This window comes from Phoca vitulina, unplaced genomic scaffold (genome assembly GCF_004348235.1).
Source record: "Phoca vitulina isolate PV1807 unplaced genomic scaffold, GSC_HSeal_1.0 scaffold155, whole genome shotgun sequence".
Lineage (NCBI taxonomy): Eukaryota > Metazoa > Chordata > Mammalia > Carnivora > Phocidae > Phoca > Phoca vitulina.
Genome location: NW_022589858.1, coordinates 1 through 72,089, shown reverse-complemented (window position 1 = coordinate 72,089; position 72,089 = coordinate 1). Strand labels below are relative to the sequence as shown.

At 38.7% G+C, this 72,089-nt stretch overlaps 1 non-coding gene across 1 annotated transcript; it reads right to left on the bottom strand.

Annotated features, from left to right (window-relative positions):
* Nucleotides 1-51,086: 51,086 nt before the first annotated feature.
* LOC116628963 lies at nucleotides 51,087-51,212 on the bottom strand. Its single transcript, XR_004298679.1, has one exon. It is a non-coding gene; the product is annotated as a U6atac minor spliceosomal RNA (small nuclear RNA).
* Nucleotides 51,213-72,089: the final 20,877 nt, after the last annotated feature.

Sequence of the window (72,089 nt, the reverse complement as noted above, 5' to 3'; positions counted from 1 at the left end):
AAAGTAGATTGTGTCTTTACTCAGAGAAATAAATTTCTGTTGGTGAAAATCTGAGCACAAGGTCATACCAGTGTGGGAACTATGTTTCAGTCCTTTTAAATCACATTATATATGTGACCAAATACTTGTCTATGAGTAGATACGAAGAAAATAAGACATTGTAGCTTACCAGCTGGCAGAATAGACGTTCACGGACCACAGTTCTAGTTCTGACCCTATAAACAACTTTCTCTGTGACCCTGTTCAAGTAGTTTTAGCTTTCTGAACCTTAGCACTTTGATTTCCAAAACTGAGTTTAAAACACTTGCTATCTCAAACTGCCAGTTGAGGCTCAAATGAAACAATATATGGCTTGGACCTATGTGAAAATAAAGCACCATACAAGCAAAATACATGGTCTAGAAAAGGGGTCATCAAACTATGGCCCAAAGGCCAAATCCTGTCTGCCACTTATTTTTGTAAATAAAATCTTATTAGAATAGCCATGTTCAATCATTTAACTATTGTCTGTGGCTGCTTTTGTGCTAAGGGGAGAAATTTCAATAGAAACTGTATGGTCTACAAAGCCTAAATATTTACTGTCTGGACCATTATGATAAACTTTTCTGACCTTCTGTCCAGAATTAGGACAACCCTTTTAACACTACAGAGAAAAGCTCTCATACCTAATCAGTATGTCCTGGGAGATTAGTGGGTATTCACTTTGTTCTTTTCTTTGTTTCTACTCTTCTTGACTATGGTTTTAATGTTATCAACACTGAAAAATAGAGCAGTATGGAAAAATGAAAATGGGAGCAATTTAAAAAATGTTCTTTTTAAATATGCATTGCACACAGCTGTTGAACTAAAATTTGATTATTATTCTATTGGAACAAAGGCATTTTGGACAGCTAGATTAGTGCTTTAAAATACACGCAAAAAATGTCTCAAGTTGGAATCCAAAGAATAACTTCTGCTTTGTCAGCTTGTGTGTGTCGCATCAGCTGTTTGCATGTGGTTGGGCAAATTGAATCAGTCGCTCAAATAGTCTTGTCCTCAGGATTTTACAAAGGGAAGGGTAGAATAATGGTATTTGCCCTTAAGGATGGGTCACTTAACACAACGACTCTGTGTCATGTGTTCATCAGTGCAAAGTTACTTATTGAGAGTGGTATATGGGCCTGGCACTGTGCCAGGCAGTGTAGTTAAGACATGTGACAAGACAGAATGATTGCTCATGATCCTTGACCTCATGGCACTTAAATTCTATTGGGGAATGCGGTTTCATTTAGTTTCTGCTTTACTCTGACGTGCCATTGATTAGTTTTTGCTTAAATACACCAGCAACAGGGAACACATTTCTTCGTTGAATAGATGTAATCATCAGAAAATTTGTTATTATTATTGCTACTGTATTATTATTATTATTAGTCCAAAGTAAAGTTCCTTGTAGAAGCCTTCTTCTGGAGGTATACTCATAGCATCACAGATCTTCTCTGCTTACTTTTTCACCTAAAAGCTTTTCAGATAGTGAAAAAGTTCTCATAGTCCATTGCTCATCTCCAAGTTAAGAAACCCATAATTCTTCTGACTATAAATTTCAGAATTTTAGTTGCAAGTATACTAAATGCTAACCCATATTATTTCCATTCTAAATTTTCCTAAGTGTATGTAAAAGTTGAGATTTGCAACAAAAGGCCTGTGATTAATCTCTGCCTCATAATTGATTTTGCCCCTAAATTTGATAGGGGTAATCCATAACAATTCCTTATTAGGGTGCTTTCTAATTCTAAGAAATTTATCTGATTATTCATGTTAACTGTGAAAATTGGTACCAGTTACTAACTTGAAAAATTGAATTGGGGGATATAAGAAGTTTTAGTTTTCAGAAATTTTAAATTAATGAAATGTCAGATAACATATCTTTTTACTACTTTTAGGTTTAGTTTGAAAGTGTTTTGAGTTGCTTTGTAAATGACCTCTTATGACAAGCAAATGAATTAATTCTAGGTAATATTATCCCACAAGAAGAAAAGGCACGGGCTCTCAATACTCTAAGTATATACAGAAATCCTCATCTTCTCAGCCTTTGCCTTATTTAAAATTATTTATTGATTTTTAAAATAGCACATGTCTTTAGAAACTGTACCACCGCCTCTAGGAGCAGATCGAATGATTCCTTTATGCCCATACTACCCGCCAGGATTACTTCCTCCTCTGTTTAATTTTTGCCTGCTAGGCCAGAGTGGAATCATTGCCTTGAGCAAGATTTCAAAAGCAGTTATGATGAAATGCTCTGACCTTATAACATGGTTAATCTCATAGACTTAATAATGTGGAGGAGATGCCAGAATGGCCACCCCATCATCCTGATCATTACCCTCATCCCCAAAAGATCGTTGAACTTGTCCACACCTGCCTTCCCAAACAAGAGGCAGGTGGGATAATGTTTCAGCTCCCTAACAAACCAACACAGAACTTAATAGGTTAAAATAGCATTTATTTTCTCATGAATCAGCAATGTGGGCAGGGCTCAATGGAGACTGCCCATCTCTGTCCCACTTGGATTCAGCTGCACAGCTCAAAATCTGGGAGGTGAAAGCAACAAAAACTTGCTCACTCTTCTGTCTGGTGCCGTGGCTGGGAAGGGGCAAACAGCTGGGGACTGGAATGTGTGGGGCTCCTCTATCACTATGTGGTCTCACCATGTGATCTCCAGCATGACAGCTTCAGGGTGGCCGGGCTTCCTACCTATTGCCTCAGTGCTCCCAGGTACATGTCCTAGGAGGGTGAGCAAGGAAGAATCTCTAATACCCTTCATAGCTTAACATCAGAAACCTTGCAGCATCATTTCCATTGTACTTACAAGCCCATCCAGATTCAAAGGGAGAGAATAGATTATTGCTTGAAGAAATGTTGTGGTCACATTGTAAGAAGAACATGTGGGATGGAAGATATTTGTGTGGATTCCTTTGGTAAATGCAATGTGCTACAGACAAGGACAGAAGCTCTACCCCAGCTCTTGCTGTTGAGAACATTTTCCATTTGGGAAACTTATTTAAACAACAATGTGAAGTTGAGGGGAGTTCTCAGTGTCTCTTCCCATGATCATTTGCTGTCTCTGGGTCTGTAGATTTGTGAGGTGATGGGAAAGTGTTCTCTCAGTAGAAGAACCTGGGACAATAATAGGGTTCAATGTGTTCATTTATTGTCTCACTATCTGATATCCAGAGTCCTGAAACCATTATTTTATACATTTTATTTATTAGAGTGTACTTGGTAGTTTTATGCAGGAGGGCAGATTTGGTCCCTGTTACTCCATTTTAGTCAGACATAGAAGTCAGAGTTTATTTTTTAAAAGTCATATTTATGGGATGGTTTTGAGTGGTCCTGTCCTACTGCATGTGAATGGATGAAATAACATGCTCTCCCCCTACCACCCTGAGTCTGTTTCCTGCTGCTTGGAAGCTGTTTGTTCTAAGGGAATGTTTCCAGAAACTTGGGTTTCCTCCTGGGGTCCATAATTTGCCCTGCCTGAATGTTATGAGGCTGTAACCACAGCTCTTGAAAAGGAATTCTTAAATGTTGTCATTGTCCTTTCGGGCTGTAGGTCTTCACACACTGGCATTGCCTTTATTACCTCTATCTGATTTACTGTCATAGAAACACAAGTCTCAGACAAATCATCAATAGAGTATCTAAAAAGGCTAACATCTGATAATTTCCCACCTCCCTCACCCACACACATTTTTATGGAGAAAAATTGTTTCTGCAGTTTCCTGGCAAAGGAAGGCCCTGTCAAGATCATTGTAGTTGAGAAGGTGGTGAATATAGAGGTGCAGTTTTACCTCCCCTTGTGCTTCCTTTTTCATTCTATTTTCTATTTTATTCTAAAGTGATTGGGACCAACCTATGGTACAGTCTCCACTCGAGTAATTACTGCTTGATGGAAATATTGAATGGGCTTCCATCCAGGGGGCAGAATTTGATTCTCAAAGCCCAAGTATTATCCATGGGAGTCCGTGGTATTTCTTAACAGTGGTGGCCACCTGCTGTGCTCTCTCTCTCTCTCCTCTCTCTCTCTCTCAGGTCTCCTGGGCTACCCAGCCCAGGCCTTGGCTCCATGGGAACACAATGTGGTATATTGACTTCCTGACTCTGCAATAGGACTGCTTATTGTTCAGTCGGCTTTCAGTTGTGAAACATGGGATTCAAGCTGTGAAGATCTAATCCAATCTTCTTTTTAGGAATAGGGAAGTGGAGGTTTAGGAAGAGGAAGGGATATGCCCAAGTCACACAAAAATGTTCTGACTAAACCAAAGACAGAATGTAGCACACCCTGCTCCTAGCCAACTTCAATACTATAGTCACCAAGTCAAGCTCTCTAGAAAATATCAGATGATGGGTATTATCTGCACCCCTCCCTAGCCTCTTCATAGTTCAGTATTAGGGGTTTGATTAAAACCCCTTTTTCAGTCTTCCTGCTGAGTTTCTTTGCCAAAACTCTCAGATGTTATAATAAATAATTATGTACAAAGCAGGAGGACAATAACAGTCTTCTATGTTAGCACATGACTATATACTTTTTAAATTTTTAAATTTAAATTCAATTAATTAACATATAATGTATTATTAGTTTCAGAGGTAGAGGTCAGTGATTCATCAGTCTTATATAATACCCAGTGCTCATTACATCATATGCCCTCCTTAATGTCCATCACCCAGCTACCTCATCCCCCCATGTCCTCCCCTCCAGCAACCCTCAGTTTGTTTCCTATGATTAAGAGTCTCTTATGGTTTGTCTCCTCCTATGATCTCATCTTGTTTTATTTTTTTCTCTCTTCCCCTATGATCCTCTGTTTTGTTTCTTAAATTCCATATATCAGTGAAATCATATAATTGTCTTTCTCTGATTAACTTACTTCACTTAGCATAATACCCTCTAGTTCCATCCACATTCTTGCAAATGGTAAGATCTCATTTTGTTTGATGGCTGAGTAGTATACCATATATATATATATATCTCACATCTTCTTTATCCATTCCTCTGTTGAAGGACATCTGGGCTCTTTCCATAGTTTGGCTATTGTGGACTTTGCTGCTATAAACATTGGGGTACACATGCCCCTTCAGATCACTACATTTGTATCTTTGGAGTAAATCCCTAGTAGTGCAATTGCTGGGTTGTAGGGTAGCTCTATTTTCAACTTTTTGAGAAACCTCCATACTGTTTTCCAGAGTGGCTATACCAGCTTGTATTCCCAGCAACAGTGCAGGAGAGTTCCCCTTTCTCTTCATCCTTGCCAATATCTGTCATTTCCTGACTTGTTAATTTTAGCCATTCTAACTGGTGTGAGGTGGTATCTTATTTTGGTTTTGGTTTGCAGTTGCCTGATGACAAGTGATGTGGAGCACTTTTTCATGTGTCTGTTAGCCATTTGTGTGTCTTCACTGGAGAAAAGTCTGTTCACATCTTCTGCCCATTTCTTGATTGGATTATTTGTTCTTTGGGTGTTCGCTAAGTTCTTTATAGATTTTGGATACTAGCCCTTTATCTGATAAGACATTTGCAAATATCTTCTTCCATTCTGTCAGTTATTTTTTGGTTTTGTTGACTGTTTCCTTTGCTGTGCAAAAGCCTTTTATCTTGATGAAGTCCCAATAGTTCATTTTTGCCTTTGTTTCCCTTGCTTTTTGAGATGTGTCTAGGAAGAAGTTGCTGCAGCCAAGGTCATAGAAGTTGCTGCCTGTGTTTTCCTCTAGGATTTTGATGGATTCCTGTCTCACATTTAGGTCTTTCATCCATTTTGAGTCTATTTTTGTGTGTGGTATAAGGACATACTCCAGTTTCATTCTTCTGCACGTGGCTGTCCTGCTTTGTTCTATCTGTTCTATCCATCTATCTGATTATAGTCTCTTTTTTTTTTTTAATTTTTTTTTTTTAATTTTGGGTATCTTCTGATTTGTTTAGTGTATATTTTTCTGGGGTCACTGTTGCTATTTTAGTATTTTGTTCTCTTGTTCATCTATTTTTCTCCGGACAGAATGACAAGATGGGAAATCTCACCTCAAAAAGGAGAACAAGAGGCAGTACTGACTGCCAGGGACCTAATCAACATGGGCATAAGTAAGATGTCAGAACTAGAGTTCAGGATAACAATTATAAAGATACTAGCTGGGCTTGAAAAAAGCATAGAGGACACTAGAGAATCTCTTTCTGGAGAAATAAAAGAACTAAAATCTAATCAAGTCAAAATAAACAAGGCTATTAATGAGATGCAATAAAAAATGGAGGCTCTAACTACTAGGATAAATGAAGCAGAAGAGAGAATTAGTGATTTGGAAGACAAAATGATGGAGAATAAAGAAGATGAGATAAACAACTACTGGACCATGAGGGCAGAATTTGAGAGATAAGTGATAAAACAATATTAGAGTAATTGGGATCCCAGAAGAAGAGGAAAGAGAGAGAGGGGCAGAAGGTATATTGGAGCGAATTATAGCAGAGAATTTCCTTAATCTGGGGAAGGAAACAGGCATTCAAGTCCAGGAGGCACAGAGAACAACCCCCCCCCCCAAAATCAGTAAAAATAGGTCAACACCCTAACATAAAATAGTGAAACTTGCAAATCTCAGAGACAAAGAGAAAATCCTGAAAGCAACTCGGGACAAGAGATCGGTAACTTATAAAGGTAGAGACATTAGACTGGCAGCAGATCTATCCTCAGAGACCAGGCAAGCCAGAAAAGACTATATGATTTTATTTTATTTATTTTTTATTTTTATATATTATTTTATTTTTTATTTAAGTTTTAGTTAGTGAACATACAATCCACTATTGGTTTCTAGAGTAGAATTCAGTGATTCATCATGTACATACAACACTCAGTGCTCCTCACAAGTGCCCTCTTTAATAGCCATCACCCATCTAGCCCATCCCCCACCCACCTCCCTCAATCAACCCTGTTTGTTCTTTACTGTTAAGTGTCTCTTATGGTTTGTTTCCCTCTCTCCTTTTTTTTCCTCTTTCCCCTTCCCATATGTTCATCTGTTTTCTTTCTTAAATTCCACGAGTGAAATTATATGATATTTGTCTTTCAGTGGCTAATTTCACTTAGCATAATATACTCTAGCTCCATCCGTGTCATTGCAAATGGCAAGATTTCATTTTTTTTTGGTGGCTGAGTAATATTCCATTGTACATTTTTGCCACATCTTCTTTATCCATTCATCAGCTGATGGACATTTGGGCTCTCTCCATAGTTTGGCCATTGTTGATAGTGCTTCTATATACATCAGGGTGCATGTAACCCTTCAAGTCTGTATTTTTGTATCCTTTGGGTAAATACCTAGCGATGCAATTGCTGGATCATAGGGTAGTTCTATTTTCAACTTTTTGAGGAACCTCCATACTGTTCTCAAGAGTGGCTGCACCAGTTTGCATTCCCACCAACAGTGTAAGAGGGTTCTTCTTTCTTCACATCCTCAACAACACCTGTTGTTTCTTGTGTTATTAATTTTAGCCATTCTGACATGTGTGAGGTGGTATCTCATCATGGTTTTGATTTGTATTTCTCTAATGATGAGTGATGTTGAACATCTTTTCATGTGTCTGTTAGTCATCTGGATGTCTTCTTTGGAAAAGTGTCTATTCATGTTGTCTGCCTATTCCTTAACTGGATTATTTATTTTTTGGGTGTGGAGTTTGATTAGTTCTTTATATATTTTGGATACTATCCCTTTATCCAATATATCATTTGCAAATTCCATTCTGTGGGCTGCCTTTTAGTTTTGTTGATTGTTTCCTTCACCATGTAGAATATTTTTATCTTGATGAAGTCCCAATAGTTCATTTTTGCTTTTGTTTCCCTTGCCTGTGGTGATGGGTCTATTAAGAAGTTGATATGGTTGAAGACAAAGAAGTTTCTGCCTGTGTTCTCCTCTAGGATTTTGATGGACCCCTGTCTCACATTTAGGTCTTTCATCCATTTTGAATTTATTTTTGTGTATGGTATAAGAAAGTGGTCCAGTTGTGGGTCCATTTATGGGTTCTCTATTCTGTTCCATTGATCTATGTGTCTGGTTGTGTTTTTGTTGTTGTTGTTGTTGTTGTTGTTGTTGTTATTGTTTTTTTGCCAGCACCATACTATCTTGATGACTATAACTTTGCAATATAGTTTGAAGTCTGGACTTGTGATGTCTTCAGTTTTGTTTCTCTTCTTCAGGATTGCTTTGGCTATTCATGGTCTTCTGTAGTTCCATACAAATTTTAGAATTGTTTGTTCTAGCTCTGTGAAAAATGCTGGTGGTATTTTGATAGGGATTGCATTAAATGCATAGATTGCTTTGGGTAGTATAGACATTTTAACAATGTTTGTTCTTCTAATCATGAGCATGGAATGTTATGTTTTTCCATTTCTTTGTGTCCTCTTCAATTTCTTTTATAAGTGTTTTATAGTTTTCAGAGTGCAGAGCTTTTACCTCTTTAGTTAGGTTTATTCCTAGGTATCTTATTGTTTTGGGTGCAATTGCAAATGGGATCAATTCCTTGATTTCTTTTACTGCTGCTTCATGAATTATATATAGAATTGCAACAAATTTCTGCTCATTGATTTTATACCCTGCAACCTTGCTGAATTCATTAGTTCTGGCAAATTTTTGGTGGAGTCTTTCAGGTTTTCTACATAGAGTATAATGCCATCTGCAAATAGTGAAAGTTTGACTTCTTCCTTGCCAAAGTTTGAATGCCTTTTATTTCTTTTTGTTGTCTGCTTGCTGTGGCTAGGGCGTCCAGTTCTATGTTAAATAACAGTGGTGAGAGTGGACATTCCTGTCATATTCCTGACCATAGAGGGAACACTCTCTCCACATTTAGGATGATATTTGCTGTGGGTTTTTTATATATGGCCTTTATTATATTGAGTTATGTTCCTTCTAAACCTACTTTGTTGAGGGTTTATATCATGAATGGATTTCTATACACCAATAGTGAAGCAGCAGAAAGAGAAATTAAGTAATCCATCCCATTTGCAAATGCACCAAAAACAATAAAATAACTAGGAATAAACCTAACTAAAGAGGTAAAAGCTCTGCACTCTGAAAACTATAAAACACTTATAAAAGAAATTGAAGAGGACACAAAGAAATGGAAAAACATTCCATGCTCATGGATTGGAAGAACAAACATTGTTAAAATATCTATACTACCCAAAGCAATCTATACATTTAATGCAATCCCTATCAAAATACCACCAGCATTTTTCACAGAGCTAGAACAAACAATTCTAAAATTTGTATGGGACCATAAAAGACCCCGAATAGCCAAAGCAATCCAGAAAAAGAAAAGAAAAGCTGGAGGCATCACAATTCCTGACTTTAGTTATATTGCAAAGCTTAGGCATCAAGACAGTACTGAACTGGCACAAAAACAGACACATAGATCAATAGAACAGGATAGAAAACCCAGGAATGAACCCACAACTATATGGTCAACTAATCTTGACAATGCAGGAAAGGATATCCAATGGAAAAAAAAAGATGGTCTCTTCAACAAATGGTGTTGGGAAAACTGGACAGTAACATGCAAAAGAATGAAGCTGGACCACTTTTTTTTACACCATATACAAAAATAAGCTCAAAATGGGCTAAAGACATAAGTGTGAGACCTGAAACCATAAAAATCCTACAGAACATAACCATTACATTGGCCATAGCAACTTCTTTCTAGTTATGTCTCCTGTGGCATGGGAAACAAAGAGAAATGAACTATTGGGACTTCATCAAAATAAAAAGTTTTTGTACAGCAAGGGAAACAATCAACAAAACTAAAAGGCAACCTATGGAATGGGAGGATATTTGTAAATGACATATCTGATAAAGGTTTAGTATTCAAAATTTATAAAGAACTTAAAAAACTCAACACCCCAAAAATGAATAATTCAATTAAAAATGGGCAGAAGACATGAATAGACATTTTTCCATACCTACATACATACAGATAACCAACAGATACATGAAAAGATGTTCAACATTACTTATCATCAGGGAAATGCAAATCAATACTACAAGATATCACCTCACATCTGTCAAAATGGCTGGAATCAACAACATAGGAAACAACAGTGTTGTTGATGATGTGAAGAAAGGGAAACCCTCTTACACGGTTGGTGGGAATGCAAACTGGTGCAGCCACTGTGGAGAACAGTATGGAGGTTCCTGAAAAAGTTAAAAATAGAACTACCCTATGATCCAGCAATTGCATTATTAGATATTTACCCACAAATACAAAAATCCTAATTTGAAGGGATACATGCACCCTGATGTTTATAGCAGCATGATCTACAATAGCCAAATTATGGAAACAACCCAAGTGTCCAATGACTATTGAGTGGATAGAGAAGAGATGGTATATATACAATTGAATATTACTCAGCCAAAATAAGAATGAAATCTTGCCATTTGCAATGACATTGATGGTGCTAGAGAGTACTATGCTAAGCAAAATAAGTCAGAGAAAGACAAATACCATACGAGTTCACTCATATTTGGAATTTAAGAAACAAAACAAATGAGAAAAGGAGAAAAGAAAAGAGAGAGTGGCAAACCACGAAACTTAACTATAGAGAACAGACTAATGGTTACCAGAATGGAGGTGCATGGGGGGATGAGTTAAATAGATGATGATGATTAAGGAGTGCACTTGTGATTAGCACTAGGAGTTATATAGAAATGTTAAATCACTATACTGTACACCTGAAACTAATATTACACTGTATGTTAACTAACTAGAATTGTAATAGAAACTTTAAAAAATGCAATGATGCAATGCAGTAAAAAATACCTTTAGCTTATTCTTTGTTAAGAAACAAGTATTTTGCATAATCAGGCTTGAAAACAATATGATTAAACTCTCTGTACTGATTATATGATTAAAAAAAAGAATATGGGTGCAGAGATACATCAAGATGGTATTAAATAATATTCAACAACTATCATCTGCATGGTGCATTTCTATCCCCGGTTTCTCCATTGAGAATGTCAGCAGCTTGCTTGACATGGAGCTCCATGAAATTGGAGGCACATACTTCAAAAGTGATAGTCCTCCAAGCTTGGTTGATGGGGCTACTTATTAATTAGATTGTACCTAACTCAATAGTATGCCATATCTAGAATGTATTCAGTTTATTTACACCTTTGTATAATTTCCCTTGTGGGGTTCATCATCTTGGTTTTGCTTTCATACTATCCCCTGCTACATGAGTATCCTTCCACAGGCAAGGGGGTCAAGTAGTGTCTGCTTACAGGGAAATTTGTGTTCCTATCAGTTTTCTATTATGTAAGTTACCTGTTAACCTTCTACTAGTGAGTGACCCTTTATTGCTTAAGCTAGCTAGGATAGTTTTCTGTTACTTATAGCTGAAGAGTCAGAAGTGATACATATCCTCACATTACCCAGTGAAGTTAGTCAAAGCTGAGATTGATATATTTAATATATGATGAAATTGAGACTTAGATCCAATCACTCAACATCCTAAGATTGGTGAGTTAGCAACAAAACTGAAATTACAATTTGTCTCTTAACTTCTAATTCTGTACATTGTCTGAATTTGGTCCGTCACAGAATCACACCATGAGATAAGGACTGGAGCACAAGTAGAGTTTATTTGGAACATAATTTCAGGAAACACCAGTGGGGAAGTGAGTAGCTGAAACAAAGAAAAGAAGACAGACAAAGTGTGTGCTCTCAATAGCTGGAGCTTAGTTGCCTGGAGAGTTCTGAAAGCCAGTGTTGTGGACTAACTTGTGTCTCCCCCCAATTCCTATATGGAAGCCCTCACCACCAATGTGGTTGTATTTAGAGACAGGGCCTTTAAAAGGGCAACTGAAGTTAAATGAGATCATAAGGGTGGGTCTCTAATCCAATTAGACTGGGGTCCTTACAAGGAGAGGAAGAGATACCTAGGAAGCATGTGCAAAAAGCAAACGCCATGTGAGGACATAGTGAGAAAGCAGCCATCTACAGGGCCAGGACAGAGACCTCATGGGGTACCAACCCTGCTGACACCCTGATCTTAGACTTCTAGTTTCCAGAACTGTGAGAAAATAAATTTCTGTTGTTTAAACCACCCAGTCTGTGGTATTTTGTTACAGCAGCCCAACCAGACTAATGTAGCCAGTGCAAACAATATACTTCAGAATTATCCCCCTTGAGAAGCAAGGACAGAAGGGTACTTGCACCCTAGTGGTTCTTAGTCCCAGGAACAGCAGTATCAGCGTCACTTGGGAACTTATTAAAAATGCAAATTTTCAAGTTCACCCCATACCTACTGAATTAGAATCTCCGGGGTTAGACTCAGCTATACGTGACTTAAGAAAGACCTCTCCAGGTGATTATGATGCCCACTAAAATTTGAGAGCCACTGGCCTCTACCAGTTCTCTTCAAGGATTGGTTGAGTTGCTCCTGGAGGTATTAATCCCCAGCACTTCTGGCCTGCCAGGCAGGTGAGCAGAGTGGGCTCCAGGGACTAGCAAAAGATGCGGCCAAAGAGATGCAGAGTCATGTTTGGAAAGTTAAGCTAGTAAGCACTGAAATGCAAAGGCTCAAGGGGGATATGGAAGAAGTAGCACCTGCTACACTAATTGTGATGTTGATACCATGTAAGCATTCTATCACACAGTACTTGAAGTCAGTGGCACTCATTTGCAACTCCTTAATGGTCTTTCCTTTTTGTCAAAATTTCAAAGTGACTAAGATTTGTCTTTCTAAGTAGGTGGTAATATCTGAGAGCAACAGAGCAAGTGAGAGAAAATCTGTGACAATCTATGATGTTTCTGTAAATATAACCAACCTTAAATGTGCTTAATCTTTGCAATTATCCTGAAGAGTAAATACCATTATCCTAATTTTATAGTCGAGGAGGTTGATATATAAAGGAATTTGCCTAAGATCATATAAAAAATAAGTGGTGAAGCAAGGATCTGAACCTCCATATGCTTGACCAAAACCCCAAGCCCTCTCCACTATCTGAACCCTTAGGAATTCATAGTGATTTCCCAAGTATAATATATTTTGACATTTTTTTGGTAAGCATGTCTGGACAAATAAAAGTTTTAACTTTCAGTTGGAATCTTCTACTTAATCAACGAGTATTGGGGGAGGAAGCCAAGGCTTAGACAGTAACTATCATGACCTCTGGGATTTGCTCAAAAGCCATAAAAAAACCAAAAAAGTCTCTATTACAAATGGCTGTTCCTAGGAGACTCCTAGTGTTCCCTAATAATCTCTTCTCAGTGCAGCTTTCTTAAGAAGCCTGGGCACCAGGCCAACACTCTTAGCTGTGGTCTTGTATTTCTCATCTGTTGAGTTTAATTATGTGCACAATATTTCTTTAATAAGAAAGTTGGGGAAACTCTGTTTTCACTGCCCCAGCAATGTGGGGAACCCACATAAAGATTCTTGTGAAGAGAGACTACTTAGAAAAAAAAACAACAACTCACTGACACAAAGTTTCTTGTAGGCTGATTTTTGAGTGAAGAGAGCTCTCCCAGTGTCCCCCAGTCTGAGCTCCCACTGAAGGATGGAATCCTCCCTGGAACAGATGATAGGCAAAGGCCTACTTGATCTACCAAGCACATGAGCTATGGGGCAGCCCATTCTGGTAGACAGCCATTGAGAAAGCAGAAGAAAACAAAAATCAAAAACAAAAATTAAAAAAAAAAAAACAGTTTTTCAGAGAATTATAACTTGAACATGGCCTTCGTAAGTGGGACCAAGGCATGACTTTTCTTTGCACTGGAGTATATTGCCACCAAGCTACATCTTCCATATTTCTTCAGGTTAGCAGCAGGGAAATCCTGACGCAGGTAAAATTTATCTCTAGGTCCCCATCACTTCAGCTTTTGCCTTTGCCTCCACAGAGGATCAAGAGATCAGACAGTTGGGACTCACACAGTCTCTCTTCATTTATTGTAGTGACGCCAACTGCTCTCTGTATTATTGCCTGGGAAATCTTTAACCATCATCAAAGAAGGGAATATGCTGCTATGCTTCTTCCTGAGGCATTCTTATGAAAAGCAGCTCAATGGCAGACAAAGCCCGCAATCTGGCATCTGTTCCTATGACCAGACTCAGGATTCTTATAAAACCATGGTTTGCTTTCTCTGGCTATAGCATCTTAACGTGTATGAGGTAAGAGTTGATCTCTCATTCTCCTTTTTAGCTTCTTTTGAAGTAGACTGCTTTTTGCCCTGGGGTGTTTTCCCAAAACCCCACAGAGTCAATATTTTTAGGTCACACTCTCTTAAACCCACCCTTCAAAATTAACAAATACTTTCCAGCTTTTCTCACTTGATGCAGTATCATACAAAGAAATGCATTGAAAAGTATTTATATAGCTATGAATATGCATTAAACTTATCAACATACATGATTATACCCTTTTAGCATATGATTTTAAAATCAATAATTATGTAATGTGGCACTTCTTCTACATCTTTCTTTGAAAGATTTGTGTAAAGTTGGCTTCAGGGTCTAATTTCTTGTCCTTGTCCTCTAAAACTTTAATATCATCTCCATTATTTTTGTGAATTACTGGGGGCTTCTATCTACTTATTTATATATCTGTCTATCTACCAGTATAAGGAACACAAAGCTTTGTGGCCCATTTTAATAATTTCTTAGTTATGTCAAACATTTCTTCATGTTATTCTTCCACATCATGATGATAACGACTGTATAATATTCTACTATGTGGATGTGACATAATTTACGTAACTCATCCCATAATTTTGAACTTAGTTTATTTCTAATTTAGTTAATATTCTTATATAATCTTCCTTATTCACATTTCTAATGATTTCCTTAGAATAAATTCCTAGTGACAGAATGTCTGGGTCAAAGACTGTGCTTATTTAAAACTTCTAATATATAACACTGATTGTAAGGGAGCGCTAAATTATTTCCTCAGTAGCAGAGTATGGGAGTTTTTCATTCTCTGCATCCTAGGTATTAACATTCTTTCTTCTCTTAGGCAAAATTATACCCTAGTTCTCACTGAGATTTTAGCACAAAACGAGGATTCAAGAGAAAGCAAATAACTCAAATAGGGAGAAGAAAGAAATACACAAGCATACACACACCACATGGTTGTATTTTTCTTGATTAACCTTGTAAATTAAATTCTTCAGCATTGATGAAAATATATTTTCTTCTGTCTGACTCAATTTAGGCTGTGAAACATTATCTAATCCTTCAGACTAATGCTGCCATTAGCCTCTTCTTGAATATAAGTTGTAACTTATATGACAAATATAATATGCGTGTTCAGTAAGATTTAACAATTATCCATCAAGTCTGTGCTGAGAGTAATGCTATGCTTGGCACTGGGCAATGCTGAAGAAAGAAATGAATATGACATGGCATCTGGCTCTCTCACAACTCAGTGAAAGATTGTGGATATAACCCCAGACCCACTGGGTATGCAAAGGCTATATTAGAAGTGTAAAATTCAGTGGGAGAACAGAAAAGTAGCAGTACAAATAAAATGACAATAAAAATAATGACAATAATATGGTTGCTGCTGTTTAAACTATCCCTTTTAAATGCTCATTATATATCATGTAGTGCATCAAGTGCTTTACATATTTTATTTCAGAAGTAGGTACCATATTACCTGTTTTTATATATGAGGAAACTGGGAAACAAGATACACAAATTGCCTAAGGTCAGGTTGCTAGCATATACTGGAATCATTGGAAAGCCTTTTGGAGATGCCAGGGTATGAGGTCTGGAAGAAGGGCTAAGGTTCAGCATATAAAGACTAAAGCAAGGAGTAATCCAGGCAGGGAGCATAGCCTGAGCAGAAGCCCTGCAGTAGGAAAAAGCAGGTCTTGTATGAGGAAGCAGGATTGAAGAGCCAAAATAAAGGAGGCTGAAATTTGGTATGGAAAACCCAGAATGCCATAGATTTAGGTGTGTGGATTTTATTATGTTGGTAGCCAAAGGGATAAGTTTGTTTTATTTATTTATTTATTTTCCCTTATTTTATTTTATTTATTTATTTTTAAAGATTTTATTTATTTATTTGACAGAGAAAGAGAGGGTAAGAGAAAGCACAAGTAGGCAGAGTGGCAGGCAGAGGGAGAGGGAGAAGCAGGCTCCCCACTGAGCAGGGAGCCTGATGCGGGGCTCGATCCCAGGACCCTGGGATCATGACCTGAGCCAAAGGCAGGTGCTTAATGGACTGAGTCACTCAGACACCCTCCTCTTTATTTTACTTTATTTTAGTTCTTTTTAATTATTTTAATTTTAATTCCAGTATAGTTACCATACAGTGTTATATTAGTTTCTGGTATACAATATAGTGATTCAATAATTCTATACATTACTCAGTGCTCATCATAGTAAGCGTATTCTTAATTTTCATCATTTATTTCATCCATCCCCCCACCCACCTCCCCTCTGGTAACCATCAGTTTGTTCTTTATAGTTAAGAGTCTGCTTTTTTGGTTTGTCTCTTTTTTTCTCTGTTCATTTGTTTCTTAAATTCCACCTATCAGTGAAATGATACGGTATCTGTCTTTCTCTGACTCATTTATATTATTTAGCATTATACCCTGTAGATCCATCCGTGTTGTTGCAGATGGCAAGATTTCATTCTTTTAATGGCTGACCAATATTCATACACACACACACACACACACACACCATATCTTCTTTATCCATTCATCTATTGATGGACACTTAGGTCATTTCCATTTCATGGCTATTGTAAATAATACTGCAATAAACACAGGGATGCATATATTTTTCTGCATTAGTGTTTTACTATTCTTTAGGTAAATAACAAATAGTGGAATTTTGGATCATAGAGTAATTCTATTTCTAGTTGTTTGAAGAACCTCCATACTGTTTTCTACAATGGCTGCACCTGTTTGCATTCCAAAGGGATATATTTTATTTTTAAAGATTTTATTTATTTATTTATTTATTTATTTATTTATTTATTTATTTAGAGTGAGAGCAGAGGGAGAGAGAGAGAGACAATCCCAAGCAGACTCCCCGCTGAGCACAGAGCCTGCCATGGGGCTTGATCCCATGATACAGAGATCAAGACCTGAGCCAAAATCAAGAGTCAGATGCCCAACCAACTGGACCACCCAGATGCCCCATCCGAAAGATACATTTTAAAGCTTTTGCAGAAGTTGAGTGGTCTGATCAGAGAATGAGAACATTAAGTCTGGTAACATTTTATTAGATGAAGCTATTACCCTGGTCTAGAAAGAATTTTGTACAAAATGATAGATGAGCTCTAGATACTAATATTTTTTATTTTTATTTCTTTATTTTAGAGAGAGAGAGAGTGAGCATGAGTGAGAGGAGGGGTTGATGGGGAGAGAGAGGGAGAGAATCTAAAGCAGGCTCTGAGCTGAGCACGGAGCCCCACCTGTGGCTCGATCTCATGACCCTGAGATCATGACCTGAACCAAAACCAAAAGTCCAACACTTAACTAACTGAGCCATCCAGGTGCCCCTGAAGATATATTTTTGTATCTAGATTTCATATTTGAGATCCTATGACTAGAGTGGAGCCATAGAGACAATAAAAGTTCATATTTTGTTGGCATTTGCTCCTAAAATGAAATTCTCACTAGGAACTCCGAAGTACTCCCCCTCTACTTCTCAGAGCACTTCCATTTCACTTCTTCTTTGCCCAAATGTACATACCTGTGCCCAACTTAGAAGAATGAATATAGTTAAATATAAAAAGAGCTTTTCACCACTCTTTCTTTGTTATCTGTATATATTTTATCTGATTTCTAGAGACTTGGTGCTTTTTGAGGGTAGGGTTGACTTTTGATTTATTTTTATTCCAACTGTACAATACTTGCTCAGAGTTTTGCACATAATCAGTGTTAAATATGGAATGAATTAACCACAGGGGGAATTCAGACAAGCATCACATACTTTGTTGCCTTTGCCTGAGTGCATGTCTACCAAACTCTAGCCAGTGTCCATCAAAAGAGATAACATTTAGCACATTTATACATGAGGAACCTATTTACATTTATATTGGTGTCTAAAGTCATCTGTTGGGACTGAGCTCATCTTAATTTATTGCGGCCTTTACTGCCTGCCAGGAAGCAATGATGTGCTTAAATTTCACTTGCATTTCTTAGCAGGAACCCAGCTTCAATCAATATTTGGGGGGGAATGACAGTTCCTGGGAAGGCTCAGAATCTGATTCTAGTTAATACATTATGATCATTCATAATAGAACTATCATCAAGACTCTGATGAAAGAATTTGCTAACAGCTGTTTTCTGTAGTTAGATTTGTTTTTGTGTCCCATGGATAATCAGCAGGCAGATTTCTCTGAGAATAGAACTTGGTCTTCAGAAGTCACTTAGGAAAAGAGCTCTGGGTTGGGAGTCTGGAGATCTGCTTTTTCTCTAGGGCTCAGCTGTTAGTAAGTTGTTGGAGACTGATAGTGGGTCTCCTGGAAGATGGGGATGGCAACCTAGCATTAGGACTTTGTCATCGTCTTAAGGCTAACTTGCTATGGACAAGGTCAGTAGAGCCATCTCAGCCAACTGAGAAGCAGGTTAAGAGAAGCTGTACTGGGGCAATCTAATAAAAGTTCACTTAAGCCAAGGGTTTGGGGGTGAGATGAACCTTTGAAACAACCACACCGAAATGTCCCTATCAGTCTCATACTCTAAGAAGAACTTAAAATACTTACTGAACAGACCAGTGAGTACCATATTGCCCAAAGTCACCCAGTAGCACCTGGGTCTATCCATTCCTAAGCATGTGCTCTTAGAGAACCTGCTCCCTCTTAGCTAGGGATCAGATAATCCCTACTAAGCTAGTAAATGACAAGGCTTTCAATCATTGCCTCCCTCAAGAATATTTACCTTAGAGGACCAAATACTTAATTTCTAACGGTGAAGTTTCCAACCCTGCATGAGATAGAGATAAAAGATTTAAGCTAAGGGCGTGCAAGGGTTCCTCAGATTATACAATGTAGGACTCTATTTATGGGAGCCAATGGATACTAGGCTTTAAAATGACAGAAAATTATTATGTGGCCTTTGAGCTCTCATTTTTAAGTCTGTACCAATTCCTAATCACCATGAGTCAGATTCTGGGGACTGTAAAACAGAGCAGACTGGGAAGTAACAATAGCATTAAACACTGACGTAAGAACCAAGTCTTGCTTACTATTTTGCCACTGATAGACTGTATGAACTGAGATATAACCATTCCTCTTTCTGGGCCTCAGTTTTCCCTTCTTCAAGATGGAGCTGGTTTAGATGGAGTACTTCTCAAATTTTAATGTGCATCTGAATGCCTTGGGGATTTTGTTAAGATGCAGATTTGGAATCATTAGACCTAGGGCAGGGCCTGAGAGTCCTCATTTCAACAAGTGGCTGGGTGATGTTGAAGCTGGATCTCTGGATTATATTTTGAGTGTCAAGACTTATATCCTGAGGTCAACCCTTAGCATTCTGTCACCACATATTTAGGGGAGCCTGGCTGGCCTAGTTGGAGGGGCATGTGACTCTTGATCTTGGAGTCATGAGTTCAAGTCCTACACTGGGTGTAGAGATTACTTAGATGAATAAAACTTAAAAAAAAAAAAAAGAAGTCAACACACATTTATTGGGTATAGTTATGTGTCAGGTATTCTGTAGGGACTGTTAATATTGAGATGAAGAAGACATAGTTTCTACCCACACTAGAAATACATTCCAAATGGGAAGCGAGACAAATATAATTTCAAAATACTGTGATAAATAACCAAGTTGAAGTTTGTACAAGGAAAAGAGAAGCCACATAACAGGGAAAGGGTAATTTATTCACGGATGGAGGTAAAGCTATAGATGTCAGAAAGTCACACATCATGTGGAAAAGTGCCGGAAACTGCCAAATGTTACATCCATAAAGGGAGTCTCTTCATTTCAGAGGACACTCAAGAATTCCTTTGTCCAAGGGAGGCACAGCTGTGGGTATTGAAGAAGAATTATTTTCATCAGTAATCTTGACTACTTCATCTCATTCCATGATTGCTTTCTCCGTGCCTTCCCATCCCATGGCTGCCTGTTAGCATCACACTGATGAAAGATTTACTCCCCTGGCTGAAACTGGGTCTGTTTGGAAGCTACAGCAAGCAGGAAGCCAGCAGAGGCACTGCGAAGGCAACACCTTTCGCCCCCGCTCAGTTCCCAGCAGGCCAGAAGCAGTGAGTCAGGAAAGAAAAAGCAGGTGGGTGGAAAAGGATGCAATCTACATCTGCACTAGGCAGGGATTCTGTTTTCTAAAAGAACACCTGAACATACAGGCAGCCATCGTGGAGGAGACAGGGGGTCCCCCTCCCCTGAATAATAGGAACCTAAGCACCTTGATCCAAGGATTATGGGGAAGGTGAATGAGGGAATATCCAGGGTGCCGTCTCCCTCTGGCTCATCATAGGCTTTATATTGAAATAGGTTATTATGATGTTGGAAGGTGATCTTCACAAAAGAGAAGTCCTCAGGTAGTAGTTGGGGGAGGTGGGTTCTGGCACCAGCCAACTGTGGGAACTTAGGCAAGTCAATTCCTCTTTAAGACTCAGTTTTCCTGGTTATGCAGTGGGAGGGAAGATTGGGCAGAATTTCTTGGGTGATGTATAACTTTAAGAGTCTATGATTAGGGTGGGAGGACGGGTTAGCCTGGTGATGGGTATTGAGGAGGGCACGTTCTGCATGGAGCACTGGGTGTTATGCACAAACAATGAATCATGGAACACTATATCTAAAACTAATGATGTAATGTATGGGGATTAACATAACAATAAAAAAATTTAAAAAAAAAGAGTCTATGATTAAATGTTCATGTCCCAGTTCAGTTATCCTGCCTTGTCCATATCTAACAGAGATCGTCCTTTGCATCCTCACCACATCCAGCTGCCACTTCTCATATACAATAGGATTTATTGCCAAATTTGGTGACCTCAGAATCTGGATGTCTGTTTCCCACAGATCTAGATAATTTCCTGTCTTTATTCAGGCACTGAGCCTTCATTTCCTTTTAGAAAGGAAACTGGATATCCAAACTACCATCAGTCCTCTGCCAGGACTATTTTAGCAGTCTCCTGGACATCCTGGAGCCACTCCTGTACCCTAACACTTCCTTCTCGAGGTGCAATTGAAGAGATCTCTTATAATGTAAGTGAGATAGTGTTATCTCTGCTTACAATGGCTTCCTTGTGTGTAAAATAAAACACAAACTCCTGTGTGGCTTATAAGATCTTTCACCATCTGGCCCTCTGCCATCCCAGTTTCTAGCCTCATCCCATATTTACTGTGTCCTAGTCATACAGACTTGTCTTCTCTTCCCTGAAAACTCCAAGGTTGTTTCCACCCTGAGAGCCTTTGATCTTCCTGTTGGTACTGTCTGCAATGTCCTTTCTCCAGACCTTCACATGCAAGGCTCATTCTCATTCAGTCCTCAATTCAGATGATGCCTCATCATTCAGACCACTCTTGACCAACTATCCAAAGCACACACCCCTACAACATGTCACCCTCTAGCCCTTAACTTGAGTTTGTTTCCTTTATGGAATTAATCATTATCTGACATTATCCTGCTTACCCTTTTCTTCCTGTGTACTGTCAGCCTTCTGTTCCCCAACCCAACTAAAATGCAAGAGCTGTGAGACTAGGAACTTTGTCTTGTTGCCCTTAGAATAGTGCATGTCTCAGAGTAGGTACTCAGGGAATATGGGTTGGAAAAATGGACGGAAATATGAAAAAAAAGTGAGGGATGGTGGGGTGAAAGGGTGCCACAGAGAGTGAGGGAAATTACCATTATTGACAAGATATAGACCTGGATGTTCTCCTTTATTCATGTGATGGAACTTAATCTTCACAACTGCCCTGCAAGGAAATGGAAGAAAAGTACTGCCTATGATTTGAATCCAGCCTTTTATAGCTTCAAAACTCAGAGTAGTTAAATAGGTTGTTGAGCAGGTCTGAGCACTGACAGGTATAATGTGATGCCACCAAAGTAGAGAGCCAATTTCAGTGTCAGGAGGAAGGATGCAGTTTGAAAAGTGGTAGAAATGGCTTCCAATACCACAGTGCTTCCTGGACTCGATGATGAGGCCTTAACCACACTCTATCAGAGCCTGAGGCAGTAGCTTAAAGAGTTTGATCCTTATTTTTAAAGCAAATTCATCTAAGAGGAGTAAGGCTTACAGTTCTTCTCTTTTTCTTTTATATCTCTTCATGAATAACATTAGCATTGGTGAGTTTAAATGTAGGCTGAGAGATGGAAGGTGAGGGCAGAGGGAAAGACCCTAAAAGACAGTGTAAAGAGGGATTCTTAACTCTGGCTGCACCTTACAGGCCACGCAGAAGATTTTTAAAAATATTCATGTTCAGGCCCATTACAAGTTTCTGATTCAATTGGCCTGGAGGTGAGGCCTGGGTTAAGATATCTTTTGAGGGGTGGCTGGGTGGCTCAGTCAGTTAAGCAGCTGACTCTTGACTTTGGCTCAGATCCTGATCTCAGGGTCCTGGGATCAAGCCCCAAGCTGGGCTCCCTGTTCAGCGGGGAGTCTGCTTGAGGATTTTCTCTCTCTTCCTCTCCTTCTGCCCCTCCCCTTTCTCTCTCTCTCTCTAAAGTAATTAAATAAATCTTTTTTAAAAAAGATATTTTTTGAAAGCTCCCAGAGGGTTATATGGTGTAGCCAGAATTGAAAAAAACAACAACTGAAGAATGGGCTTTAGGAAGACATAACTTGTTCCAAGGCATCCCTCTTATTATTTGGTATTTGGCAGGGGGATTTTCCAGGCAGTTGACAATCACTGAAAGCTGGCTACATATAAGATGTGGGGACAGAAGCTGTGGGAGATAACAGAACTTTCTCAGACTAACCCCTCACCCTGAGGACCTTACAAAATGAAATATGGACTGTAGGCATTAATAAAGTATCAAATAAATACATGATAATAGTTTAGAGCAGGGTTTCTCAACCTATACTATTAACATTTTGTGCCAGACAATTCTTTTCTGTAAGGGGCTTCCCTGCACATAATAAGATGTTTAGCAGCATTCTTGGCCTCTACTTACTAGATGCCAGTAGTGCCTATTCCCAGTTGTGACAATCGAAAGTATTTCCAGACATACCAGCTCTCCCCTGTGGAGTGAAATCACCCCAGATTGAAAACATTTGTGGTTACAGGGATCATTCAGGGATCAAAGTTCCTGTGGAGAGGTGTCAATTTAACAGAATCTTTATACATGGGTAAGATGTCCATAAATAGGATAAATATGCATTGGATACTTTTTTAAAATTTTGTTTTATTTAAATTCTATTAACATATAGTATATTATTAGTTTCAGAGGTAGAGGTCAGTGATTCATCAGTCTTATATAATACCCAGTGCTCATTACATCCCATGCCGTCCTTAATGCCCATCACCCAGTTACTCCATCCCCCACCCACCTCCCCTCCAGCAACCCTCAGTTTGTTTCCTATGATTAAGAGTCTCTTATGGTTTGTCTCCCTCTTTGATTTCATCATTTTATTTTTCTCTCCCTTCCCCTATGATCCTCTGTTTCTTAAATTCCACATATCAGTGAGATTGTATGATAATTGTCTTTCTCTGATTGGCTTATTTTGCTTAGCATAATACCCTCTAGTTCCATCCATGTCATTGCAAATGGCAAGATTTCCAATTTTTTTGATGGCTGAGTAGTATTACATTGTGTGTGTGTGTGTGTGTGTGTGTATGTGTGTATATATATATATACCACATCTTCTTTATCCATTCATCTGTGGATGGACATCTGGGCTCTTTCCATACTCTGTCTATTGTGGACATTGCTCCTATAAACATTGGGGTACATGTGCTCCTTTGGATCACTACATTTGTATCTTTGGGATAAATACCCAGTAGTGCAATTGCTGAGTCATAGGGTAGCTCTATTTTCAACTTTTTGAGGAACCTCCATACTATTTTTCAGAGTGGCTACACCAGCTTGCATTCCCACCAAAAGTGTAGGAGGGTTCCCCTCTCTTAAAATATATGTGTGATGAAATTTTGGAGATATTAGTTGGCATTTTTCTTCCACTGTTTTTTTTTTTTTTTATTCCAAGTGTAGAGTTAAACAACTTTTTATAGGCCATTTAAAAGCAGGGGTGGGAATGACAACAGAGGTGGAGCAGAGAAAAAAAATGTCTAATCCTAGTAAGACAACTGCAAAGAAATGGTATGAAGGTTTTGAAGGCCCAAGGAGATCTTTGAAGTTTTATTATCTGTGAACAGAAGGGGATGGAGACTTTGTATGTCAAAAACAAAAAATGGGTGGCTTTATTCCTTGGGGAGAGGAGTTCATTGGTGGTACCCCTTGGGACTCTGATAGGAGACAGGTTTTTGTGGGCTTCTGGAGCAGAGACCTGAATCTTCTCAGTGTCTACCCTTGACATTGTATTGCATCCAATGGGTGACACCTGAATGGATATTTATGGGGGCTGGACACTCATCAGCAGAGACCTGAATCTTCTCAGTGTCTACCCTTGACATTGTATTGCATCCAATGGGTGACACCTGAATTGATATTTATGGGGGCTGGACACTCATCACCTTGACCTGGGCTGTTCTCCAGGACTGTGGAGGCTGACAGCTCCATCTCGGTTCAAGTTGCCTTCCTTCAATTTACTGCAGAACTACCAGCAAACATGCAATATAAAAACAAACAAACAAACAAACAAAACCACACCAGAAAAACATACAAGGGAATGGAGCAGCTTCCAGCGTCAATGCAGGCAACACAGAGTGAGGGCCTCCCCCAACCCCCCACCAGATTAGAGGAATAAAGGAACCATGAATTCTATGCCTTTTGCCGCAGGTGTGCTTTAAAGGGCCATTGACCACATTATGGGGAAATTCCTTTCTGAATATCAGTTACATACTTCCTTGTCTACTGGCTAGAGTGGGACCCAAGAAGACCCCAAAGTGAGTGTGCTAAAGCAAGTGGGAGACTAGCTAGTGATTGTAACTGTACCAAGAGGAATGATGATGGCAAAATTAAAGCACTGAAAACGACAGAAGCCTTAACCCCTTTTCTCTGGAATACTTGAAGCCTAGGAAATTTTATGATTCAAGGGAGTGGTAGAGCAACAGGGAGACTGATGAATATTGAAGCCAGTGGGATTTCAGGGCTGGATTGATTTGATCTAAAAAAAAATAAAGATACGTGTTATCTCTTGTACTTGAGTAATATAAAGTAATTCATTCCTGTTATAATAATGATTCTACTTTTAGAATTTTATCCTAATAAACTAAACACAGTTGTTTAATAAATTAGCTATAGGGATGTTTATTACACAGCTAATTACAGTGAAAAAATGAAAAGATGTTTATCGATAGAGTATCAGTTAAGTACATTTTAATTCATTTACACAAAGTCATGTACATACTATAAACATGGCATTATAGAAATACATTTAATTACTAGGAGGAAGTTAATACTTATTTTAAGTGGAAAAGAGTTGAAACAGTACACCTTTTTGAAAAATAAAATGGAACCAGCTGGCTACATATACATCAAAAACGAGTCTGGAATGTATATAGTATACCCTTGAACAATACAGGGGTTGGGGTGCCGACTCCAGTGCAGTCGAAAATCCATGTATAAATTGTGACTTCCCAAAAATTTAACTACTGATAGCCTACTGTTGACCAGAAGACTTACTAATAACATAAGCACTGATTAACACACGTTTTGTATATTATATATATTATATACTGTATTCTAACTACAAAATAAGCCAGAAAAAGAAAATGCCATTAAGAAATAAGAACGATCTTCCTAGACACATTGCCAAAGGCAAGGGAAGCAAGGGCAAAAATGAACTACTGGGACTTCATCAAGATAAAAAGCTTTTGCACAGCAAAGGAAAGAGTCAACAAAACCAAAAGACAACTGACAGAGTGGGAGAAGATATTTGCAAATGACATAACAGATAAAGGGCTAGTATCCAAAATCTATAAAGAACTTATCAAACTCAACACCCAAAGAACAAATGATCCAATCAAGAAATGGGCAGAAGACGTGAACAGACATTTCTGCAAAGAAGACATCCAAATGGCCAACAGACACATGAAAAAGTGCTCAACATCTCTCGGCATCAGGGAAATCCAAATCAAAACCTCAATGAGATACCACCTCACACCAGTCAGAATGGCTAAAATTAACAAGTCAGGAAATGACAGATGTTGGCGGGGATGCAGAGAAAGGGGAACCCTCCTACCCTGTTGGTGGGAATGCAAGCTGGTGCAGCCGCTCTGGAAAACAGGATGGAGGTTCCTCAAAAAGTTGAAAATAGAGCTACCATATGATCCAGCAATTGCACTACTGGGTATTTACCCCAAAGGTACAAATGTAGTGATCCGAAGGGGCACGTGTACCCCAATGTTTATAGCAGCAATGTCCACAATAGACAAACTGGAAAGAGCCTAGATGGCCATCCACGGATGAATTGATAAAGAAGATGTGGTTTATATATACAACGGAATATTATGCAGCCATCAAAAAAAAATCTTCCCATTTGCAACAATGTGGATGGAACTAGAGGATATTATGCTAAGTGAAATAAGTCAATCAGAGAAAGACAAGTATCATATGATGTCACTGATATGAGGACTTTGAGAAACAAGACAGAGGATCATAGGGGAAGGGAGGGAAAAATGAAACAAGATGAAACCAGAGAGGGAGACAAACCATAAGAGACTCTTAATCTCAGGAAACAAACAGGGGGTTGCTGGAATGGAGGGGGAAGGGAGGGATGGGGTGGCTGGGTAATGGACATTGGGGAGGGTATGTGCTATGGTGAGTGCTGTGAATTTTGTAAGACAGATGAATCACAGAACTGTATCCCTGAAACAAATAATATATTATATGTTAATTAAAAAAAGAAAAAAAGAAATAAGAAAGAGAAAATACACTTATAGTACTGTACTATACTTAAAAAAATCCTCATATAAGTGGACTGTGTAATTCAAACTTGTGGTGTTCAATGGTCAACTGTATATTAAGGGGTAACAATAGGAATTTCTAGCTGGTGGAATAATGTAGTATTTAATTTTCATTTTTTTGCTTGTATGTTTTTATTCTGATTTCTCAACAGTGAATATATATTGCTTGTAAAACAAAATATATTAGAAAAAATAAGACAATAGGTATCAAAGGAAAAAGAACAAATCTCACCCAATAATACTTAACAATATTGAAGAAACATGGATTTGAAATGGATGTAATTCATCCTTGGCGAATGACCCTTCTCTTACCCTTGTTTTCTTGATAAAACAGCCATGTCGATCTACTGACAATGGGTCCTTTCACCTCCTGTAAAACTGTATCTTCTTTCAGCTGCTGAAACTTCCCACTGAGGCCACTCTGAGATGACTAAGGGGAAGCATTTTCATTAAAAAGGTTGCCTCTGTTTCCCAAGAAGGAATAAGAGCAGGAAGCACAACCCCCAAAATTCCAATCCTCATTGTTCTCTCTTTGAAACACCCAGAGCATTTTTTAAAAAGATTTTATTTAGGAAAGACACAGTGAGAGAGGGAAAACAAGCAGGGGGAGTGGGAAAGGGAGAAGCAGGCTTCCCGCTGAGCAGGGAGCACAATGTGGGACTCTATCCCAGGACCCTGGGATTATGACCCGAGCCGAAGGCAGACGCTTAATGACTGAGCCACCCAGGCGCCCCCAGGGCATTTATTTTTATAGTGTACAATTCAGCTGGATTGCAGAGCATCTTACATTGTTCCCTAATGGTGTGCAAGTCTTTTCCCCAAACTGGACAGAAACTCAAATTCAGTATCCCTCTTCTACATGATTTTTGTGTTGTTATTATTACTATTGTTAGCATCATTGGTGACAACTTAGGGAGAATCTCCCAGGGAGGTGGGGTTTGAGTTTTGTTGGGCTTTGGCTTTGAGGATTTGATAATCAAACTACATTCAATATAACCATGGGCAAATGGAAAGTATTACTCTTAATAATGGCAATAATAGTAAAAGTATTAATGTGTATGTCAACACTGTGTAATTGTTTTATTCTCCTGAATCATTTTCACAAATACTACTAAATTAATTCTCATAGAAAGTCAGTGAAGTGAGTAGGGTAAACAAGTAGGAACTTTCTCCATTTTTACAGATGAGAAAAATAAAGTACAGTGAACATCCAAATGATTTACAATGGATTAGTTGCAAAACTAAGGCTAGAATTCAGGTTTCCTGATTTTATAACTGAAACTGTTCTCATATCAGGACAAAACCACACTCAGGGCTTAACTTTAATATGTGCTTGTTCATTTTAGGTTTTTCAACTCGCATAAACAATATTCCTCTCCTCTAACATTTGTAAACTGTGAATCCTTTGTAATGAAGTCCAGAGAATTTAAAGGTGTAACAAATATTGGAATTTATCCCTTCCCATAATTCTAGACCAATATAGAATACACATAAGGGTTACTGGTTCAGTTAATAAAAGTAACAGCATTTTGAACATCCACAATGGCAACCCAATAATCTACCAAAGACAAGGCAGCCTAGAAAAACAGATTGTGAGAATGAACCCTAGATCTGATTCTGATTAGGGCCTACTTCTGCCTTCCCAACCCATCTTTTCCACCAAGACTTTGGCAGTACTGGGTCCTCAGAGAAGTCCCTGAGTCCAGCCACAAGGGCAGAAAACACTGTGGGAGAACTGCCAGCTTGAATACCAGAGGGAGACATACTAACCAGATGTGATTAGGTACATAAGAGCAAGAGACTTGGAGGTTCAGGAACCATTCCCATTTATAAAACATTGTCCAGGGATGCTAAGCCCTGGGAAAATCAGTCCTACCTTCTTCCCTGGGCAGAGTGGGAGATGGTAAGGATTCATTCCAATCTTCTTTGTTTCAGGAGAACTCAAAAGTAATACAAAAGTCAATAGATCCTATCTCTTAGCTATTTGCTAAGTGTTAGAGCCAGTTCTTACTATGGCCTATGAAGCTGTGCTGTACTGGCTCCCTGTTCTCTCTTTGATGTCATTTCTTAGTATCCCTCCTCTCTGCTCCAGCCACACTGGTCTCCAGGCTGTTTCCCAATCATGCCTAACATACTCCTGTTTCAGGGCCTTTGTACTAGCTGTTGCCTTTGCTTAGACCTCTCTTCATCCACATTTTCATACCATTCAACCCCTTGCCTGCTTCAGGTCTTTATTCCAATATCATCTCCTCAGTGAGACCTTGCCTATCAATTGTCTATTTTATTTAAAATTGCACCTCACCTACCACTTCCTTGCTATATCTACTCCACAGCACTTGCCACCATCTAACATACTATGTGTTCTACTTTGATTTACTTTGATCATTGCCTGCTTCCCTCACTAACATACTCTTCATGAGAGCAATGGAGACTGTTGTCTATTTTGGTCATTGCTGTATTCACATGGCCTCATCCAATATATATTGTTGAATGAGTGAATGAACAAATAAACTATTGATATGATACATGGGCGACAGAAGCCCAGAGAAATGAAATGGTTTTTCTGGGGTGAGCAGAGAAGTTTTCTGACAGAGAGGATCTATCACCCATCAGAACCCAGGCCTCCTGACTCCTGCTTTAGTTCACATCTCACCACCACCTTCTGACACATTTCCAAATAGGGAGTCCTGTTATTATTAGATGGCTGTGCATTCAAAGAGTGTAGAAGGGCATTTTACTTTGGCAAATTAGCATAGGGACAAAGGAGGAGGAAAAATTCAGTTCTCCAGCTAGAGTAGGCAATCCCTACTGGTTGGACTTTTACAATTTGGGTTTTTCATTCTACTCCTACAGGAGAACTGCTTTTGAATAAGAGAAATGTAACTTTGCATGACAATGAAAGCACAGTCACTTTCTCATCTGATAGAGACACTCAAGAGCTGTTTCATGAACAAAGTACAAGCTCAAAAACTAGGGCAGGGATCCCCTACCCTATGGGTTTTTATTTGACTTCATGGTACTTTTCTTCCTAAAGCCCACTTTAAGATTAAGGAATCATCCAATTACAGGAGCCTAGCCCTTGAGAGCTGCAAGGCCCCAGGGAGGATGTAGGCTGTGCACAAATGGTAGTGAGGTACTCTTTAAGAAGCCGAAGTTAGAGATGTACACCGTTCTCCTAGAACTAAGTACCTTATCTATACAAAATGGATTAGTACAGAAGTTAGAAGAGTCCCCACGAGGGAATGGAATATTCCTCAAGCCACAACACAATGTGATGATTTTGGGTCTGTGATTTCCAGACTTTTTCCATTTGAGTTTCAGTTCTCCCTTAATATAAAGTCAGCCATACTGTTTCACTATGTGAAACACTCCCAGTGGCTTCCCACTGACTTACATCTTCAACCTCAACTCCTTTCACTCTCTTGCCTATTTTCTCTGTTCTACCCATGGTGGCCTTCCTTCAGCTCCTTGCATAGCCCACACTCTCTTGTGCATAGAGGTCCTCTACCACAGGCTGTTTCCTCTGTGTGGACATCTCAAAATGCTCTTTCTGAGTAAGTGATCCCAATTTTCAAATTCCAGCTGAGATACTGTCTCGTCTAGTGAGCATCTCCTTCTCTGGTCCTTCAACTGTATGTTTAAGAGCCATTGTAAGAGGTATAATATAACCCTTCATTAGTGTGCTGGGTCTCTTCAATTTTCCCCTTCAGACCCACTTTCACCCTTTATCATCCTCCTGTGTGCCACAGAAGAGCTGATCTTTGGGCTCCTTGCCCTGCAGTTTCCAGTTTGGTTTTGCCTGGAAGGAGATGAGTGGGATGGGAGGAGAGTGAGGGAGAGGGTGGGCTGCAGTGGGTTGTCCATGTCTCTCTACCCAAGGCTATAGCTTCTGTCAGGCAGCTCTCTCCACAGAGTTACTCTCTTTCCTCTTGCACCTTCAGACCTAGGGATTGATCCTAAGAGCTTCCGGCTCTTCCCAGCTCCAGGGCACTGCACTATCCCTTGTTGGGTTTCCTCCACTCTTTGGGAAACAACTTCTTTACATTTCTGTCTGTCAGACCGAATTGATACATTTGTTAATTGCATTGTAATTCTCTAGTCTTCTGTCTTGTCTCTATTCCCTTCCCTCCTACTCTACCCTCCCTCCAGGTACACAGTAAATTCCATGAGACAAAAGACCCTTCTTGTGCCTTTTCATATTTAGGATGCTACCATAATATCTGACACATTGTACATGTTAAGAGAATATTTTTTTGAACAAACTGAATTTAAAATAACATCTAGTGGATTCTTTTGTGTGTTTATATTTGCCTATAAATAAGCACAGAGTTTGAGTTTTGGTTTTATTTGAAGGGAGTAAAGATTGTAATAGAATTGTCTTATAACAAAGATCAATAATTAAAGTGAAAGAAACTAGGAAAACTGTGGGTAAGGGAAGAGATTTTTGTTGTTTAAAGGCCAGATTGGGAAGGAGTAGGAGTAAAGATACAGGTGAGAAGGATCTTGAGAAGCAGGCAGACTATTAGCTAAGGAAAAGTGGTACAAATCAGCCATGGGAACAATATCTAACAGGGAGCCGAGAGACCTGAGTTTTGTCTTGATTTAACCCTACCTCTCAGTGACATTTATGAAAGAATTCATTGTCAAACCCACTATCTTAGTCCACACTTTTGTTCCCCCGCAATAAAATGTCTCTAGGAGAGTTGAGCTAATATTTCTTGAAAGTGATCTACTTAGTTTGCTAATAGAAAGTGTGTTACATTCAGTCTTTGGACAAAGACAGTTTTGTCTTCTCTCTCCATCAGATCTTTTGTAAATTGACTTTCTCAAAACATCCAGGTTCAGTGAAGTGTACTAGTTAAAAAACACTTAAGTACTTATTCGCTAATAAGGACTACCAGCAGGTAAGATAATCTAATGTAACTATTTAAACTATTTTGAGGTTGAATAATAGAGCTACATACTTTTTGAGCTAGAAAGAAAGCATGATATTGTTGTAAAGCACAATAAAGCATCATGTGATTTTGTGAATGATTGTTTCATTCATTCATTCATTCATTCACTTCTTCCTTTATACTTACATATACTATAAACACTTATTGTGTATTTTGTGCCAAAGTGCCAGGTTTTGTGACTCCTGCTAATGGACTATGCAATGTCCATGCATCACCCACCGACTCTGGAGACAAGCTTGGAAAACATATATTCCAAAAGTTCCCCAAGAGATTTAATAACCATTAATTGGCCTCTGCAGAATTCTGGCAATTTGTGGACTAGAAAGTTGGGTTGGTGGGGAGGAAGAGGGGACCCTCTACTATAAAACACCAATGATCCTGATAAAATACAAGAAGATTTCTTTAAATACACAGATTGCAGACCTTGAGGAAAATACACAGAATCTAAAAACAAAGTCAAGGTAGGAATCCAGACTCTTAAACCAAAGAATTAAGCCTGACACAGCAGCTGACCTTGGGGACACTGGGAGCCTTAGCCTTGGGTTCCATCACCCAAACCAATGGCAGGAGAGAAGGCCTTGCAACTACACCTGGTGGATATTTGTTCATAAGACCCCATCCCAATTCTTAGCTTGTAAAATGAAAACTCTCAATGGAGGGTGACCTCCTTCACCCAGGACAGTCCTGGTTCATGCCTGTTGTGTCTGCAGTATTACTAATGGCATCTGCTTCCCTCTCAGAAATACGAAGACTTGGACAATGAATTACATTTTCTCTCTACACAAGGGCTATGTAGTGAGAGGATGGACAAAGAAAAAGAAAAAGTACATAACAAAGAGAAGCAAACAGTAACATGTTCATCTTGGCCTTGGCTATGGGTAAAAGAGATTAAAAATTAATAAAATATGTCCCCTGAAAACTAATAACTAGAGCTGTGTCCTTATTTAGAATTAGAGTCAGAAAGTTGTATATATGCATTATATTTGGAAATCACTCATAATTTCTTTAACCAAATAAAAACAGTGTTAATATTGTCCTTTTTCCCCCTCTCTTCAGTCTTAACATTATTTTTTCTTTGGTTTTATATTGGATCATATTTTACAAAATAATTTCATGTACCAAATTTTCACTAAACATAATGAAGAATTTTATTTCCATGTTGCAAACAATATTTAGAATGCCTTTTATTCTTTTTTATTTTTTTCTTTTATTCTATTTATTGGCTGTGATTTAAATGAAACCCTATGTTGGGTATTTAAGTTGTTACCAATGTTTGCTATTAGTGCAAATATCATGATGGACATCTTTGAGCATGAATCTTTCTTGACATTTAGGATAGATTCTCTGAAGTGAAATTACTGGGTCACATCCATATGCTGTCTGCAAGAGACTCATTTAGACCCAAAGACACCCCCAGATTGAAAGTGAGGGGGTGGAAAACCATTTACCATGCTAATGGACACCAAAAGAAAGCTGGGGTGGCAATCCTCATATCAGACAAATTAGATTTTAAACCAAAGACTATAATAAGAGATGAGGAAGGACACTATATCATACATAAAGGGTCTATCCAACAAGAAGATGTAACAATTGTAAATATCTATGCCCCTAACATGGAAACAGCCAATTATATAAGCCAATTAATAACAAAAGCAAAGAAACACATCAACAACAATACAATAATAATAGGGGACTTTAACACCCCCCTCACTGAAATGGACAGATCATCTAAGGAAAAGATCAACAAGGAAGTAAAGACTTTAAATGACACACTGGACCAAATGGACTTCACAAATATATTCAGAACATTCCATCCCAAAGCCACAGAATACACATTCTTCTCTAGTGCCCATGGAACATTCTCCAGAATAGATCACATCCTAGGTCACAAATCAGGTCTCAACTGGTACCAAAAGATTGGGATCATTCCCTGGATATTTTCGGACCACAATGCTTTGAAACTAGAACTCAATCACAAGAGGAAAGTTGGAGAGAACTCAAATACATGGAGGCTAAAGAGCATCCTACTAAAGAATGAATGGGTCAACCAGGAAATTAAAGAAGAATTAAAAAAATTCATGGAAACCGATGAAAATGAAAACACAACTGTTCAAAATCTTTGGGATGCAGCAAAGGCAGTCCTAAGAGGAAAGTATATAGCAATAGAAGCCTTTCTCAAGAAACAAGAAAGGTCTCAAATACACAACCTAACCCTACACTTAAAGGAGCTGGAGAAAGAACAGCAAATAAAGCCTAAACCCAGCAGCAGAAGAGAAATAATAAAGATCAGAGCAGAAATCAATGAAATAGAAACCAAAAGAACAGTAGAACTGATCAATGAAACTAGGAGCTGGTTCTTTGAAAGAATTAACAAGATTGATAAACCCCTGGCCAGACTTATCAAAAGGAAAAGAGAAACGACCCAAATAAATAATATCATGAATGAAAGAGGAGAGATCACAACCAACGCTAAAGAAATACAAACAATTATAAGAACATATTATGAGCAACTATATGCCAGCAAATTAGATAATCTGGAAGAAAAGGATGCATTCCTAGAGATGTATCAACTACCAAAACTGAACCAGGAAGAAATAGAAAACCTGAACAGACCTATAACCACTAAGGAAATTGAAGCAGTCATCAAAAATCTCCCAACAAACAAAAGCTCAGGGCTTCCCAGATGGCTTCCCAGGGGAATTCTACCAAACATTTAAAGAAGAATTAATACATATTCTCCTGAAACTGTTCCAAAAAATAGAAATGGAAGGAAAACTTCCAAACTCATTCTAGGAGGCCAGCATGACCTTGATCCCCAAACCAGACAAAGACCCCATCAAAAAAGAGAATTATAGACCAATATCCCTGATGAACATGGATGCAAAAATTCTCAACAAAATACTAGCCAATAGGATCCAACAGTACATTAAAAGGATTATTCACCATGACCAAGTGAGATTTATCCCTGGGCTGCAAGGTTGGTTCAACATCCGCAAATCAATCAACGTGATACAATACATTAATAAAAGAAAGAACAAGAACCATATGATCCTCTCAATAAATGCAGAAAAAGCATTTGACAAAGTACAACATCCTTTCTTGATCAAAACTCTTCAGAGTATAGGGATAGAGGGTACATACCTCAGTATCATAAAAGCCATCTATGAAAAACCCACAGCAAATATCATTCTCAATGGGGAAAAACTGAGAGCTTTTTCCCTAAGGTCAGGAACACAACGGGGATGTCTACTATTTCTATCACTATCTGCTATTCAACATAGTATTAGAAGTCCTAGCCACAGCAATCAGACAACAAAAAGAAATAAAAAGCATCTGAATCGGCAAAGAGGTCAAACTCTCACTGTTTGCAGATGATATGATACTTCATGTGGAAAACCCAAAAGACTCCACCCCAAAACTGCTAGAACTCATACAGGAACTCAGTAAAGTGGCAGGATATAAAATCAATGCACAGAAATCAGTGGCATTCCTATACACCAACAACAAGACAGAAGAAAGAGAAATTAAGGAGTCAATCCCATTTACAATTGCACCCAAAATCATAAGATACCTGGGAATAAATTTAACCAAAGAGGCAAAGAATCTGTACTCAGAAAACTATAAAATACTCATGAAAGAAATTGAGGAAGACACAAAGAAATGGAAAAACGTTCCATGTTCATGGATTGGAAGAACAAATATTGTGAAGATGTCAATGCTACGTAGAGCAATCTACACATTTAAAGCAGTCCCTATCAAAATACCATCCACTTTTTTCAAAGAAATGGAACAAATCATCCTAAAATTTGTATGGAACCAGAAAAGACCCCGAATAGCCAGAGGAATGTTGAAAAAGAAAAGCAAAGCTGGTGGCATCACAATTCCGGACATCCAGCTCTATTACAAAGCTGTCATCATCAAGACAGTATGGTACTGGCACAAAAACAGACACATAGATCAGTGGAACAGAATAGAGAGCCCAGAAATGGACCCTCAACTCTATGGTCAACTAATCTTTGACAAAGCAGGAAAGAATGCCCAGTGGAAAAAAGACTGTCTCTTCAACATATGTTGTTGGGAAAATTGGACAGCCACATGCAGAAGAATGAAACTGGACCATTTCCTTACACCACACACAAAAATAGACTCAAAATGGTTGAAAGACCTCAATGTGAGACAGGAGTCCATCAAAATCCTAAAGGAGAACACAGGCAGCAACCTCTTCAACCTCAGCCACAGCAACTTCTTCCTAGAAACATCGCCAAAGGCAAGGGAAGCAAGGGCAAAAATGAACTATTGGGACTTCATCAAGATAAAAAGCTTTTGCACAGCAAAGGAAACAGTCAACAAAACCAAAAGACAACCGACAGAATGGGAGAAGATATTTACAAATGACATATCAGATAAAGGGCTAGTATCCAAAATCTATAAAGAACTTCTTAAACTCAACACCCAAAGAACAAATGATCCAATCAAGAACTGGGCAGAAGACATGAACAGACATTTTTCCAAAGAAGACATCCAAATGGCCAACAGACACATGAAAAAGTGCTCAACATCGCTTGGCATCAGGGCAATCCAAATCAAAACCTCAATGAGATACCACCTCACACCAGTCAGAATGGCTAAAATTAACAAGTCAGGAAATGACAGATGTTGGCGGGGATGCGGAGAAAGGGTAACCCTCCTACCCTGTTGGTGGGAATGCAAGCTGGTGCAGCCACTCTGGAAAACAGTATGGAGGTTCTTCAAAAAGTTGAAAGTAGAGCTACCATACAACCCAGCAATTGCACTACTGGGTATTTACCCCAAAAATTCAAATGTAGGGATCCGAAAAGGTACTTGCACCCCCAATGTTTATAGCAGCAATGTCCACAATAGCCAAACTGTGGAAAGAGCCAAGATGTCCATCAACAGATGAATGGATAAAAAAGAAGTGGTATATATATACAATGGAATATTATGCAGCCATCAAAAGGAATGAAATCTTGCCATTTGCAACGACGTGGATGGAACTGGAGGTTATTATGCTGAGCGAAATAAGTCAATCAGAGAAAGACATGTATCATATGACCTCACTGATATGAGGAATTCTTAATCTCAGGAAACAAACTGAGGGTTGCTGGAGTGGTGGGAGGTGGGAGGGATGGGGTGGCTGGGTGATAGACATTGGGGAGGGTATGTGTTATGGTGAGTGCTGTGAATTGTGTAAGACTGTTGAATCACATACCTGTACTTCTGATACAAATAATACATTATATGTTAAAAAAAAGAAGATAGTAGGAGGGTAAAATGAAGGGTGGGAAATGGGAGGGCAAGAGGAACCATGAGAGACTATGGACTCTGAGAAACAAATAGAGGGTTCTAGAGGGGAGGAGGGTGGGGGGATGAGTTAGCCTGGTGATGGGTATTAAAGAGGGCACATACTGAATGGAGCACAGGGTGTTATACGCAAACAACAAATCATGGAACACTACATCAAAAACTAATGATGTAATGTATGGTGATTAACATAATAAAATAAAATTTAAAAAAAAAAGAAATTACTGGGCCAAAGAATAAGATTGCTGTTAAATTTCTTGATACGTGTTATTTCCACTTGGTTTCCAAAAGGGTGTATCAATTTTCATTCAGTTTCTCTTTGACAGGATTGGGCAGTCATTTATTAAAACATCTTCTTGCATATGTTATGAATATCCAAAGCACTCTGAATCAAGCACTCCTCCTTTAGCACTGAGGGCCATGCCCAGGAATTATCCATAAATAACTGGTGAGTTCAGGGCCATGAATCTGAGATGGTGAAAGGAGGAGGGAAAGAAACCAAATGAGCCACAGCCTGTCAGTGTGAATCTTGGCAACAGGAATCCTCTAACTCAGACAGTCAAGATATAAAAGGAATATTAAAGCTGTAAATAATTTCCAATTAGCACCATTTCAATGTCCTGGGCAGCTGAGCTCTAGCTTTCTGTTGGTAACAGGAGGATGGGGATGCTCCTTCACCATGCTGAAGAAAAGCCCTCAGGCCCTACCTGGAAAAAGAGAGAGGACACCAATAGCCCAGCCCAAGGGTAATCTGTGGATTTTAAAGAACATAGACTCTGTTCAATGAAAAAAAGCACCCACTTTATTTGGGAGAATCCTAGGGCTTACAGATAATATTGAAGATGGATTTTCCATTATAGAAATGGAAAGAGCATTGGAGATGAGGGTAATATATTAGGGTTTCAGTTTTTTCCAAAAGTAACCATGTGACATTGGATGAAGGTAACGAGGATCATAATGGTGATGATAAAGATTTATTCAATACATATTTATTCTGTGCCTACAATGCATGAAGCATTGGTCCTGACTCTGGGGATACATTAATGAACAATACAGACAGGCACTGCCCCAGAGGAGCTCGCTTCCTTTCCATCCATGTGAGGCAGATGAGAAACATGATGAAGAGATATAATATATCGTAGGTTAGAGGGTGAAATGTTGGTTAATTTTGTGTGTCAACTTGGTTAGGCCCCAGTGCCAATATATTTGGTCAAATATTATTCTGGATGTTTCTGTGAGGGTGTTTTTTAGATGAAATTAACATTGAAATGGGTGAGCTCTGAGTGAAGCAGATTGCCCTTCATAATGTGAGCTGTCTACATCCAATTAGTTGAAGGCCTAACAGAACCAAGACTGACCTCCCCTGAATAAGAAGGGATTCTTCCAGAAGATGACCTTTAGACTTGAACTGTAGCATCTGTTCTTCCCTGGGACTCCTGCCTGCTGCCTGTAGATTTTGGTCTTGTCATCCTCCATAATTGTGTGAGCCAATCTCTTAACCTTCTCTGTACACACACACACACATACACACACACTGACACACTAGTTGGTTCTTTCTCTGGAGACCTCTAATACAGTTGGTAAGAATATTGAGAAATAGTAAGAAAATGGGAAAGAGTGATTGAGAGTCTATTGCTTTTCCCCTCATCTTCTTACCTATTTCCCCTCTACTCTGATTCCAAAACTGTGGGTTTAAACTAGAATCTATGCATTTTGTTTTATAAGCAATACAGGTAAATTTAATATACAGCCAGGATTTGGTTTATTCTTTTAAAATAATCTGTCTGGATTTTAAGCCCCAAGGTTTATTTACACATGGAGATGATGATTATTGTCTCCTCAGGAGCAGAACATGACTTTTTTCTTTATTACCAGAGTTTATGGTATTTCTGAGCTACTAGGAGCACTAGAAGTTATATAGTTTAGCATTGCTCAAACTTTAATGAGGATAAGAATCAGCTGGGATGATGGTTAAGCTGCAGATGCTTAGGCACCAGCCCCAGGACTCTGATAGCTGAGCTGGGGCCCAGGAATGTGCATTTCACTGGCATCCTGGTGATTGAGTTGCAAATGGAAAGAAATGCACCTTGAGAAGCATGTCTCAGCTGAGGCCCAGAGAGGGGACATGTAGCACTGAAGCTTACCAAGGGCAGCAGAGGTCTCCGTCCAGTCTTGCTCTCTCCTTGTGAGGTCCAGCCCCTTACCCTCCACCTGTGTCTCCCCGAGACCAGTAGTGCTAGCATCGTGTGCCATCTTATAAGAAAAGCAACTTCTTGGACCCAGTCCTTACTTACTGCATCAGTAATGCTAGACCCAGAAATCTGTATGTACAACTCCTCCAGGTGATCCTAATGCTTACTAATTTGAGAACTTCTCCGTGGACCCTAATGCCTGCTCGTCCATCTTCTCCTTTGGCGTCCACAATGTGCATCTACCCTCAGGGCCAACAACGGGGTGAGTAACTTCTGGCTGTTAGATGTGAAGTGTGTCTCATTTGTGAAGAGAAACAAGGACTTGAATCAGAACCTGGCCTAAGAATTTCAAAGCATTTGTAAGTGGAGAGTAAGGTACTTTGCCTATTAATGACGCTAGACTTGAAAAATCAAGTATCAGAATTTCCCCCTAAGCTGCATTTTCTTTCTTTTTTCTTTCTTTCTTCTTTCTTTCTTTTCTTTTCTTTCTTTCTTTTTTTTTTGCTATCAACAGACAGGGACCAATTCAGACATTTTCTTTACTATGGGAAGGAGAGGGTGCAGAGACAGAGCTTTGCTCATTCTGAACAGTTGCTTAATGATAATGATAATGAGCTGCATTTATATGGTACCTTTCAACCAAATAACTCTACAGGCTGAATTTATGCTCACCATTGCTTAAAACATACTTCATAGAGTCCCAAGGGTATATCTTTCAGAGCCCATAACCCCTGCATTTGTTAAGTGTTCTGTGGTCTCTCTGCTTATACAGCCTGCAAAGAAAGATAGATAATGAGCAATGGTGGTGCTGTAATTAAGGCTATAGACTGACAGAAAGGAGATTTGATCTATTCTGACTTTCTGGGGTGTCACTGGTCCAATTCATTGATGTGTTTTTCTGATTTTACATCTTTGTCAGGGGTTCTCTGGGGAGGAATTGCGTTAGAGTGTGGGAGATGTGCGGTTGAACTTCTAAAAAGCAAATCTGAATGTTTCAGACCTTTGTAGGAAAGTGGTGCTCTGTGGACTCGCTCCTCTCTGATGAATCCATTGCTAGGAATCTGCTTCCCAGCAGGCAAGGAGAGAAAACTGAGTTGAAATGTATGGAGCCTTATGGTGAATTAGCAAGTAGGGAGAGTCTGTGACTGCGAAGTATGTTGCTTTTTCCAAGTTTCTAATAACTGAAGGTAGAGTGCTAGTTTTGACTGTGGTGTGGCATGGCTTTGTGTTGGGGCATGGAGGACTGTAATTGGGAAAGCCGGTGTGACTGGGAAGATGACCTACCTTCAACAGGGGGTTCCACTTTCGGTGCTCATTAGAATGGCCTGTTGAGGGGCACGTGGGTGGCTCAGTGGGTTAAGCATCTGACTTTTGGTTTCTGCTCAGGTCATGAATGCAAGATAGTGGAATTGAGCCCTGCATGGGGGCTCTGCACTCAGCAGGGAGTGTACTGGAAATTCTTTCTCTTCCTGTGCTCCCACCCTCCTCGCATACTATTTCTCTCTTTCTCTCTCAAATAAATAAATCTTTAAAAAAAAAAAAAAATAATGACCTGTTGAGCAAATGGGAGGACAAGGGGGACTTTATCTATGAGGTTGTAATTCCTTTTCAAAAAAATGCAAATCCTGGAAAAAAATATGAAAATTATTTCAACTCTAGGTGGTGGGTACAGAAGTATTTTTGTAATAGTTTTTGTGCTTATCCCTAATTCCTTACATGCTCAAAAATAAAAATGGTCTCAGTGACTGCATTTAGAACTACTGTACAAGATCTCCTATTTCCTACGGTATCGCCCAGTGGCTCATATTACTGAAAGCTCCTCTGGTGCACCTGGGTAAGTTTGGCACTCAGTCTCCAGAAAATGTGTTTTCTGAGTCTGCTTCTATTTACAAATCTAAGTCAGTTTTTGTCTGGCAAGTATCTACTCTAGATCTACTTCTTACTGTTCCAGGTCACTCATGGCTCTGTTATTCAGGTTTGATTCCTGCCTTGGGCTGATTAATAGAGTAGCTATGATCTTGGCTACATTTCCTGAGCACTTTTTGCATAGCAGATCTGGGCCATGGGTTCATGAGTTGTTTTCTTTAATTCTCCCAAAAATACATTTTGTATCTGAGGAAACTAAATGGAAAGTTATTCATTCCAGACCATATAGTTAGAAAGTGATGAAGTCAACACTTGAACCAAGTGTATTTGACCCTAGAGCCTACACTCCTGATAACCATGACATACCAAGTCTCATTTATTTGAGATTTCTCAATTATATAAAGAAATGAGTCCACAAGAGAAAGGTCCAAGGACAGCAATTTTATAGCCAGTTATGGAACAACCATGTGACTCCTCAGCTGGCTCTGGACTTTATTTTCTAGATGCTTGGTCTGTACATTTTAGGCCATTGATGGCTTGCAATTGTCTCCACTATCTCCAGTCTTGTCTTCTGTAAGAACCCAAGGGCTTCTCATCCACGTGGTCTCTTGCTCAAATTCTCCATTCCCGCATGCAGAGATACTCTCCATTTTTCACCTCTAGTTCCTTCAATAAAACCTGTGTTCCACATGTCCTGGCACAACCTTTCCCTTGGCAAGTATGTGATCAGGCTAGGGATTTATGCTTTCTGAGGCTGCCCAGTTCACAGTAGAGTCTGACTGAGTTATAAAACTGATTGCTAGGTAGGGCATCCTTAAATGGGGTGAAAGCTGACAAACTGACAAGCAGTTCATGAGTCATTGCTCACTGGTTTCCTGGAATCTTTTTTTCTATAACCGTTTTCCCAAGAGTGGAGATATGTGCATACCTGTGTAATTGCAAATGTGCTTCAAGTGATCCTTACATGCTACTCTCCTATTTTGCTTGATTGGTGGATGCCCTTTAAATCAGAGTCAAACCTTTTTATCCCTTAGCGATATTCAAAAAGCCATATCCTTTGGATATGAAACCCTCGGGTTATGGCACATAGCAGGCACGTGTCTAATAAATGAATTAATGAAGTCCGTGTTTCCTAAAGGTGAAATGAATACCACAGGTCTGCAAATAAGTTCGGTGGTTCATGGATGTTTTCTGAACTTTAATAGTTATATTTAATTGGTGTTAGAATGAAAGAAATGAGCACATGAAGCTGTACACTAGAGTAAACACTTAAAAGTTTGCAGAAAATAATAGAGTTGAACAAATACGGCATATATGTATGCTTTACAGATGAAACTATATCTTCAGAAATAGGTGAATTTGTAATAAGTTGGGAATTTGAATAATTCAAGTAGAAATAGAATGTGAATGTAGAGGTGGGGGCCGCTGAAATGAAGAGGGTTACGTTGACAGGAGAAAAAGGTGCATGCCTGATGCTATGAATTTAAAGAATACTCACCATTCCATGTTTTGTCTATAAGTTTATCCTCTCTTCTTTCTTTATTTGGCTCTTATCATCTCATCTAGGAAGCCCTCTTATCAGAGGTTAGAAGAGATTTGCAGCTGCTATTTGTTGAGATAAATCCCATTCTCCTTTCTTAGGACCAAAAAAAAAAAAAAAAAAAAAAAAGTATATATTTTTTCCTCTTGGTGGGAAATGGATGGGGAGGGAGGGATTCCAGGAAATCTGAAGGCATGACATTTCATCCAGTAAAAGTCATGAAGCAGTCATGGTGGGCTGAGGGGCTGGCACCATTCTGTAATGACCTCCTATTCTTAGAAGAATACCAGAAAGACCTTAGAAAATCATTTCATTTGGGACTGTTAAACTTCTTTGAAGATGAGAATATCTGAGCCCCAGAGATAAACAGTGACTTGAGGGAAGGCACACAGTGACAGGCAAATTCCCCTTTTCATCAGTTTGGGAGCTGATGATGTACGCATACAAGATGCCTCAATAGCCCAGGAGCTCATGGGAACAGAGAAAGAAGTTGGGGAGAGGGATAAGGAAGTGTTTCAATAAATATTTTGGCAATTGAAGAAGTAGGACTATATATTCTCCAGGTATGTCCAACTTCCTCCTTTACCAAAGCAATATTTATTTATTTTTTTGAATCAACATTTTGGGAGTCTAATCGAAACCATGAATCCTCTCCCCAGAAAAACACATAGAGCTAATTTTGTTTTGGATGGGATTAGCCTCCCCCTCATTCTAATGTTAAGACCCCTGTAGTGGGCTAAATGGTAGCCTCCAAAAATATATGTCCATATCCTAATCTCTGAAATCTATGAATATTACTTTATGTGATAACAGTGAATATTAACCTTATATGCCAAAAGATGCGATTAAACTAAAGATTTTGAAAGGAGGATTTTATCCTAGATTATCCAGATAGGTCCTAAATCCAATGACAAGTGTTCATAAAAGAGTGAAGCAGAAGGATATTTGTCCATCAAAAGTGGAGGAGGCAAGGTGACCAGGGTGGCAGGAACTGGCATGATGCGGCCACCAGTCAAGAATGCCAACAGCTACCAGAGGCAGGAAGTCAAAAAGAATGGATGGCCACACCAGCAGCTTCATTTTGGACTTCTGCCTCCAAGACTGTGAAATAATAAATTTCTGTTTAAAGTCATCCAGTTTGTGGTAAGTTGTTACAGCATCCAAAGGAAACAAATAGAACCTCTACTTGAGAAAGTAAACATGAGGCTCTTGAGAGTGCATGCTACTGTGATTAAGAAATATGTGCAAAAAGGGATCAGCATAATTTATACTGGTTACATACACATGATCTTCAGCTTAAATTTTCCAGTTTAAATTTCTAGTTTAAATTTTTCCTATATCTTTGATCCATGTGAATGGGAAACTTTTTAAAGATTATGTCCTTCCCTCATTTGGAGAGGATAATCATTAAGAGTCCTGATGAATGCATTCTGGTATAAACTGGCTGCTTTGATAGTTGCTAGAAATATTTTATAATGGTCCACATGGCTTTGCCAAGAGATAATGTGTTCCTATATTAACATAAATTTTGGCATACATAGTTAAAATGAAGAGGGTAAAGCAATAGTTAGATACTGTTTCTAGGAGGAGATTATAAGAATAAAGGAACCCCAATTTGGATTGATTGATCAACAGACAAACCAGAGAGAAGCAGAACCTATTTTTGTTAGATGGGATTTGAAGAAAAACTCTGTATAAGACCAAGTCCCTGTCAGGAGATGAAATACTACCTTTGGATGATGTGCTGAAACTCAGCCTGAGACCTTGGGTCGGTGTTTCCCTAATTTTCATGTGTTCAAGACTAGCCCAGGAAGCTTATTAAGATGCAGATCCCAGCGCCTTCCCCAGCCATCTATTGAATCCACCTTGGGGAGAATGGCCAGGGCATTGATATTTTAAAACAAGCTTCCCAGTGGTTATTTTTCAGTGGTCCATGTGGAATATTTTCAGACTTAACACCACAAAGTCTCCAGAGAGTTGTCTTGATGGGACCCAAAGAAAGAATATTAAGATCAAAATGGAAGAAGTCATTGACAGTACATCCTTTGTTACCCAGTCCAACTAGAAAGAATCATTCTATCACAAAACTATGATGTATCAGGATCAGCTTGGGAGAAGAGGAACAATAGGTGATTGGTTTAACTTTCTTTTTTGTCTAAAATGGCCTCCTGTCTTTTAAGTGTCTGGTGTTTAGTGATTAATTTGATCAGCCCACATGGACATATCCGGTAGGTCTGAGCAAAGATGATTGTCCCTTTTCCAACATGCCTAAAACCAGGTTATTGCCTTCTGAAACTCTTACGATGTGCCAGATTTTCTCTCTGGTCTTATCTCTAGTACCTCTATGGGTGTAATATTCCTACTTCACTCAGGATTGTTAGTAGAAAATAATAACTGCCTCCAGTTAGTTTAAATAGAAAATTAAATTTATTGAAAGAATATATGGTAGTTAACAAGAAGATCCAGGGGGACAGTGAGCCAAGGTTTGAGGCTATGAAGCCAAGTATGATACCCCAAATCATGCCTCAAACTGCTCCAGTGAAGATATTATATACCTGGCTCTTTGGCAAATGGCCCCTACTTCCTTCAACATCCAGCTTCTGATTAGTAGTTTGGGATAGGAACCTTTGATTTGGCAAACCCAGGTCATGTGTCCATGTCTACACTGAAAGGGCTGATTGGAGGAAAGATCTTGTAGCACTTGCAGTCTCTATATTGGTGGGCCAATTTCATCTTAGATGGTAGGGAACTCCTCAAATAAGGGAAAAGTTCCAGGTATTAAATGGCCATTTTTTAAAAATTCCAACATTTTTCTTGCCTCCTCTACAGTTCTTAATCATCCTTCAAGTGATAACACAAATTGAGTTTCCTCAAAAATTTTCTTAGTAACTTAAACCACATTGTCCCCTCTCTAGTCTTATCTATCTCCTGAATAGACAGTCACGCAACACAAAATCTAATCATGAACCATTTTGGCTGGTTTGCAGTTGCCTCATGTGCATACATCTGGTTCTCCCAAAATCGATTGTCAGCAACTCTAGAATAGACCCTGTATTAGTCAGGGAGCGTGTGGCCCTGTTGGAGGTCATCAGCTAATACTTATTGCTTGGTTTTACTAATTCATATTTTTTGTGTGTATAATCATTTACTTATGGTCTGTGAGATGAATATCAGCATAATAAATACAATATTTAAGAACAGAAGATCAGAAGCTAACATAGCATGAACTCATGGGTGAGTTAGAAAAAAGACTTAGAAAAAATGTTACCTATTCTAACTATGAGGTCCCCTTAAAGTGATTGGAAGATAATATTTAAATTAGAGAAATATACTTCTTGCCTAACAGCAGACCCCACTTGAAAATTTCCCCCATAATTTTCCTGTGCTCTTGGGGTAGACACATTGGGGTGGAACACTAGTGCACACTTCATGAAAAACTTACTTGTGAACTTATTCTTCCAATGGTGTTCTTTACATAATAGCAGTGTCTGTCAGATTGCATCCTTGGTGAAATATTTAGGGAAATGTATCTCTACTTTCCTCTACAGTATCATCAGTGTTTGACCAAACATCAGTAATTCTTTTGCATTTATATCTGTCATTAGTGAAAGATGATATTTGCATAACCTTGGGTTCCTTGATCATCAGGCTGTGAGAATAGATGAGGTCACACCAGTTGTTATTTGACAAATTAACTCAAATTTCCCTCAAATGATCTGCCCTCTGGGAAAATCCAGATAGAGGATTTTTCTCCTCCTACCCTGCCTATGAGGAGGGTTTTCTCAATCACCAGGAAGATGTGCACGGATACTTGTTGGATGTCTACACTACAGAGCAGCAAGCTGCAAGAAGCATATTAGCTAATGTGGGAGCCTCCCTGGGCCATGGTTGTACCAGGTGTGTGGTCAAGTGAGGGAAGGTTACTCAGCCCTTAGCAGTTCATCATTATATGGTCCTTAAAGCAGTGCTACTTGGGTGTCCTAAGTTTCTTCTAATAAATGAATTGCATAGTTCTTTAGTCTTCCAGGAGTAACTAGAATCTTCTTCCTGCCCCTTCTCTCCCTCCTTCAACCCCCATCTTGACATATTTAGTATCAGGTATGGATCTGTAACAGCTAGCCTAGTATATGCAAGGTCTAGACTTACCCACTGTGGTGACTATGTCACTAATTACCACAGCAAGATGGTTCTGCTTGGCATCTTCATTCTGTGGGATGCACAGTCCTGCAGGAGGCCCCTCAGCCCTTTCCCTTACTTTTCTACCTCCACCCAAAGGGATTCACAGCATCAGCAAGCTGAGGAGGAGACTTGAAAGTGTGGGGGTGAAAAATGAAGTGGGGGAGATGGACCCTTTCAAGTAGCCCTATCCTGAGACATCTGACTTCTAACCTCTAAATAATGATGTCCCTTGTTCACAATCACTTGCTGAGCCATAATAGTTAATTTGCTTCTAAACCTGATCAAAGATATTGCATAGAAAGGACTACTAGTTAATAAACCATTGCTTTTGTATTTCTCCACCTTATTTTGTCCTTATTCATGGGAAAAGTGTAATGCTAAAGTCTTGAATCTCAGAGGAAGGCCATGAAGACCTTTAATACTATAGCCACTGAAACAGCAAATCTCATCAAGAAAAGGTCCACTGTAACTGGTTCCTCATGTCTGAGCCATGTACTCACTGAGTATTGATTCCTTAGACTGAGAGTTTCTATCCTCTCTGGATTATGGTTCTTCCTGTGGTTTATTTGCTCTAGGAATCCAGTGGCTTTTACACAGTTTATGGATTTTATAAGGTAGGGAAGCAGGAAGAGTGAGCCTTGAGAGTGCAGTGCAGTATAAGCAAAGGCAGATGTGGAGACAAAAACCTGATAGGAAGACCACACTCTGAGAGGGCTCTGAATTAGGGACAGGGTAGGTACATCATATATTAAGTTGTATTTACTAGGCAGTTAACATCTTTTATGTGTAGACATTGTACTATATTCAAGCATAGTAGTTATTAGAGCTGGTCATTGGATCGCCTATAGTTTGTTTTGTCTTAAAATAAGCATGTCTGGGTCCTGCCTATGCCTACTTATACCTAATCAATTTCTTTGGGGAAAGAGTCTGCAGATCTAGATAGAAACAAAATAATCACACACACACACACACACTTCCATAGCTGATTCTACGCTCATGCCTATTTAAAAGCTTTTTGACCATGGTGTCCAAACGGAAAATTCACAGTGCTTATTCTTGATGTTAACAGCCTAATAGCAGGGACTTATATTTCAACAGGTAGAACAAAGTAAGTCATCTCTACTGGTTTAGAATGTTCATGAAGGATGTATTTAAATTTGTCCCCCATCTTCTTATAGCCATGTAAGCTTACATGGCTTACATGGCTTAAATTGCTTACATGGCTATAAGAAGATGGGGGACAAATTTAAATACATCCTTCATGAACATTCTAAACCAGTAGAGATGACTTACTTTGTCTAATTTTCTTTTCTAAAACTTCTTTGTTTTGGCATCAAACTATACCAGCCTCCTAATTGTCTAATTTTCTTTTCTAAAACTTCTTTGTTTTGGCATCAAACTATACCAGCCTCCTAGTAACTGGAAGTTTTCTCTATATTTCTAGTTTTTTTTTGAACCTATTAGATAATAAAATAATGAAGTTCTCCTTGCTGGTTAGAGTCCTTTAGGGTAGATGTTTAAACATTTTACTGAGGTGAAATTTGGTTACTACTTTTGATTAGTTTGTTTCAACTTTCTACTGTTTGGGGTGGTTCTGGTAATTTATTTTTCTAGAAAAGCAGCCATTTTGTTTTCTATTTATCTTTGTCATTCAGACAACAGATAGAAACTCTGTCCTACTACCAGTTATGTCTCTTCCTTCCCAGTAGTTGTTTTCTTCCAGTGAGCTTAGCTAAACTTTGTCTATTTTCCAAAGATAAAGCTTTTGAATTTGCTTTTATTTATTCTCAGATCATGTCTTCTATTAGATGAATTTCTGCTTTTATCTGGTTTTCCTCCATCTTTTTTTCATTTGGTTTATTATGTTCTATTTCAGCTTTTGTAGATGAGTAGTTCTATTTAAACTTTTACCAAGAAAATTGAGTCTGACTATAATTCTACCCTTAAGTACCATTTTTAAAAATCTGCTTCCTACCAGTTGTGTCGTAGGATCTTTTGATTGTCATTCAGTTATAAGAATATCATTTTCAACTTGATTTTCTTTGTATCACGTGAATTATTTTAAGCTTCCAAATTTAAGACACTCTTCTTACTGTTGATTTCTAATCTAAATCCATTGTTGTCAGTGATCCTTTGTGATATTGTACCTAGACAAGCTTTCTATATGTTCTATGAGTTTTGAAATGTGTATTTATTGCTTATTGGGTGCAGGGATATGTATGTCCAAGTGTGCTACTAAATTTTCTTAAATTAATGAAGCTTGATTAAAGTAGATTAAAAATCTATTACTAAATTTTTTCTTATATTTTCAAGACTAAGCATATTCAAGAGCATGCAAGATCTTTTAACTTTCAAGAACTTCAAGAAAAATTGCAGTAGTAAAAAGAATATATATACAGTTACCTAGATGCACCAATTGTTACTATTTTGCTTCACTTGTTTTTATGTGCATACTCTATGCCTGCAAATGTATATACCCACAATTTTTTCTGAACCATTTAAGGATAAATTACATCATGACCCTTTAAGCTGAGTACTTTAGTATATATATATATATTATTAGAAATACAGATATTTTCTTAAATATCAAAGGGTAATTATTAGCTTCATTAAATTTAACATTGATAGACTACTTGAATACACTACCCATATTCCATTTTTGTCAGTTGACCCAATGTCTCTGATAAGCATTTTTCCCGATAGCACAGAACCCAGTCTGGAGGCAGGTATTACCTTTAGTTGACAGGTCTCTAATTTGGTGTATTTCTATAGCCTTTCTTTGTCATTTATGATACTGACATTTTTGAAGACTAAAATCTGTCCCCCCCCCCCCTCCTTTTTAATAGGCCGTTTCTCATTTTGGTTTGCTCAGGACTGATTTATAAATTATGACTTCTCAGTTGGAAAACTACCTAGGTGGCATGTCATTCTCAGGGTATACCCTTGGAGGCTCACTATGTGTATCTACCCCTCATCAGTGATCTCAATTTTGATCACCCAAAGTGTGGTCTTGATTCTCCACTGAATATTTTATACGTATATATATATATTTTACCTTATAACTAAGTACTTTAAGACTGAATAAACAGGATAGACCCCATGCAAAATATGGTTTGGATGCTGAGATTGATTGAGGCCATACACATATCAATAAGGAATGAACAAGATATATTACTCAAAGAAGTGTTTTTTGTTTTGAGAGAGCAAGGCAGATTTCCCAAGCTGGCCCAAACATGGGTTGAGGGAGAATAGGGAAAGGAAGGGGGTGCAGCCTGGATGAGGGTTTTTTATAGGTGGGCTGAGGCTTAATTGACTTGAAACTCCTGCCAGCATCAAAAAGAGGGAACAGCTGGCTTTCTTATCACCTTTCCCAGATACTGGCCAGAAAGGGAAGAGCTAAGGATGAGGCTTACAGCCTATTGACAAACATCAAATAATGAAGTCAGGCTCTTCAGTACAGAAATCATGTCCTGCTTCTTAGCATAATATCCCACATTAATGATGCTTGCATGAATTGGTCTATGTTATAATCAAATAAAAATGCTGATTTTTCCAATCATCCTCCCCCTACCCCATTTCTCAGTCAGCCCTCAATATTTTACTATAAACAAGAGCTCTCCCTCCAGAATTGGTCCTCTTTCTTACAATTATATGGTATCTAGTTACTTCAAAATAAAAGTTTAATTAAAACAACTATAATTATTTTTATAGTCCCCTAAACATTTACCAATAGTTTAAGATTTGTTCTCATTGTTTTCTTTAATTGTTTATTTAAATTCACTTAGCCAATATATAGTAAGTACATCATTAGGTTTAGATGTAGTATTCAATAATTTATCAGTTGCATATAACACTCAGGGCTCATCAGATCACATGCCCTCCTTAATGCCCTCACCTCATCTCCCACCCCTTCCCCTCCAGCAACCCTCAGTTTGTTTCCTAGAGTTAAAAGTCTCTCATGGTTTTTCTCCCTCTCTGATTTATTCCCATTCAATTTTCCCTCCCTTCCCCTATGGTCCTCCATGCAAAAACGTTGGTTAGATACCACAAAGTAGGTGGCAATGCCTTAACTGTATGTGTGTTGTCAGGACAGAGGGCCTCTTCCATCCTTGTCAATGGGAGTGATGACCTTTTCTCCTTTCATACAACACCTCATTGTACTTTTCTAAACTTCATGCCCTCCCTTTGAGTTCCCTTCTCTTTTTATAGTTGTTTTGGTTTGGGTAAATTATCTTCATCTTCATATGCCTGTCAATTCTTTATTTTGTTCTGGATTTTTGAATGATTGGTTGGGTAACATTTCTTGATTGACTATTTTTCCTCAGCACTGCCCAGAATGGACATCTAGTGTTGCTAATGAAAAGTCTGTTTTCAGTTTAACTGTCATTCCTTTGCAAATAATTGGTCTTTGATCCCTGGTTATATGAGTTGTTTGTTTTGATTTTTCTTAGGGGTGATTATGATGTGTCTACATGTGGACTTACCATTATTTATCCTTCTCACCACTAGCAGTTCCCTATTAATCCGAACTGTGATTTCCTTTCATGCTGGGGGGAAAAGTCAGCTACTTTTATTCAAATAATGTCCTTCTTTGTTCCTTTAAAACTTCTATTGAATACATGTTAGAACCCTCAATCTATCTTTCCTAGCTCTCGTTCTTTCATCCCCCTCTCTCCCCTCCCTATTGCTCTGTTTATTGTTGTCTATATGGGCAGTGTTTGGGGTAAAATGATGTTTATTATAGAGAGAGCTCTATTCCCTTCTTTAATGGAAGTTTCTTGTTTGTTTGCTCTTTAATCCAATAGAAGAATGTCTCTTGGTTTGATTGTTCTTGGACAATGATGCACTGAAGATTTCACTGAGGCTATTTAAGTTTCCAGGGTAACAAACAACTTGAGTAGTAGTATTTGTATTGCTCCTGTTTTTTGTGTTAGTTTTTTTTTTTTAAGATTTTATTTATTCATTTGAGAGCAAGATACAGAGAGAGAGAACATGAGCAGGGGGAGAGGCAGAGGGAGAGGAAGAAGCAGGCTCCCCCCTGAGCCAAGAGCCAGATGTGGGGTTCGATCCCAAGGCCCTAGGATTATGACCTGAGCCAAAGGCAGACGCTTAACCATCTGAGCCACCGAGGCACCCCTGTGTTAGTTTGTTTTTACTTTTACTCTCCTTAATATATTTTCTTCTCACTCCTCCATACTTGCATGGTTTGATTATTTCTCAAAAACATATGCAATAGTAAATTTTGTTTTGGGGGAGGAAAAAAAATCTAGTAGACCCTCCTTTTTGACCCTGAATGTTATTTTGGACTCTCTAATTTGGAGGACGTATTTATCCATGAAATTGTCCTTGTTTTAGGTTCACCTAAATATCTAGTTAAATGATTGATCTGTCAACTATTTTTAGGTTTAGATTAATTAGAATTTCAAGCTTAGTGCAAATAATGAATACAGTTCTGAGTTTAAGCTAGTAGTGATTTTTGACACTATGAAAGATGTTCTTCATTTTAATGACTATTGAAAAAACTTAAACCCTGGATATGAATAAAGACTCACAAAGAACTCTTCTACATATAAAGAGCTCACATCAAGTGGTGTATAGGTAACAAAATACATCCATCTAGACTCTTAGATTCTCTCTGTGAGGACAAGTGTTCAACTATTCTGATAGGAAAAACAACTATTTCAGTCAATTACCCAGACCCTCAAAATCTTCTGTGAAGGCTCTCTATTCATAATGCTGTTGTTCAGTTGTTTTCATTAAATTAAGTGTTGTCTCTAAACTTAACTAGTTCTATGCCTTTCCCTTACCTAAGTTCTTTGTATGTAGACACAGTTAATTGATGTTTTGACTTGCCAAATCAGTCTAACTATTTGTCTGTCATTCCAACTATAAATGACAAGTATTTGCCCAGTGTTGGTGGAAGAAAATGCAAATATATTACCACCCTATCGCCCCACCCCCCCCTCCATTTTGCCAATTTTAAATCCAGTGTTCATTCCCGATTAGGATGTTAAGCAGTCTGTTCTAAACCAGATCTTTAGTCTTCTCCCTTGAAAGGTGTTCTTTTTTTAAACTTGCATTCAAGTTGCACCTGGCTTTGTTGACACAGTTATTCTTGCTTCTGTTTGTCCAGGCCTATAGCACTTCTCAAAGTGGTGAAGATGACTTTTTCAGGGACGGCTGAAGTCACAGTGGGGGAGCCAGAGACCACAGAGCACTCTGAAAGCAAGGCTCTATGGCAGGTGAAAATTTGATTCTGAGAGGTGTGATGGCAATTTTGAAGCCATAATGCATCGTCAGCTTCCCCCCAAGTGACCTGTGCACCTGCTCTCTCTCCATATATTTACATTTTCCCAGAATATCATGGTTTTAAAAAAAGAAAAGCAATACCATGGGTTCTGTCATATTGAATTGAATTTCAGAAGTGGCTAGGGCAAGGATAACAAGGGTGATAAATGTGCAGAAAGAAAGCTAGCTGCTTTTTTTTCCCTAATAGATTTGCAGGATTTTCAGCTGGAAGGTGTTAAAGAGATCCATTGTTTGCTCTGGGGAGGCCTAATATCCAAACAGAATCTGGCTGAATTGTTCAGACTCACTGAAGTTTGTAGACTTTGCCCTTTCCTTCTGAGAACAGGCTGATGAAGAATTCTGTTTCTCCTATGCCTAATAGTTCTTATGCAGTCCCTTTGTTCTCATAATCCGCTCCTCCAATATTGAGGGTGGGGGGGCAACCCCCGAGGCCTTTGTATGTACTTCTTGCTGGAGACGCTTGTGATTGGGTTATAGGTAAGGAAAACATGAAGCAAGTATCTTGCTATAATATAGCTATAAGTAGTCATTATTACAATAATAATAGCAATCATTTGAGTTAAATATGGCCAAGATATTTACCTACATTTACTCAATCCTCAGTACAGCCTTACCATTGTTAGCATCACTGTCACCATATTTCTGTTGAGAAAAATGACTTGTACCAGGTTCAGTAGTTGCCTAAGGTCCTGTTGCAAATTAACAGTCATGCCCAGAATTTAAGACCTTGCACTCCGACTCCGGAATTGGCTTTATTATTGGCAAGTACTCACTTGATACTCGGTCCATGGTATATAGTGAATCTATTTCATGTAAGACTTTTGAAGTGTGGATGTTATAAATTGCAGATAGGATATACGTTGTTTTATTGGAAGCTTGGGAACCACTGGAGACCTCTGGAGTTGGAATTACTGATCATGAAATGTCAGAAATAAGCAAAAATACACCTCTGTGATGAAAACTCTGGGCCTGTTTTTAAGAAACATGTAGTTCAGTGGAGGAAAATGGACACTGGCAAAGCAGTTACCAAAATAATTATGTGATGACTATTGTAAATATTATAAAGTAGGTAGGGGGCTGGCAGAGCTCTTACCCTGGGAGAGCCTGATCTTGCCTATATGTTTTCATGTTTTCTTCCTAGCAGAACGTGCCTCTCATTCTGGAAGCTAAAAATATACTTTGTTTCCCCCACTTCCTGTAACCATTGCTGGCTAGCTGGAGCTGAGTCTATGGTGGTACTTCTGGGAAATAAACATTTTGTACCCTAATACAGATAACCTACAGGGACATGCCTCCCCTTTTTGTGGAAGCAGAGGGTCTGCCTGTGATGCCTAGGACTGTGATCATTACCTTATGACCATAGGGTGAGAACAGAAAGATGGTGAGAGCCTAGGAACCTGACCTGAACACCTGAATCAACCCTGGAACTCTCTATCTCCAGATGGCCTGTTACATGAAGAAGTACATATCTTTTTGTTTAAACCATTTAAATCACAGTGTTCTCTTACTTGCAGCTGAAAACTTCATAAATAATAAGGAAGCTTCTCTGAGGAAGAGGCATTGGGCCTGGATTATAAAGGAAGAGTGGTTGTTGACTAAGTAAGGAAGGCTTAAGAGTTTCAGGCAGAGGGTCTAGCAGGACACAGGGACCCAAGTGGAAGTGGTTTGTCAGATTTGTAAAATGGAAAGGAGATCAGTAGGGAATCACTTAAAAAAAAAAAAAAAAGTGGGGTGTGGATGTGGCACATGCTGACACTGAAGTGAGCACATGCTAGGCCACACAAGGAGCATAGGCCAGAGCAAGGGGACTGAACTGGATCTTAAGAGTGGGGAGTATTTCAAACACTTTAAGCAGGAACATGGTCTAGTCAGATCTGCACAATGGCTTAGAGTAAGCAGGAACATTGGCATATGTGGAAGAAAGCAAGGACAGCTACAGGGCAGAGCCTAAAGGAGAGAATGACTGGAAATATGGTTGCTCGGTTGGGCAGGAAGGAGCTTGAGCATTAATTTGTAGGTCAGACTGAGTGTAAACAGGTCCACCACATCCAAGTGGGCATGAGACTCTGTAACTCATCCTGTGGATCTCCTCTTTTTTCCTGCTTCCCACCCTCCACTGCCCCAGGCACAGATGTGTGACCTTCAGAACACGCATCTAGGTTCTGTTTCTTCCCTGTCACTCTCTAAAACCTTACTTTGTTTTACAAAATAGCAACTGAGACTTAGAGAGGGCAAGTGGCTTGTACCTGCCTGAAGTGTCATGTCAATTAAACACATCGGACCCTGGAACACTAGTCTCTTGATTCCCAGTCAAGCTATCTTTTGAAATGGCCATCTTTCTCAGAAATAGTTCCTAGAAGATTGGTTTTGTTATGGGACAGAGAACTGGTTCCAAACTCATGTTTGGCTGCTCATCACTTGAAAATCAATACCCAGAGGGAGGTGATGATTGAAAAGGAAAGCTTGCTTAATTCAGAAACCAGCAACCTGAGAATGTTGACTAATGTCCCAAAGATCATCTTTCCCATCCAGGCAAAGCTGGAGGGTTTTAAAGGGGAAGGTGTGGGAAATGGGGCTAGTGTGGCAAGGCTGGTACTCAGGTGGTTATTCTATGTCAAGATGACCCTGAACAGACTTGCTGGCATCAGTGGTGGCTGCTCTCGAATGTAGTCAGAACTTAACTTCTGAGAAAGTCTGGTCCCTCATTCCTCAAGGCCCGTGGTCTGCACATCTCCGGGAAAGTAGGTCAGTTCTGCTACAGACCAAAGAACTTAGGTCCGCAAACAGAGTGCATAAGCTTCAAGCTAGTTAATCCTTAAGACTAGTTGGAGTGCTGTTACAGTAGGACTTGAGTGGGATCATCCAGAGTGTTTTTAGTTTATAAATATATTGTGTTATTTTTTACTGAACAGTTGGAATATTCAACTTTATTTTCCCCCTCATGGACTTGGTGCTACTGATCAGAGGACAAACCTAGACTATGAGATAAGGAACATGAAAGTGATGGGAAAGGGTATTCGGAAAGATCAGGAGCTGATGACTTTTCCCATCCAAGGGCCAGGTAGGGGCAGGGAGTGGAGTTGGCCAGGTAAGGATGGGGAGATAGGAACTGAAGACCCCTGTCCCTAAAGGGGCCACTGATATCCATCATCAGCCAACTGTTGACCTGCAAGATGGTGGGTGCTGGGTTACCAGATCTCCCATTTTCTGAGAGGCCCTAAAAGTTTGCACTTGCATGTGAAATACATTTAATGTTCTTAAATGTTTGTTTAAATTGGTAGTTAATGTTGGCTTAAATTGTTTTAAAATACTTTGTCAGCAACAACAACAAATGACAAATAACAAGTAATTTCCATTTCTGGGGAGAAATAACTTGCAAGTGATTTCTTTTTTTTTGTTTTGTTTTTTAAATCGTGCCATTCTGAAAAAAAAGTTTATAGATTATATGTAAAAATGACTAATATCATATAAGTTATTAAATCTACATACAGTCCAAAAGAAAGTTAGATCAAACAAGCCTTATTAGTTTCCAATGGCTATTGTAATAAATTACCATAGATTTAGTGACTTAAAACAAAAATGTATTTTCCCATAGTTCTAGAGTTCAGAAGTACACATCAGTGTTAATGGGCTGGAGCTGAGGTATCAGTGGAACCATGCTCTCTCCAGAAGCCCTTGGGGAGAATCCTTTTCCTTGCCTCTGCCAGTTTATGATGACTGCTGGCATTCCTTGGCTTTTGGCCACATCATTCCTATCTTCAAATCTCTCTCTGCTCTTATTTCACCTTCTCCTTTGTGTGTGACATGTCTCTTGCTGCTTCCTTCTTCTGAACATACACATGATTGAGTTAGGGTCCATCCTAATAATTTAGGATAATCTCCTCATTTAAAAATCCTCAATTTAATCACATTGCAAGGATGCTTCTTACATATAAGTTAACATTTACAGGTTCCATAAAATAGGTGATGAATATCTTTGGGGGCTTCTTTTTCATACCATCACATGAACATTTTGCATCTTATTAAAAAGGTTTTATACCTTTTATCTATTGCTCAAATCATAACATGTACACTTTAGGATGATATTGGATATTAGTGGTTATAGGTATGAGTTCATATTTCAAAAAAATCTGTAATGATTGTAAACTATCTTATTGATTTCTTACCAGAGTTGATGGATCTTTACTGTTTCTACCTGGTATTTTATTCCAGTAGCTCACTCAAGAGACCCCTGGCCTATAGTAGAGTTTCTTAACCTTGGCATTGTTGATATTTCTGGCCAGACAGTTCTTCACTATTGAGGGCTGTCTTGTGCACTGTAGAATTAGCAGCATCCCTGGCCTCAAAGCACTAGACGCCCACTTGTTACCACCATGCCTCCCACCACTGATGACAAAATTAGCTTCAGTGTGGGTAGAAATAAATTTCCTACCAACACTGACCTTTCCACACCAACATGGAAAGGAAGAAAACTGATTTATTATTGAATTAACACAGGATGCATGGGTGGCTCAGTTGGTTAAGCATCTGACTCTTGATTTCTGCTCAGGTCATGAGCTCACAGCCTTGAGATCGAGTTGATCAATCCAGGCTTTGAGCTCAGTGGTGAGTCTGCTGGAGATTCTCTCCCTCCCTTTGCCCCTTTCCCTGATCTCTCTCTCCCCTCTAAATACATACATAAAATCTTTGGAGCACCTGGGTGTCTCAGTCAGTTAAGCATCTGACTTTGGTTCACATCATGATCTGAGGGTCCTGGGATGGAGCCCTGCATCAGGCTCCGTGCTCAGCAGGGAGTCTGCTTCTCCCTCTCCCTCTGCCCCTCCCCTTGCTTGTGTGTGCACTCTCTCTCTCAAATTTTAAAAAATATTAACACAATAGTCTACATGTAAGAGATGACAAAGACAAAATCACACGCCATATATATATATATATATATATATGTCTTGGGAATTAAAGTAGCTGTTTAATTAATTGTTCTCCTCTGAAAGAATAATGAAATGTTTTCTCTGCAAGACCTCTTGGTTCTCCCCTAATAGAGTTACGTCTTGACATGGGCTCCTACATTAACTCCATTAAGAAGTTGTTACATTTCAAGAGGTTCTGAACCTGTGGCTTTGGAGACCTCTCTGCACTATGAATGGGGCTTTTCTAGTCCCTGGAAAGACTGGTCTACAATTTGCTACAGGCTTGCTAAAGAAAGGATTCAGGACCACCATGTCTTCCAGAAGACTCTTCCAAGAGGGGGGAAGCAGGGGAAGCTACTTCCTTTCCCTTTATAAGCAAAGGAAGTTTATTTTATTTTTTTATTTTTTATTTTTTTAGGAAAGTATATTTTAAAAAAATTTCCCTTACACCAGATGTAAGCTGGCCAGATGTCCCCTGGAGGACGAAATGGACCCCAGTTGAGAACCATTAGCTTTGAGCAAAGGATGAAAAGGTTAGCAACATGAAATCAAACAAGAGCTTGGAGAAAGCCATGGGAAGAAGAAAAAAAAAACTCATAACAGTTTTACCTTGGATTTATTAATTAAACAAGGAGGCCATTAGATGGAGGTGGCTGTAATGTCATGGCAGTCTATATAAACAAACCAAAATCTGAGACTTTAAATGCCTCAAGATTACTAAATTTGAACCTAAGGATAACCAATCAAAAAAAGCCAGTAGACTTTAAACTACAGCCAAATAATTTCCTTCCTTTGCTTCGACTTTTTTTCTCTATAAAAATCTCTTCCTGCGCTCCTGCCAGTGATAAGCTCCTAACCACTTCGTTTGATGCTGACTGACTTGAATCAATTTTTGCACAAATAAATTTAAACTGAGGTATATTAAAATTAAGAGTTCAAACTGGTTTTGATTATGGACTCATTTGGTTACTATTAAATCCTAATACTTTTATAGAGGCCCAGTATTAGAAGAGGAATGAATTTCAATAAAGGAAAGAAAATTTTATGTATCTTCTTCCTCATCCTTTTTTCTAGTTTGGAACCAGGCAATGGAGATTTTTTCCTCTGGTCAGGGATAGACCAAATGGCTAGTTTTTACAAATTGTCTTTCACTGTTCTCTCTGTTTTCTTAGGAAATTGCTTTGATTACCTAGCTGATCCTCCCCTCCCTTACCTTATTACTGCCATTTTATGACTGCCTGATAGAAATCTAGTTTCCTTTATCTGATAAATTTAAAACCTAGTAGGCTGCTATATAATTGTAACTTAGGATCTTTAAAACACTATGCCAAATTTAAATTTGGCAAGGAACTGGAAAATCTACAGTGGCTGCAATGTCCCCCTCCCTCATGTCTTAATTAGGAGTGCTGTAAGTCATGGGATGTCACAGCCCAGAAAGAGAGAGCCATAGACTTTATTCTAATCATTTTAGGATATAGGACATGGGTTATTAGGATGATGGGAGGAAAGTGAGGTTGGGAGGAAATTAGAAAAGACATAGTGACATGGGGTAGTGAATAATGCATATATTCTTCATGGATGTCCCATGCTTTGAGGTAGGTTTGGGGATTAGGTGTTTTCTTATCTGACTTGTGCCAATAAAATCTCCTAAGGTAGTTTGATCTCTGTCTTCATTTTTGTCTAATAATCTTAACATGTCATAACCTTAGAAGAGAGGGTCTTTGTACAGGTACTGCATACAGATTCATGAAACACTTGAGTATTTAAATGAACTTTATACATGCACAGCACTGATAGAATTCTGGGTTTGTGTCTAGACAGTCTACTCCATGTATTTGTCTATTTTTGGTACAAGTAGGAAAGTGCCAAGTCCTAGTTCAAGCAGTGATAACTAAGTTGTGTGTGGAATGAAGGCAACAACTACTCAAGATACAAATGATTAAGTATGAGCAGTGTAGGCTCCCTGTTTCACCCAGAGAGGTCATTTGCAGCCTAATATATGCTTATTCCCTCTTAGTGCTTAATAGATAACTGTGTAGAGGGAAAATATGTGCCTCAATGGAAAAGTAGGCATTATCTGTAGCACTTCCTTCTACCTCATGCCTTTATATTCTGATTCTATGGGAGCTATTTTAAAATTCTGTTAACCATAGGTATCTAATAGGCATGGAAACCCTGTCTGATCTGGGAGAGTTTCAGTTGACTTCCTTCCCTGTTCCTCCTCTGTGAGGGCCAAACAAAAACGGTTTTGCCTCCATTTTGTAATTCATTTCAAGATTCCTTTACATAAATGCATGCATCTGTGAACTTTTCTCTGCACAGGTTTTAACATCTGGTTCTCTCATGAGTTGAATAAACTCATTAACATATATATATATATATATATATATATATATATATATATATATATATAACAGGTATATTAAAATTAAGAGTTCAAACTGGTTTTGATTATGGACTCATTTTTATAGAGGCCCAGTATTAGAAGAGGAATGAATTTCAATAAAGGAAAGAAAATTTTATGTATCTTCTTCCTCATCCTTTTTTCTAGTTTGGAACCAGGCAATGGAGATTTTTTCCTCTGGTCAGGGATAGACCAAAAGGCTAGTTTTTACAAATTGTATTTTATATATATATATATATATATGTATGAACCATCGTTTTACCTCTTTCTGGAAATTGTCTTTTAGTAATAGACTTACATACTTTTGGCTCTGGAGTGCTGGGGGTATTTGCTCTATAGTTTGTTAAAACTCGGGTTCATTAGAATCCGGAGATCTGTTCCTGTAGATAGAATCAGAAATTAGGTGTTGTCTTACCACCCCACACCCATGGTTACATGTGACCAGTTGCCTCTATCTCACAAAAATCATTGCTTTTTGCTCAATCTACTTGTATGGGCACAGTTGCTTTCTTACATTTATCTCAAAAACAATGAAATGAATGATTTCCTATAAATAAATTGTAAGTATTGTTCCATTGCTTTGACAGTTCAAGAGACTTCAGGGCTTAAAATATTGGTTGGGAGATCCAGGTTTCATGAGCTAATAATGTTTTTTTTTTTCCCCTGGGATTACTTACTTGAATTGTTTTCATTTTACAGCATGGATGAAACTACCAACTATTGAATAATAAATTCACTAGCTTGGATGTTTGGCATAAAGGGAAGCTATAGGTAGCAATGCCAAAATAAGCAACTTAAATATGATGTTTCTCTGATTGACAGAACCATTTTTTCCTGAGAATATGGCAGTCAGTTAAATCTATGAAAATCAGACATGCCATTCTAGCCTCTTTCTGTGCTTCTACAAAGCTCTTATTCACTGAAAAATCATACCTAAAGAAATGCATCTTGTTGGCAGGGCCATTATCTTTCTTGATGAGATATGAGTGTATTAGAGGCGATTCTCATGAAATTACTGTTGGTGTTAGACGGGGAAAAAAAGATAAAATGAAAATGAATTCACTTCAGACTAACAAGATATGAAATCAGAAATGTGGGAGATCAATTGGATATGAATCTCATACTTTATTTTTAATATGTAAAGATAACAGACACCTGGAAGATGTCTTGTGTTCAGGTGTAAAGTAAAAGTGCAGCATGTTTAGAAGTATCTGGAGGCCTGATTTTGCTCATCTTTGGAAGGCAAGGTGCTATTTATACAAACACTGGTATATTCCCAGAGTTTCAAAGCAAGCATAATGTGGTTTCACATATGAAACATGTCCCACATCCTGAGATGCTCTTGCCTTGATAACAAATAATAATGGAGAGAATCTTGTACTGAAAATTGTGTACCTTTTGTAAATATTAATATTTAATTTGGATTTCATACCTGGGCTGCAAATAAAATTTTGATCCTACTGGGTCAGAACATAAGCAGAGATTTGAGTAGAGCTGTAATTTTGAACATCCTCTCGCCTTTCCAGCTCTCAAATTCTCAGGGTCCTTTTCTTTATAGTCTATCATTATGAATATTCTATCATCTGTTTGTGTAATGGATTGATCGTTGCATCAAGTTCCAGGGATAAACCTGAAAAGTTAGGTATGCATCCTGCGAGCCTGGGAAGGTCTGAATGAAGTCACACTGGGGAGATGGTTGCCTGTCAATGTTATTCCTCTAACAAGGAGGATGGCCATGAACAGGAAATAACAGTCCTGGGAAACTAAGCCCCCTGCTCATTCGTTACTTGGATGGATTTATTGAGCACCTTATGTGACAAATAAAAGAACTGGGTATCCATTGGTGAACATCCAGAGTCCTATCTTGTTTCCATAGTTCAAGGTGAATGGGCAAGTCAGATTGAACAAATAGCTTACTAATAAATTACTAAATATTTACCTGTGCTAAATACAGGCACTGGGAAAACTCTTCTTTACTAATGGTTTCAGGGACCTTTCTAAAAAGTTATCTTTTGCCATATTTTCAGTGGAGTCAGCCTGATGATCGCAGGCATGACTTTCATAGTTTTCCCCTCATAATAATGAGGATAAAGGGACTATCACCAGAATAGAAGAGGTGGAATAGCAAATAGGAGTGGGGAAGAGCTAACGCTGAGAGGAAAGTTGTGTAAGGAGATTTTTACTCCGCATTGTTTTTCTTGACTTCACTGTTGTAAAGAAATAGGGAGCTGAGCTGATTGCTGTCATGATGCTTGGTAGTAAAATCAATAATGACTATACTATTATCTTAAAGTATTACCAATAAAAGAAGGAGATGCATTTCTATTAAAAGGAATTAGAGCAGCCTTAGGCTGTCTTGGAAATTCAGGAGAATAAGTATTATTTTGTTTATGCTAACATTTGAGTACTCCAGCAGTAATACATACTTCACTGCAGAAAAGAAACCTACAAGATAAACCTGAGTCCCTGTGTGTTCCTACTCCCTTCTTGTGTTGACCAATCGACTTGATGATACAATGAAATGGAAATTTCCTGAATTGGGGACATTGGCATTCATCCTTTTACAAGGCCTATTGGCAAGATAATGTTAAGTGTCCTTATATAGGTGTAATTCTGGAATAATTTTTCTCCTTTAATGCTGCCATATAAATCAACCTTAATGCTCCATTAAAACAAGTGAACATGTGCTAATGATACCAACTCCTACCTCTTTCCTGAATGGCAATTGGGGCTGGGAATATGGAGCTATTCTGTGTCCAATAGAATGTGTCCATGGAGACTGGATTGCTCACTGTCATGGACAAGCTAATCAAACACAGCTCAAACAGAAATCCAAATCAATCTCTTAATCAGTGACTCACTCCAGCAGCCCCCCGCCCCTGCAATCAACCTGGTAATTGCTTCACCTGGAACTGCCTTGCTGGCCTTGGAAAGTTGAGGTCTGCTGCGTTTAAAGCTTGATGAATTTTAGAGAAATTGTTTTTGCATCATTGACAGGAAATTTAACCCTCAGCATAGGCTCATGTGAGTTCTTTTGGGTGGGGTTCAGTCTTATGAGATAGGAGTTACTTCATGTTTTCAGAGAAAGAAATTAAGGTTAACAGAGTCATTATATTCCAGTCACATGGCTATTACATGTCACAACCAGAATTCAAGCCAGTTCTGTTTTACACGAAAGTTATACTTTTATTTTTTTATTTTTTTTAAGATTTTATTTATTTATTTGACAGAGAGAGACACAGCGAGAGAGGGAACACAAGCAGGGGGAGTGGGAGAGGGAGAAGCAGGCTTCCCGCTGAGCAGGGAGCCCGATGCGGGGCTCGATCCCAGGACCCTGGGATCATGACCTGAGCCGAAGGCAGACGCTTAACGACTGAGCCACCCAGGCGTCCCCAAGAAAGTTATACTTTTAACCCATTATTCTGTAGTCTGTGCTGCTCACTCAGAATGGAGCTGAGACTTATGGACCTGTTAAGTACCATCAACACCCTAGGTTCGAAGAAAATTCCAAAACTTCAAATCTCTGCCTTTGTAACTATAATTATTTATATGATTCATTTATATGGGTTGGAAATTCAGGAGAATAAGTATTATTTTCTTTAGCCCTACAATTACTTAGGCTGCCCTACACCTTAACCCCCCAGGATTTCCACTTCATTCTGGTAATTTTTCAGTTTCCTTCTCTCTTCTATGCCTCTAGTTTTTTCCTCAACCTCATAGCATATACCTTGTGTTCAGGTTTCCTTTTTGGTTTAATTTAAAAAAAATTTTTTTTCAGGGCGCCTGGGTGGCTCAGTCGTTAAGCGGCTGCCTTCGGCTCAGGTCATGATCCCAGGGTCCTGGGATCGAGCCCCGCATCGGGCTCCCTGCTCAGCAGGAAGTCTGCTTCTCCCTCTCCCACCCCCTGCTTGTGTTCCTGCTCTCGCTCTCTCTCTCTGTCAAATAAATAAATAAAATCTTAAAAAAAAAAAAAAATTTTTTTTCTCCCTCTGGCCTGGCAGGATAATGGGCTCCTTCCCAATAAGAGCAAATAAAATGGTGTTTCCATTTGTTTGCAAATTTTACTTTTGCCTTTTTTTTTTTAGAAAATTTGATCCTCTCCTGAACATCAAGCTTCATCAAGGTTGTGGAATCTGATTGTTCCCCTTCAAACATTAGCTTTCCAGATACCAATCTTAAACAGAATAGCATATGCTAGACCCTTCTCACAAAGATACTAACAACTACTGAACACCTTTGTGGTGGGCTCTAGGGGGTTTCAAAGATGCAGAAGGTGATGAGTCCTTGTTGCTCTAGATAAGGTTTAATCCTCGTGTTGTATGTTCCCATAGCTATGTGTGCTTTCCCCTTCATGGCATTTCTCACAGTTGCAATTACTTGTTGGAATGTCTGTTCCTAATAGTAGACTATGATTCCATGAAGGTGAACACCATGGTTTGATCTGTTTTAGCTGCTTTGACTGCACTGTGCTGGGCACAGGACTGTACTTAATACTACATTATACTTAATTGAATCTAATCATCATAGTTGATTTAACTATCACTTGAATGCTTACCTTGTGCAAGGTATGGTGCTCAATGCTATAGGTTAGAAAGAGACTGAACAAATCCCTGTCTTTATTGAACACAATTTAGTGAGAAGACAGTCAAGATGTGTACTATTACACTAAATAAATGATAGTAGCATACACAGGGTGTTACGTGCTGTTAGGTAGTGATTATTGATAACGCAGCCACCACTGACTGAACACCTATCTTCCAGAGTGTGTTATATGCATTATGTGATGTTAATACTCTATCCTGCCCCAGACTGCAATAGAGGACAACTGAAATTGTTCTAGCTCACACAACCACTAAGTACCAGATACGGGATTCGAACCTAAGCTGACTCCAAAGCCAAAGCAGCTGTTCCTGAAGCATGCTGCTTTATGTAGTAATCTCTGCACCTCTGTAAGAAAGGACAACGAACACAGATTTGAGAGTTGGACTCTGGCAAGTCTTCTGGAGGAGGTGGTACCTCAGAGAAATTTTCAAGGGGTTAGGAGTTAGCCAGGTGAATCTTCTAGTTGGTGGGGAATGCACAAAGTAGAGAGAATAAAAGATACATTTCAAGATATGTGAGTAGTAGAGGATAGATACAAGGCCAGATTACAAAACATATTTACTAGATGATGGAATTTATTTTTATAACTACAGGAGGTGTTTAAGCTGAGGGCCTCATGGAGTCTGATATATGTGACCAGAGCAATGGGGTGGGGGGTAAGGTTTTGTAGACAGGAATAATGGAAACTTGATTCACTTAGAGTCTCAACAAATATCTGTTAGGTGAATGCTCCTGCTTCTAAAACAAGGCCTCTGCTCTGTGGAGATAGACAACTAACAAGTGAGTAAATACAGCAGTGTAGGACTGTGATCTTTTCTCTGATGGGAATGAACAAAATGATGTGGTAGAAAGCTACGTAGAGAAGCTGCCTTTAGATGGGGAAAGCTGTGAGGATGCTCCTGTGCTCCTGTGAGGATGGGCTGTGCTCCTGTGAGGATGGGCTATTCAAGGCGATATCTGAAGAATGGGGAAGAGCCAGCCACACTGTCAAGGCACCAAGCCCAGCAAGTGTGAAGGGAAAAAAATGAGTCAGTATGAGGAATTGAAAGGCACCCGAAGGTGTGGTGTGACAGGTGCTTGGATGGAGATTGATATGAAATTCAGGGTTACAAGCAGGTGACTTACAAAGCTTAGTGAATTGGTCAGATTTACCTTTCAAAATGATCACTTTGTATCCTTGATCAAAGGCTTTTTTCAGTTGCAGTGATGGTGGTTCAAGCATTGTAGGTTTAGTTCTGATGTAGGAGGAAAAAGTAGAAAAGGCAGCCTGAAGCTGACATGGCAACTTTATGAAATCAACAGGAGCATAGACTCCTGTCTTTTTGATCTGCTTTCTTTAGCCCTAGCTTGCACCCTCACATATACAAGATGGCTACTAGAGCTCCTGCATCACTTCCATTTTCCACACAGGGGGCAGAGGGAGGAGAGCAGGGCACTAGGATCATATGATAACTGACTGGCCCTGGGTCCATTCTTGGAAGTGCTGCCCACTGACTTCCAAATAATTAGATACTTAAAACTGCAGGAGAGACTGAAAATACATCCTTTCAAAACCGAGCACATTTCTATCCAGAGGAAAAACAAGTTTCTCTTACTAAATAAAAATACTTATTGGGAAGGCAAGCAGCATTTTCCACCACAAAAGTGGGTGTGGCAAACAGAGTTGAGGTGGCAGAATATAAACAAGAAAGGGACAATTGTGATCTATAAGATGTAGAAAACCATTTTTCTTTGGCTGAAACTAGAATGGAAAGGAGGGTGGTGAGGGGTAAAAAGTTAGAAATGGAGAAAACGATAAACTTGATCTATTCGGAAGCCAGAACTGACAGGATTTACAGAGCTTATGCATACAGTTGAAGAATTGAGGATGACTTCCTGATTTTTTACATGTTAATTTCTTTCTTACTGGTGTTATAAAGTGAGGAGGAAAAGATGCAGAAAATTACTAGACAGGGTGAGGAGAAATGTGACTTTATTTATTCATATGATTTATAAATATCACTCTTTTCAGGGAAGGAAGGTACTACATAGCTTAAGTTACCTGCAGATCTAAGTGCTTTCTCTGTGAAAGGGCTCTCAAGAGAGTAAAGGGAACTCTTTATAATCTTCTTCAAAACCTGAGATTCACACCGTGCTCGGCTTTATGCATTTGACAACTTCCCAACGTAGAAAAACTCTGTAATTGCTTTGGTAACAGACTCACCAATGCTAGAAAGGACCAAAGAAAAAGAAATGCAGTGCTCTGCAAATTTGGGGAGAGGGGGCAATTTTAGCAGCTTTCAATCTCTTTGACTAAATGTAATATAAAATTTCCTTACGTCAAATACAGCCCAACAAATACTAAACATTATTGTCATGAAGCAGAGAAGATCAGGTTAGCCAACTTATGAGTCTGGGTAGATTGACAGGCCTCCAAATTGGAATTCAAATATTCAGAAGCAATGAAGCACATACTTCCAGATCATGATGACTCTGAAGGGGTTTACAATGTAGTGAACTGAAATATTAGCCAAGAAATTAATGTACACACAGTACAGTATAATTTGTTTTCAACACAACATTTGTCAGACTTCTACCTGGGGACATACAGGACCAAATAGTTTTGTTTTGTTTTTTTTTCCAAGCATGAAGATTTCACACAGAACCCTCATAGATTTATGTTAATTTAAGGCAGCTAATTACTGCAATGTCCTAGATATCATCAGACTATGGCCAAAAGGCTCTGGGTCAGCATTCAGAGGACTTGAGTTTGATTCTTGACTTCACTACTTCCTAGCTTTATGACCTTGGAAAAGTCATTTGAGCTTTCTGATCCTTCGTTTTCTCTTGTGAAAATTGGAAATATTTTTATTACTGATCTCTATAGCAGTAATCCTATCATGTATTCTTTGACTGTGTAGGACAATATGGAGAGCCTATTTAGGGCTGAGTGGGGAGAGGAAAGTCCTCTGAAATAACTAGTTTTCCTACCTCTCTTGTTGTTAATAAATTTGATAGCCTCCTAGTTGGTTAGAATAAAAATGATAACCTAGCTCCCTGATGGGTGAATTCAGCCTACAGATACACTCAAACACATGTGTATGTACATATACACAGATATATGTACGTGAGCCCTATATACATACATATATACAAACATATACACACCAACTTGAACAATTAAGCCTGGCTTTTACCCACAAATACACATATACAATTTCTTCTTGTATAACATTGCCTTATAATGATTTTTAAAAATTATATCATTTGCCAACTAACTTCATACAAATACACAGACTCCTGGCTTCATCAAATGCTTCCTTCCTGAATGCCTTATCTTTTTAAGTGGGGCATAGATAGCCAGTTCACCATAGTTCCTAAGCCCCACTGTGGGTTTAACTTTGCTTACATGACCCCTGAAGATATTCTAGTTTTCTGTACTTCGGTTAGAGTGTGAGTTAGCAAAGGATAAGATGTACCAGTTAGTTCTCTTTTGATAATGTTAGTCATTTTTGTCCAGCTAGTCATTTTTGAAATATGTGAAACTCTTATGGGATGGGCTATGCAAGACTACATGGCTGAGTGAGAACAACCACTTGACTCTTTGTTTATAATAATAGAAGAGAATTTGAAATGGCCAAGAGAGATGATTCACCATTGTAAGAGCATCATCTCTGCAACCTTTTATAGCAAGGGGAGTAGTCTGCTAAACTTTCTTGAAATAGGCATAAATTTGCCAAGGGCCATCCTTGCCTGCTGTATCCTTCACCTTGTTGAGATAAAATGTGGAATCTTTTGAAGCTAGCACATTTATGGTGGTTTTAATTAGTGATCTTGACCAACTGAACCCTGTTTTTAAGCTTTGACTCAAAGTCGAACCAACAGAGAGTCTCTTCCAATTTTAGTGAATTAGTATTTATGTAAAACAGGATTTTATATAATCAAAAAACATTAGGGAATTAAATGTAAAAGCAGCACAATACATACTGTATTATCAACTAACTGAGTTTATTTCAAAACAAGGTGGCTGCATATTTAGCATCACTTAAAGCACTGGTTCTCAACTGGAGGTGATTTTGTCCCCTAGAGGATATTTGACATTGAAGATATTTTTGATTGTCAAGACTGGGGAGGTGCTACTGGCATCTCTGGTTGGTGGCGACTAGGGATGCTGCTACACACTCTACACTGCATAGGACCATCCCCATCACCCCATTACGAACCGTTATGTAACACAGAATGTCAATAGTACTGGGTTTGAGAAACCCTATTTAAAGAATATATCTTTTGCAGAAGCTTTCTTAAATTCAAGAGAAATTTAGACCAGAGAATTTAACACAAATTTGCATTTCTGGTTAGGGTGAAATGTAATTTGTGTCCTGCACAGCATTCCTTATCTTCCAAATTATTTAATGATAATTGAGGTCAATTTGAATTGCATTAACTTAGCTAACCTAGAACTATACTTCCTAGAGTTTCCTTTCTTACACAGTGATGAATTGGCATGGGCAACCAGAGAAATTTTGCATGAGATTTGGGAGTCATAAATGGAACTATAACCATTTTTGTTTCTTAGGCTCAGAAAGTTGTACCAGGCCACATGGCATCACCGTAGCTCACACACACAGTAACACGGCTGCCAGATGACCTGGTTGGCCCGGAAAGGCAGCTGAGTCTGCAGCAGCTAAAGCTCCTGCTGGATCCTTTTTCTGTTCGACTTTGGGAGGGGTGCATGATGCTCCATGACGAAGGATAGACCTACGTTTTCATTTTTCTTGGGTACATGTGTAAGTGGGAATGGAATTACTGGGTCTTTATATTTAACTTTTTGAAGAACTGCCAAAGTGCTTTCCAAAGTGGCTGTACCATTATACATTCCTCCCAGCAGAATGAAATGTCTACCTTCTCCACATCCTGACACTCATCTTTCTTTTCCATTATAACCGTTCTAATGGGTATGACTTGGTATGTTGTTATGGTTTTGATTTGCACTTTCCTAATTGCCAATAATGTTAAACATCTTTTCTTATGCTTATTGGGTAGTTGTATATCTTCTTTGGAAAATTGTCTATGCAGATCCTTTGCCATTTTAATTGGGTTATTTGTCTTATCCTCATGTTGTAATAATTTTTTTTATATATCCTAGATAAGACTCCTATCAGATATGATTTGCAAACATTTTCTTCCATTCGGTGGGTTGTCTTTTCACTTTCTTGATGGTGTCCTTTAAGGCACAAAGGTTTTTAATTTTGATGCCAAGTTTATAATTCATCTTTTGTTGCTTTGGCTTTTGGTGTCCTATCTAAGAAACCATTGCTCAATTTAAGGTCATTAAGATTTACACCTAGATTTCCTTCTAAGAGTTTTATAGTTCTGACTTTTACATTTAGATATTTGATCCCTTTCAAATATTTTTTTGTCTACAGTTCAAAGTAGGGGTCACCCTCATTCTTGTGTATTCTCCATTTGTCCCAGAACCCCTTGTTAGAAAGACTATTCATTCCCCCCATTGAACTGGCTTAGAATCCTTGTTAAAAACCAATTGACTTTACAGGTGTAAATTATTTCTAGACTCTCAATTATATTCCATTGATCTCTAGGTCTATCCTTATGCCTGTACCACACTGTCTAGGTTACTGTAACTTTGCAGTAAGTTTGGAAATCGGGAATTGTGTCTTCCAATTTGCTCTTTTTTAAGATTATTTTGGGTACCTGTGTTTCTTGAATTTCCATATGAATTTTAAGGACATTTTGTTAATTTATGCAAAAATGTGTATTTTAAGCCATTAAGTTTGGGGGTAGTTTGTTACATGGTGACACATAACTACTATACAGCTAATCCAGGGTTGTTCAGGTACAATCCTCTTTATGTAATGCAAGTTAGACACGTAGGTAAACAAGTAAATGTAGACGGCTAGATGTGAGGGCAGAAGCTGTAGTGGGAATAAGAGCTGCCTCTTGCCCTTTTGTCTCTTGATTTACATTTGTTTGTTCTTGAAATGTCTGTAAAAATTGGTATGGTGAATACATGGCTCAAATATACATGAATTAGGGCCTTTGTCTATTGTGCATTTAAATAGAGGGTCAGATGACTTGGATAGGGATGTTCCTGAGCATATCTGGTAATATATTGAAAAGTTTTACAGGTCAGTAAGGACTCAAAAGTGATCACTTCAATCTTAAAAACTTGGTGTTTTTGTTTTTTTTTTTTGGACACCTTCTAATGAAAAAGTTTGCATAATCTTCCTGAGGATATGGGATAGTCATGTTGAAAGCTCAGGCTCTGGAGTCAGAGCTGGAAATTGAATTCAATCTTGTTTATCATTTATCAGATGTTTGATTTAGGCCAAGTGCAGGACCTGTCTAAACCCCAGCTTCCTCCTCTGTAAAAGAGAGATCCTAGTAGTACTCACCTCAAAGTGATTTTTATGAAGATTGAGCCAGATTTTTCCTGTAAGCACATAGCAGATGCCTGCTCCATGAACACCTCATATTCATAAATTACGCACCAAACCAAGATAAACCCACTTTATATAAACCAAAATGGAGTAACCTGATCTTGTGAAAGAAAGAAATTTAGAGATGATTTGCGTAACCCAAAGAGACCTTTAAACAAGGGGCTCCATTAAGAATACAGTTGGTATACGATATTATTTCAAGAGCATTAAATTTTCATCTAGACTCTGTCTCCAACTGCATTGTACTTTGAGAAATTTACTTCCCATCTTCTAGAACTCTTTATTTACACACTGAGGGAGTCAGGGAGCAGCCATTTCTTAAATCCCTTGTTAGAATGTGGGGGGGTTGGACAGGGGAAAGAACCAGAAGGT